At 51.4% G+C, this 70830-nt stretch overlaps 1 protein-coding gene across 2 annotated transcripts; it reads left to right on the top strand.

Annotated features, from left to right (window-relative positions):
- Positions 1–50483: 50483 nt before the first annotated feature.
- Positions 50484–70418, top strand: SLCO4A1 (solute carrier organic anion transporter family member 4A1). Of its 2 annotated transcripts, none has more exons than XM_084777917.1 (12): positions 50484–50639; positions 59331–60206; positions 61149–61239; positions 62518–62639; positions 63062–63173; positions 66514–66668; positions 67435–67609; positions 67766–67931; positions 68024–68196; positions 68467–68531; positions 68864–69012; positions 69457–70418. In XM_084777917.1, exons 2-12 carry the CDS (start codon positions 59405–59407, stop codon positions 69595–69597), a joined length of 2151 nt encoding a protein of 716 aa, XP_084634043.1. In that variant the 5' UTR covers positions 50484–50639; positions 59331–59404; the 3' UTR covers positions 69598–70418. The 2 variants fall into 2 exon arrangements, with proteins under 2 accessions (XP_084634043.1, XP_084634042.1); XM_084777916.1 differs by having other exon boundaries at positions 67414–67609; positions 69457–70416.
- Positions 70419–70830: the final 412 nt, after the last annotated feature.

Below are 70830 nucleotides of genomic sequence, written 5' to 3'. Positions count from 1 at the left end.
GCCTTTGTCCGAGGCCCTACCAGGATCACTGGAGAGAGAAAACATGGCAGACCTGGGTTCAATTAAAATGGAGACACTTCTCTCTAGAGATTTGCCTTTCATCTGCTCTTGGCAGAGATTTCCAGGCAACCATGTCTTGGGTCGAAGCCATCTCCACGGAGGGGAAGGGGCTGCTGTGCAGATCCCTGGGGACAGCCACAAGACAGTGTTGGCTCAGCATCAGGGCAGGCTTCCAGGCTGTCTTCAAGAGCTCCCTGAGGCATGCAAATAGAAAAAAAGGGGATATTCTGTAGCCCTGGCCACGGGCTTGTGGATAAACACTGTATGGTGCCCCTACCACCCACTTAGACAGGGTCCCACCTGAACACAGTGTTCCCAGTCCAGGGGAGGGTCCTGGGGCGATATGAATAAATGCCCATTCACTATAGATAGGCTACCAATGACAGGCCAAAGACACAACCCCTCCGAGCCTGGCTCTGAGTTTATTGGGGTTGCATGAGCAAGCGGTTATTACAAAAGCATCATCTCCTTAGAGGCAATTGCATCGCTGGAAAGCCCACCCCAGTGTGGGTGAGGCCTTGTGAAAACAGCATCTCTGGACATGCCTGCCCAGCTTACAGGCAGTTCCTCCCAGGAGTCTCGTCCTCCCACAACTGCCTACTGCATATGTAGCCTCCGGAAGAGGCTTTGAGTGTCTTGTAACTCTGGTTGAGCTTCCTGGCTTCATGAGACACCTCCCTCCACCACACCCCCCTCCACTTGCAGTTTCTTTCCCAGGAAGGAGTGTCTCAAGTTAGAGGAAGAAGCTACAGGCCCAGGAATCACCCACCTGTGTGTTGTGTAAGGAGGTCAGTGTGGCTCCCTCCAGTGCAGCCACAGCGGGGGCAACTGTTCTGAGGGTGTTCAAGACGCTGCTCCAAGGCAGGCAGCCATCGGCTCCGTTTTGTTGTCTGTTTCTCCCCAGTTTGAGTGCTAAGCCAGGGAAGGAATAGTTGCATTTACAAATCTGGGAAAGCGCATCTCAACAGGACAGAAGTTGCACAGGAGGTGCTGGTCCCACTAAGGACATCCATATGGTTTCTCCTCAGATTGCTGAGGTTGGCCAGTACCTTGAGTTGGTCAGGTCTCAGGGGGGACCTGAACTCCTCTCTCTGTGAGATACTCATCAGTATCCTTTGCATCCTTCATCTTGGTGCTTGTTGCTTTGAGCGTCTGAACTTCTCCAGAAGAAGCCTGTGTGACTTCTTGTAGAGTCAGTAGCCAGGATAACATAAGAGGAGTTGAATTATGAGCTGTCTGAGACTCACATCCACAGAGCCAGGCTATCTGCCCAGAGTACCTCCTGGAACCCTGCAGCCTCTTGTGGAAGTTTTCAGATAGCAAAAATTCTTCTGGTACATTGTGGTGTCCACCCCACCCTTACCAGCCCAAACTAGTGCCCTTGAGACTAGGAGAAGCCTGCTCACGCCGCCATTGGATGAGGTGGGAATGAGGAGGTGATGTTGAATGCAGAGATGACTAAAGGGCGAGACCATGCCTGTGGCTGCAGTGGAATGTGGCCGATATCTAGTGAACCAGAGGAAGGCTGTGTGAGTTAGGGGGTATTCTTTGTTTTAAGATGTAGTCTTGAACTAGACAGTGTCTCTTAGGCTTTGAAACCCAGTCTCTAAGGATAGAATGGGATGTGATAGTCTCAAGTTCCTCTGGCTCTATGGAATTATGAGGAAGGTGGCCTCTGCCTATGGGTCAGCTCCAAGATCTCTTCTTCCCTCTAAATTCATGTCTGGTTTCAGTCTTTGAGTCCTTGTGTGAGTCAGGGCTTTCCAGAGAAACCAAGTCAACAGGGTTGTATGTTTATTCCCATCCTTTTTCATCCATCAGTCTACTATCTATCTATCTATCTATCTATCTATCTATCTTATCTATCTATAATCTATCTATCTGTCTATCTATCTATCCTATCTATCTTATCTATCTATAATCTATCTGTCTATCTATCTATCATCTATCCTTTATATACTATCTATCCATCCATGATGCATTCTCTATACTCTCTCTATTTACTTACTCATATATACTGTGTTAAGTGTTATTAGCATATGAAACACTCAGAAACACCCAAGTGGGATCCGGATGACAACTGAGCACCTTGGCCAAATGAGCTGACATGTAAAACTGACTATCACACTTTCTCGCAGTGATGGGGGAGAGGGTGTCTTCCAAATCTTACTGCAGAGACTGAGGCTTTTAACAGTCCAAGAATTAGGTCAGATTTTCTGCTCAGTTTTTCCAGGAGGCCTGGGATTCAGTGCTGAGGAGCTGCTGGCACGTCTGTGAGGCCTGAGTGTTAGGAAGCCTGCAGGCATGGCTGCTCCTGGACAGGCACCAGCGTCCTGCCCCTGCTCAGTCCTTCACTTTCTAGGAAGCCCTTGTGACTGGACCTGGGCCTGTAACAAGAACAGGCAGCTATACCATATTTCTGGGTTCATAGTCCAGTGGGAAATCAGTTAACCCCTACATAACCTACACAGGACGGCCAGGTCACAGCGGGGTTGGGAGGGCTATTACTTCTCTGGTTTTGTTCAAGAAGACCTTCCTGAAAGAAGGAGGATGAAAATTTAGATTCAAGGGGTTAAAACAGAAGAACTCCTCCTCACTAACCCCAGGTCTGCTGTCCACCTAGGGTTTGGGGTATCCTCCAGGCCACGGGCTCTGTATAAATGTGCCCTGTTAAACACTAGCAGCGTATCTCTGCAGCATGCTGAGGCCCATGGACTCAGCGCTGGATGACTTCGAATGTCCAGCCAGGCAGACATGTAAGCGGTGGTTACACTTGAACCCAACAGACAGCTACGAGGTTCAAACACTCTCATTCAGAACCCAGGCTCTGTAAGTTTTTTATTGACTACCTGCTGTGTTCCAATGGATGACATGTCCTGTGGAGATGTGATCTAGAGGGGGTTGCCTTCAGGAAAGTACATATAACTAGGAGAGAGAGAGGTGCTATCTCTAAGTGGGAGTGACAAATACCAGAGCTGGAATGCCAGCAGAGGGCAAGGGAAGTGGAGATGGGCAACCTGGAAGAGGTAGCCGCTCATCCGGGTCAGGCAGAGTGGATGGTCAACCTGGAAGAGGCAGCTGCTCATCCGGGTCAGGCAGAGTGGATGGTCAACCTGGAAGAGGCAGCCGCTCATCCGGGTCAGGCAGAGTGGATGGACAACTTGGAAGAGGTAGCCACTCATCCGGGTCAGGCAGAGTGGATGGAGGAAACTTTCAAACTGGAGAGAAAAGGTAGCTGGGGCCGTGAAAGGAACAAGTACTGTACAAACTGAGGCGCGCTCATGCCTCAAAGCAGGAGTGATTCCCCATAGCACACACCTATCAGGTGCACCCCTTGTACAAATGAAATATGCCAGCTATGCTCCCACAAACACATACATTTAAACACATGTCCTATAAACATTTCCCACAAATATATACTGTTTTATGTTGTAAAACTCTTCCCTAAGGCCAATGGGGAATGAGCTGATCAATGTAACTCCATTTTGTCCTAGTTTTAGCTAATTTCACCCAGCTGTTCCCTGGCCCCCATGGACGGCATCCATGGATGGTGTGATGGTCTCAGGGAGTCACACCTGCAGTTTTGGGGGAGGGGCCCATTGTTTTACAACACAAACACAAAACAAATTGTTTTAATCAACTAAACTGAAAAAAAAAACCCACCCCATGAAACTTCTGCCCCACAACGCGCCTCTGGTATGATGTGAGTATGGTTTTGGGATTTATAAGCCATGTCCCTGCATCTCTCAGAGGCCGGGAGGTCTTTCAGGCATGAGGCATCCTCCCTACTGCCAGATAGTAAAGAACTCGTAATCTGGCCTTTACGGAGTTGCTTTCTCCTGTGTCTCACGTGGTTACAACATTTGATCATATGCATAGCCTGTAAGCACACACACCCCATGAGTCACCCCTCCATATGATTACACACCCTGCAAGCAATAGTCAAAATCACCTCTGCAGCACAATCTCATCTACAAACATCCCCCCCAAAGACACGTCATGAACACTGCATACACACCCCTGCACACCCACCCGAGGCACACACCACACAGGTAGGTGATTATCACTGACCACACGGGGCTGGCTGCCATTCACAACAGGACAGGAAGGTTTGGTGCAGTGCAGATGTGACCTCAGCCTGTGGCATCCAAGATGTCCTCCACTCAGCTGCATCTCTGGCTGAATCTGCTGTAGCTGGGTGTTCATGGACACTTTAGCAGGACTTAGAATCTCTCAGTAGGCTGACCGCTGGGTAGGCGTTTCCAGACAGGTCTAAGTGAGGAGGGAAGACCCTGAATATGGGTGACGTCATCTCATGGAATGGGCTCCTGGAATGAGCAGGAAGAAGAAAGCCAGCTGAGCAGCCAGCATTCATCCCTCTGTGCTTCCTTGTGTGACCAGCTGCCTCATGCTCCTGTTGCCTTTGCTGCCATGGTGCCGAGATAGGCAGCAAGTCATGAGCCAAATCAAACCTTTTCTTCTTAAGCTGTTTTTGCTGGTGTTTAATCGCAGCGACAGAGAGTAACTAAAATAGATATGAACTATTGCCACTTGCGGTGCGTCCAGAGCCGGTGCGGCTTGTTTCCAGCACCATGGACAGCACATGGGGGGGGGGTCGGGCCTTCCCACTCAGGGTCTGCACTGAGCTCCTGTAGGCAGGCAGCTTGGGCTTACAGATCATTTTAAGGATGGTTTTATGTTTCTTCTTGTCAAGACAGAAAGCATTGCGGGGCCTGAGGTAACAGCTTCCTGGACACTGACTGATATGAGACAGAAACGCACTTTCTCATTTGGGGCATGAATAACCAATTTCTTACAAAAATCCCAGGGGTTTTGAATCAAGTCCCCCCACCCACCACCCCGCATAAGGATGACCTCATCAAGTTCGTCTTCTGGGATATTTTGTGAGAAACTCATTCTATCCTGGCACCTGCCTCTGAGGCAGGCTCCCTCCCTGTGTGTGTGTGTGTGTGTGTGTGTGTGTGTGTGTGTGTGTGTGCGCGCGCGCGCGCGCGCACACACACACACACACACACACACACACACACAAACTAAAGCAGAGGAAAGGAAGTGATGGACAAGGCTGAAAGCAAGCTGGCAAAGGAGCCAGATTCAGAGTCCATCTCAGAGCTGCTCTTGGCAGCTGCCGTCAATGACCAGCCTGTGGGAGGGGCTCAGGGTTTCTCAGCTCTCAGATGCTGGGTTCAAGGATGATCTCTAGCATCTACGAGGAACGTGGGAATATGGTTTCGTTCTTCAAAGAACCAGCTCCCTCTAAATCTGCACCACGGGATTAGAGCTATCCCATTCCTGGTGTTTCCTCACAGAGAAAGAAGCTACAAGGGACATGGAAGCCATCCTAGGGCAGAGAAATCTTCCAATCAGGGTGCATTTGCCCGCACAGGCTGGGACAGCCAGGGTCCACTCCTCTCCCCACCACGCCGGGGCCCTGACTAGTATCCTGAGCAGGGCTATGGCAAGCAGTTCCTCTGCAGTCCCATGAGGATGCGGAGACACCCAGCTGCGGTTAGGAGGCTGGGGGCCAGCATCACCTCTCCTGGACTCTCAGCAGGAGGGGCCTCTCTGGAGCTCATAGATTCTCCATGACATCCAAGTGAGTAAACAGAAGGGAAGCACATCTGTTCCAAAGTGGAGCCGTCCCAGAGCTGGGCGAGGGGATCCTCAAATCTGAGGCCCACCCTGGGGTACGACGACCTTGGCCTTGAAGGCTCAGCATTAATGGGGGTGCCTGAGTCTGCCTGATACTTCCACCCAGCCCAGCTGCTGGTGTCTTTGTACCACCCTGAGAAACACCTGATGGAAGGGAGCTGCTAAGGAAGTGTCTCAGCCCCTACAGGGGGAGTCAGGCCACCAGAGGAATGGGACAATGGGGGTGAGTGAGGACAGGTAACCACCGGTACTTAAGGCAGGTGACAAGCTGGGGACACTGGGTGGCAGAGTCTCCTCTGCTTCTTTCATTTTGCAGTTCAACCTGGAGGTAGGGGAGAATCCCACTGAGACTTGAGGGTCAAAGCCAGGAGACCTCCTATGCTTCCCTTGGGGATCTGGGGCAGGACAAAGTTGCCTCAGTCCCCCTTCCATGGGAGCTCTGGCACTGAGGGACTTCAGGGCTCCCACACAAAGGGCAAGGGGCTCTCAATGAACAACCCAGAAACCGGTAAACAAAGACACTTCAGAACCAAGCTTGGGAACTGTGGGGCTGAATGTGTCACATGACAGCTGCACAGCAAGTCCTGGCCACATTGCCTATGCACATGTGTACATATGTGGATGTGTGCCTATGCACAGCAGGCCCGGGGCAATGGAAGTTTGATTGGGTGTAAAATATCACATGTGAAACAGCACCAAATTTGTATGTGTGCATGCATGTGAACATACTCCTGCATGTGCAATACTCCTGCCATGCACCCACACACAGGTATACAATTCATGCATGTCAACACACATACATGCATATATGCAAGCATGCATGTGCACACATGTGCTCCTGAATAATACTCCAAAACAAACAAACAAACCTTGAATTTTCCTTTTCTGAGACATTGCAGGATTTTTCTGAGAAAAGCTCAGTGCCGTGATCCTGGTAAGTCTTGATGCTCATATTTTTGTCTCAGTTTCTTGCCTGGTTGATATAGGGGTGGAGATTGGTTGGGTGACTGCTTGGAGTCTAATACCCAGGGCACATGGCATTAAGCCTCAGCCCCAGAGCCCAAGGCAGCAGGTGAGACACAGATCAGAAAAACGCAGGGCCAGGTACGGAGCTGACTGTAGGAGGATGTGGGGCTGCCCCACCCTTGCAGGAGACTCTGGCTGTGGTTTCCTTAATGGCTGTCTCCCAGCAAAGCCAGAGATGACTAAGACATAGCGGAGGGTTGGGACACAGGCCAGGAGCATGCTCACCCTGCCTCATCCTGCCAGGTGGCCCTAATATGACCTAGTGAATAATTAAGCAGATACACTCAGACAGAAGAGGGGTGCCAGACCAGGCCAAGGGCGAGCAAGACATGGGTCGAAGGAAGTCAGGCCTCCAGCACCGAGGGTTTTGCTGAGGCCTTATACCAGGAAGAACCCTGTCTAGCCTCCCAGATGCTTTCTTTCCATGTGCCTGGTGCTTTCTGAGACCTTTGTCTCATGGTGACATGACATGTGTGTCTAGACAGGGCCCCTGCCCTGGGACAAGACATAGTAACCCTCCTGTTTGGGCACACTGTGAGGGAGAAGTGACCAGCTCTTGTATTCAATCAGTGCAGTCTATGTTTCTACCTGATATGAGTGTTTCAGGATATTTGATCTCATTGTGAACTCCAGGATTGGGAACTATAAAAAACAAAAACAAAAACAAAAAAACTGTCTTTTGTTTGGTGTGGTTCATCCCTAACATACATCTTTAAAGCAAGAATGAAGGAGAGAAACCTGTTCTTTAGGACCCCAAGTGTGGGATCAGAACGGTCTCGTGAGAGAACAGGTGAGGTTAATTCACTAGAAGAACAACCACCTCATGCAGGAGCTGAATTGTTGTCAGCTGAAAAGATCCTGTGAACAGACTCTGGGAGGAGATATATAAATGAGCCCAGAACTGGAGGCGGGGCTTTTTGGAGACTTGGGATAGTTTTGGCTGTTCATCGCTGAACTTCAAGACGCTCCTAGAGAGACCTGCTCGAGGGAAGGCTTCGGGGCTCCGGCTCCTGCTGATGTTCTGGGTTCTGGTTACCCCAGGTTCCAGCATAAGAAATCCTGTGGCTCACGCCTGGAGAATCGTTCCTGGTAACTGATATTCTTAAGGTTTTGTTATTGTGTCCATTAATCCTCATTTCCTATTGTTTTGGTTAGTTGGGTTATAAGTGACGTATGCTTGGTCACTAAGTTGTTAATAAAATATATTAGTTAAGAAAATTGAGCCTACACAAGAACTTTCTGTTTGTTGTAAACAGGTGATTAAGGTGTGGTTCAGCCAGCCCTAGCACACACCTTTAATCCAAGAGCTTTCTGTATGCAGGATTTAATAAAGTTAATCCTAGGTCAAGAGGTGGAGCAAGAAAGCAGCTGACAGGGATTAAAGAGTAGAGACTTTGAGTTGAAGGATATTTAAGACAGTGTGGACAAAGTTTTTTTTTTTTTGGCTTTTCCTCCTCGTTTATCAGCTGAGCTAGTGAGCTTCTTGGACTTCTTCCTCTGAGACGTGAGCTGAGTAGGAAGGTCAGCTGGGTGCTTTCTCTGCCTCTCTGAGCCAGCAGGTTTTCACCCTAGATTCTGGCTCCTGAGTCTTTACTAGTAATATTGAACAACTGGGAACTTTAAAAACTTAACGCATGAGTTCTCCAGCAGGAAATGTTCTGAGCAGCAAACAAAACAGGGCTCCCACAGCTCCCACAGCTCCCCCAAGAGGGCTGGGAACAATGTGAGGGCAGATCAGATGGCCCCAGGCAGGGGACAGCTAAGATACCTATGTCTCCAATATTCTCAAGTATTGATCAGGGTGGATGTATGGAAGGATGGGAACCCACATTCTCCAGAATCCTAGAGAAACCTGTCCTATCTCCGTGATCTGATTTCTCAGTCTTAACCTTGAGCCCACCACAAAAATGTTCATCAATGCGTGAGGAACTTAGGCTCTGAGTGTCTGACGTCCCATTGCTGCAGCACTACAGAGATGGCACATCCTGCAGGAAGAGGCCACAGCCAGGCACTCATAAGAGCCCAGGCTCCCCCTGTGGACTTCAGGGAGCCAGGTAGGCAATGGGCTTCTCAGGACTGGGTGGAAAGACTGAGCACTGGGGGGGCAGGGGGGAGCGTGGGATTTCTTTCTTACCGCATCATTTCAGGGTGACATAGAGACTCCCCATCTAAAGTCCTGAAACATTTGTGTGGACATAAGGAGGAGGTAACTCTGAGCTACTGAAGCAAAAGGCCACGGAAAGATCTATTAATTCCAGGTGCCCCACCCCCACCCCCAGCATCTTAACCTCCTTCAGCTTGGAACCCCAGAGAAGCGATGCTGGAAACTCAGGCTCTCATGAATTAACACGAACGGCTAGGACTTCTAAGACTATCCAGTTCCAAGCTTCTCAGTGAGACTCAAGCTCAGCAGACAGTACAAAGAGCACTCTGTCTTTGTTGTTGTCAGGTTTTTTCTTTTTTTTTTTCTTTTCTCTTCTTTTTCTTTTTCTTCTTCATCTTTTTTGTTGTTGTTGTTGTTGTTTTTGTTGTTGTTTGAGACACAGCCTCTCTACATAGCCCTAACTATCCTGGAACTCACTATGTAGACCAGGCTGACCTTGAACTCACAGAGATCTGCCTGTTATTGCCTCCTGAGTGATGGGATTAAAGGCATGACCACCATACTCCCCTGAAAAAGCACATTTTCAATGGGGCCCAGTGCCCATGCCTAACTGCTATGTGTCACCTGGGTCAGAATGATGCCCCCAAACAACCTTCTTTTGGGGAGTGTATCTGTTTAAGTGCATAGCTTCCCATACAGAGGGCTCAAACTATGATGAAAGTGTGGTCCAAGAAACCCCACTTCACTAGCTGGGTGTGTGGTGCATATCTGTCTCCCCTAGAATTGGAGTCTGAGGCAGGAAGAAGAGTTTGAGGCTAGCTCTGCTGCGCAGGGAGGCAGAGATAGCCCCAGCTATACAGCAAGATGCCTCCACCCAACAGAAAAGGGCTAAAAGTTTGTTATAGTCCAGGGAAGACAGGGAGAATTCTTCTTACTCCTCAGTGGGGGGTCCACAGGAGAAGCCCCGGTCAGTCAGAGGGCTTCGGCAGGAGGAAGGGGCACAGGAAGCACATCAGGACCGGTTACTTTGCATGACCCCAGTCAGCCTGGTGTGGGATCCTGGCCTGGGAGAGTAGGGCAGCTGGGCAGTCATAGCCCCGAGTAAGTGGCCAGAGCAGAGGCAAAGACATAGTAGATGAGCCCTCTGCTGCCTGTTAAAACTGGCCAGGCCTGGAAAAGGCCATCTCTCAGGGTTAGCAAGGCCCCAGATATCAAAGCATCAGAAACACACAGTTAATACAGACGGTGCAGATGAAAATTAAAGCACTATAAAGTTTGTGGTATGCAGACAAAGGGGCACTTAAAATATATTTTATTTAGTCGTTAACTAATTAAGTATTAATTACTTAAATGAGAGAACTAGAAAATCACAGAGTCAGGCATAGTGGTATATCCCCGTAATCCCAGCTCTGGGGAGGAGGGAGGCCAAAGTCATCATCAGCTACTTATCAAGTCCAAGGTCAACCTAGACTGCCTGAGACCCGTCTCAAAAACTGACTAAATAACCAAGTGGTCATAAGTCAACGAGGCGGGAGCCAGCAGGGAGACTGAAAGAGGAACTCAACGTGAGCACAAGGTAGGAAATAGTAGCAATCAGAGGAGAAGCCATTGAGTCAGAAACCAGAAAAACAACTACAGAGAAAAACAGTGTGCTCAGGATTGGCTCCTGGAAAAGATAACCGAAGTAATCTAGTCAGTCTGTGAGACTGAGGAGGGAGAGGACATGAGCAACAAGTCCAGCAGCTGGGGAGGTGGGCTGGAAGCCCTGAAGCAGGCCACACGTGGAATTAAAGCAACACAAGGGGTCCCTTTGGAGCTGAGCCTCCAGGCTTGGCCAGCGGGGTGAAAATTTCAAAAGGCAAATAAAGCGGATAGGGTAGGTGTGGCGTAGGCAAGGCTCTAGGTTCTAACCTCATCACATTAAAAAAGAGAGTCAGCCAAAGTGGTTTGTGTTTGTGAGCTCTGAGCACAAAGTGTTCCTTTCACGATGGGTGTAGGTGATACGCCAATTTTTTTGGAAGACTCATCAAAATTTAGTTGAGTGAGGATGTACTTCTGGTCCCCAGAATTATGTTGGGAGTTCAAGTCCCACCTGCTTGGCTCCTAGAGCAGATATGAGAGGGCTGTGAACAGATAAATGCCCTCTCTCTCCCTCCCCTCCCCTTTCCAACCCCCCGTCTAGTGCGTGTGTGCGTGCGTGTGTGTGTGTGTGTGTGTGTGTGTGTGTGTGTGTGTGTGTGCACTATTGCACAAAGCACAACCGTTGTAGCTGCTATTGGCTGCTCCGGGGCTGGCATCTCTCACATACTGTCTTTCTTCTGGAAGATGGTCAGGTTTTCTTAGTTCTGGATCTGCTTGAGCACTATGACCATACAGCACAGATGCTTGGTCCTGCTTCTTGCCTTTGGAGAACACTGATAGTTTTGCTGGCTAGTGAGTCATCCTGAATTCTAGTGTCTCTGAGATATAATTTCCAACATCAGATTAGTTCTCACAGCTTGTGCTGTGCCACGTATCCCTCAAGGTCCCTGTATGGGTCCAAATGTAGAAGTAGGGAATCTACCTCCCAGGTCTCTCCTCTCTTGCCTGTAGGGGCTTCTTAGCTCAGCTCTGCTGGACAGGAACATAGGGATCTTAACAGAGTTCTCTGTGAGGGCTTCCTGGGCCTCTGTGGGGGCTTGGTCTGGAGTGTGCTTGTTACATCTCAAGAGTGATACGCATCTTACTAACTCCCCAGCCAGGGTGGCTCATACCACCTTGACAGAACTGGCACCTGAGGATGCCTGGTGGACTCCTCCATGAAGCCAGACCAAGTATGCCCCCGACTACGTGCCAGGCAGTGGAAAGTGCCAGAACCTGGGGTTGTGGGGAAAGCTGTGATAAACACTTTGGGGTGGAGGCACAGACTGGCACTGTCCCTTGAGCAGAAAGGAGGGTAACTAGCTGACACCAAGCAGCCACATCCTGTGCAATGGGGAGCTTGTGCCCATATTGGTGACACAGTGACTTCCTTTCTCATGTCAGTGACAGGGAGACGTCCTCAGGCAGGCTTGGATTGTGTCTTAGAGCTGAGGCTAGGGCAGACCTCTCCATCTAGGGCAGACCTCTCCATCATCACACAGTGTAGTCCCACAGCTGGGGCAGGAAGACTGGAGCCTGTGCAGCAAGCACACAGAACTCCTGGCCAGCTGAGCTGCCTTAGATAGAAAAGTCCTTGTCAGATGCGAGTCTCCTCAGTGCCTCATCCCGGAGGTAGCTGATTGATGGCGGAGCCGATGAGCTCAGAGCTGGTGTGGGCAGTCTGGTCGGATGGTGGTGACTCAATGGGAAGAAAAGGGTGGCAGTGGAGGCCCCTCACCCACACCCGCTGTCAAGCATGGACAGGAAGAGACCTGAGGCATATGCACAGCGACAGCTTAATGGCTTCTGGTTAAAGCATCTTCAGAAGATGCTGGACCGGGAGAGGCTGAGAGAAACATGGTAGCCCTGGCTAGGACTTCTGGACTGAAAGAGATATAATAGGAGCCACAGACTCAGATGCCTCTCTCCCAGCACCCTCCTAGCCCTCAGGGAACTGTGAGTACTCAGTGAAGGAGGACTCATCAAGCAAGGGCCCCAGTGCTCTTCCTGGCCTGGTGCTGCCTCCTCACCTAGAGCCAGCTTCCTTGTGAGACCCTCCCAGGATCTGCAGGCACGACCACCAGGCAGGGAGAGCCAGAAAGCTGAGGCGCACTGGCTATAAAAGCCACATGTGCCGGAAGGTCTTTTGTCAAGGTCACATAGGACTTGGCTTCTTTCTACAAGGAACTCAGAATGAGACCAACATGTCAGTCTCTAGGCTCTCAGGCAGCGGGGAACTTCTTCAGGAGATGGTAGAGGAGGGCTCTGGCCGTGGCCAGATTCCACCAGGAGCTGCCACCCTCTGCGTTCTGAGCTTGAAGTGCAAGTATGCAGTCACTGCCAGGCAACTCTACTAGCAACTCAGGGCAGCTCTTTGCCAACCCATGAAGTGAGCATGCGCCCATCCTTCCAGGCACCACTCCGACTCTTGGTGAGGGTGAGAAGGTGTGGAGTCAGGCAGCTGCTCTGCCCAGGTCTGCACATCGTCCACAGGCCCTGTGTGCATGTGTGTCCCCTCCAGCTACAAGGATTCTTAGGGACCAGTGCTGTTCACTCTGGGGCTAGGTGTCTGACACTGGGATGCAGAGCTAGGAGTTAGCTTGAGGAACGACCAGACATGGGTGACAGAAGGAGGGATGCCCCGAAGACGAGTTTCCCTGAAAGTCCTGTTGTCTTGAACGGGTGAAGGTTTTAATACCAGGCTCATTCAAGTGCAGGACACGGGGACAAGGCAGTCTCTAGGTAGCTCTCGTGACCAGCCCAGGATGCAAAGTCCATGTGCTTCATTCAGACCCAGTAAGTTCTGAATGTCTGGAGAGGGGAATTGGGGTATCACGGGACTCTGGAGCTCTGGACAGCAGTGTGATGTTTCAGTGAACCCAGCAGCTTCATGGCCCTTAAGCAAACACCACGGAGAGAGCCTGCGGGTGTCCTCAGCAGCCTCCTCCTCCTTAGTCCTTAGTCCTGCTGAATTCAGAGCCGCTGTGGAGGCCACCCTGACTGTGATCAACAGCTGCAGCAGGTCACTGAAACCTGTCCTCCACATCATGACGTGGTTGGTGGGCAGGCTGACTGGCTGGGTGGTCTTGGAAATGAAAACATGCTTACTTTAAGAAGTTGCAAAGAAAGCCCCCTCATCTGGAAAGTTACTTTTCACATCTGAGCAAACAGCTTTTCTATAATACAGGATATGGCTGTTTGGCCCTCATGAGCAACAAAACAGCCACTTCCAGAGGTACCTTTTTGTAGATGTGATACTGATATCACAGGGTCCTCTTATTGTAGCTTAGGCTAGCCTAGAACTCAGGGAAACCCTTATGTTTCAGGCTCCTTACACTGGGATTGCAGGTGTGCACCACCACGTTTGACTTCTCAGTTGATTTTTTTAAGCAAATGGAAGGCAGGATCTGAAATCCCAAAGTGAAAAGGCGTTGCTGGATGGCAAGTGAGGCACAGAGAGACCGAAACAGGCAAAGGCTCAGGGAGAAGGAGGGGGACGAAGGGAGAGAAAAACCACTCAATTAGCCATTAAGAAAACTCTGTGGCGAGCGCTGCACAGGAACATCGGAAGACGGTGATGAGCACCTTGTGATTCAGGTGAGTGGGTGGTGTGTGGGTCCTGCTGGTCCAGGTACCCTCCCCATGCCCCAGCTCAGCTGGGAAGTGTTGGGCTGGGGGCCAGCGAAACACTCTGGTTTTTTATCTGGTATTATTTCATTAGCGGCTTTACTCAGCCGCTGGCAGCAACCCAACCCTGCCACGAGCCGACGCCCCAGCTAGAGGCACGCAAGGCTCTTCTATTTACAGACTGCATTTGCAGCGTCTCTCTTACTAAGCACCCTAAAACACCCCACCCTCCTGGGCTCAGCCCCAGGAACATGGGTGCCAGCAGAGGCTGGAGTGGGTAATACACCGGCTATAGATTCAGGTGGCTGCCCGGAGGGTGTTCCAGTGAAGGCTATGGGCTAAGGCCTGTTTCCTGACAGGAGAGATTCTCTAAGCCCATCAAGCCAAGGACCTCAGGGGCCTGCTCCCTGTCAGTCACTGTCCACACTAATTTTAGGTGTTACAGTTTCCTTCTTGAATAGCATCTGAGGGAACCAGCAAGTTGTCACCTCCTAAAACAAGCCTTAGATGCAAACGAGCCTCACATACACTGTGTTCTGAGTTAAACATCAATGTGCCCCATTCAGACCCCAAACACAGGACCTGCTTGTCCATCTAGGTGGCAGGGCCCACAGCACAAACCCACTCAGCTTCATCGTTCTTACTTGGAAAATTACTGCAGCGAGCAGCCACAGCATAGAGGTTAGGGAGCCCAGCTGGAGCTGGAAGTGCTCAAAATTTGTCAGAAAGGGTCTCAGGGATAGCTCCTCCCACAACTGCTCACAACAGAGGTCTGGGGCCATTGAGGCAATGGAGTCTGTTGGAGCATTTGGTTGGGTGGTAGTCCAGGCTCTATCTTAAAGGCTATGGACCCTACTCCTTGGCTCTTGTGTCTGAAGAAAACAGTGATCTAAAATTATCTGTTATGATTTAACTGTCGTCTCCTAGTCTTACTGCTCCATCCGCTAACCTAGGCCTGGTCCTGGAAGCTTCTACCTTCCATACAATTTAATCTAGGCCTAGAACATTTTCAGCCTCTGAGACTTACTGCTGAATAAGCTCGCCCTTTCTAGGTCTTTCTGAACTCTGGCTGGCTGGTTCAAGTCAGCTGTTCTGACTTTAAACGCCTCTCCAAGCTGACTGATTCAATCTGGCTTCTCTCAGTTTCTCACTGAATTGCTCTGCTTGGCCTCAAAGTAACTGCAGCAATCTGTTCTAATCTTCTGGCTCCTTCTCATTCTCTGGCTTGTTCTGTCTTCACTTGTGTCTAGCTGGTTCTCTCTTCAACTTCACTCTGTAAAACTCTCCTGGTAAAAGCTGCCTCTGAATTCCATGAGCTGAACTGCCACCAACTCAATTCCACTGCACTGCCTCTCAGCTCACTGACTCAACTGAACTGCATGAACAGCACGGGCTAGGACTCAGAGATCTGCATGCCTCTGCCCCCTGAGTGCTGGGATTAAAGGCATGTACCACCTCACCTAGACCTAAGCTTTTCTTTACCTGAAACTTGCTCAATACCAGGCTGGCCCTGAACTCAGAGATCTGCTTGCCTCCGTCTAGTGGGGTTAAAGGTGTCTGTATTCCAGCTGCCTCACACATACCTAAAAGGTCTTTGGATATGATCTCTTACCAAAACAGCTATGTTCTGAAGTAAAATTCCTCTACATAGTGAAGTGTCCAGGTTGGGAGACACGGTCCTGGGGGAGAAAGAGAGTCAACTCCAGGGAGGCCAACATAGGCGTAGGCTCTGCCTGGGGTCCTGATGACACTTGCTAAGGCTGAAAGAGGCTGGTCTTCAAGAACAGACCCAGTGTAGATTGGGCACCCATAGGACACCTGGTCTTAGCAGCATCTTTGTGTTTGATTTAGGCATACTTAAAACTGATAACACCTCAGACTTCTAGCTACAACTCCCCAGGTCCCTCTGCCCAGGCCAGTTTGGGATTTTGTTTTGTTTTGTTTTGTTGTTTTTTGGGTTTTTGTTTTGTTTTGTGTTTTGTTTTTTTCCCTTTCCTTTTCTTTTCTCATCACTTCCAAGCAAAGAAGACCTATCTGCTTTCAAGTTCTAGGTGTAGGGTGTGGGTCAGATGGCTCATGCCAGGCAGTGGGAAAGATACCACAGCTTGTCTCATAATGAGACAAATCCAAATTGAGGAACATTCTGTAAAGTACTGACTATCACTGGTGTGTGTGTGTGTGTGTGTGTGTGTGTGTGTGTGTGTGTGTGTGTAGAGAGAGAGAGTATGGGGTGTCTGAATGTCACGTGGGACCTGTGTACAGGAAAAAGCAGCAGAAAAAAGCTGGTGGCCCTCGATTCCCACTGTGGCAAGATGTACCTGAAGGTGTCACATGACTGTGGACTTGGGAGCTCTGCACCATTATTCACTATTCACTATTCTAAAGTGAAAAGTGCCCCTGAGACGGGAGGGGCGTGGAACACGTTACTCCTCCAGAGGCCAGTCCTGTTCCATTCAGTTTCCACACTGAGCCATAGAGCGTGAAGACCTGGGGCCCTCAGAGGAAGAGCCTGCCAAATACTAATGATCTCCACTAGGGGGAGCTATGCGCAAAGTCTGCTCTAGGAAATTGGCACTAACAACTGCCTTTCCTGGATTCGGTGGGTAGGTGGGTGGGTGGGTGTCAGAGCAGGCCTTACTCAAAGCATGGCTGTTACCTGAATGAGGCACCGGGAGTGTGGCGGCCTCTGCAAGACAGGCAGATGACTCCCCCGCCTCCCCAGGCTCACAGAGTGGCAGAATTCCCAGGCAGCCTACGGCTCTGTGGGGAGTCATCAGAGACCCTGGGACACACTGCTGCAGCCGCTTGTCCTGGTCCCCACCCCCAGGTTGAGCTCCTGGTTGGCTGTGGCCATGGAGCCTCCTTACAGTAATCGCTGTGATGATGCTAAATGTGTAAGAATGCTTTCCCGGAAAACTGCTGATACGCATGTCTGGGAAAGGGAGGGCTGCTAAGAGACAGCCTGATCCATAGGACGCCCGATGGCTCAGACCTTAATCAATCTCTACTCTTGCAGCTAAAATAGTTGTGATTTATGAAATTCTGCAAGTCGGGTCTCTGCTGCCCATGTGTTCTGAGCAGCGAAGAGGCTCACTAGACACCTGCCTGCGCGGTGTATCTGCCTCTGCCTCGCCTTCTCTGAGGTCGCCTGCTTTCTCTGGCCCTTCAGTCTCTGATTTCATATGGAAACCAGCAAGCAGGCGTTCTGTGTCTCCCCTAGGATCTGTCACATTCTTACCTCTCTTGGGACATGACTCGGGTTCACAAAGTTCGGCACAGACTCTGGGCGTGACCCTAGCCTGGGTCATTCTCTATCCATGATGAGGTGCCAACAGAGGGAAAAGCCATTCGCTCTGACTCCATTTGTGGAGGACAAACATGTTTGTATTATGGTATTGGCCAGAAATTGACAGGGATTACCACCTTTTATCCACCTTCAATATGTGTCTCATAGGGCAATGTGTGTGTGTATACTGTGTGTTGTGTATGTGCTGTGTGTGTACGCACTGTGTTGTACCTGTTTGTGTGTGCTGTGGGTGTGTATACTGTGTGTTGTGTATGTGCTTGTGTGTGTGTACTATGTGTGTGTTGTGTGTGTTGCATGTGTGTGTTGCGGGTGTGCAAACTGTGTGTGGTGTGTACGTGCTGTGTGTGAACTGTGTGTTGTGTATGTACTGTGTGTGTTGTGTATGTGCTGTGTGTTGTGAGTGTGTATACTGTATGTGGTGTGTGTGTGCACAGTGTGTGTGTTGTATGTTATGTGTGTTATGTATGGGCTATGTGTATGTGTGCTATGTTTTGTGTGTGTGCTATGGGTGTGTGCGCTGTATGTTGTGTGTGCTATGTATGTGAGTGCTTTGTGTGTATGTGCTTTGGGCGTGTGTGCCTTGTGTGCTGTGTGTGTGTGCTATGTGTGTCTGCATGCAAAGTGTGTTCAGTTTGTGTGTGTTGTGTATGTACTGTGTGTATATGTGTTGTGTGTGCTGTGTTTTATGTGCATGTGTTATGGGTGTGTGTGCTCTGTGTGTTGGTGTATGTGTGCTGTGTGTGTATTGTAACTTTTGTGTGTATGTGTGATGGGTGTGTACACTGTGTGTGCTGGTGTGCGTGTGTGTGTGTGTGTGTGTGTGTGTGTGTGTGTGTGTGTATGTATGTATGTAGGCCAGAGAGCTAGTTCGGGTATCTTCTTTTATTGTTCTCTGCCTTGTCCTTGAAACAGGGTCTGTCACTGAACCCAGAGTTTGTCGATTTGGCTAGACTGATGGGGCAGCGAGTCCAAGGGGTCTTTCTGCTTTGCCTTCCACATGAGCCGCTGCTCCTGGTTTTTAACATGGGTGCTGAGAATGCAGACCCAGAACCTCACAGTTGCACAGTGGGTACTCAGGCGAGCCATCTCCCCAGCTCAGTGATGCCAGCACAATCAGAGAAATGCACAGAAGGCTGGAAACGGGCCTTCTGTAGGCTGAATTACCTTAGCATTTATACTTTATTATGAACATATTAAACAAGCGTACCTCCCTTACAACCCAACTAGCTTAAATAAAAGGAAAAGGAGATTAAGGAAAACAAGAATGAAACCGGGGTATCAGTTCCTAGGAACAATTCTTTTGGCGTAGTCAGCAGAATTTAAGCAGACCAGCAATCCCACCAAAGTTGCTGTTGGAACCTGGAGCAACTGGAACCTGAGGCCTCAGCTGGAGTCCAAAGCCTTGAAGCTTTCCCTGGAGCAGTTCTCTCTAGGAGCTTCTTGAAGTGCAGGGATGAACAGCCAAAAACCAAGTCTCAACAAAAAGTTCTGCCTCTTGTTTTTGGAGAATATATATATATTTCCTCTCTGTGGAGAGTAACACTGTGACTATCTAGTCTTCAACCCCATCAGAGACCCCAGAATGAAATATTACTTAATATGAAGGAAGTGCAGGCAAGCAACTTCCAAAAGTATAGACAGGACAGAGAGAGCTGACTGCCTGGACAGCCACAGGTTCCTCTCCATCATCGGGGCATCCAGTTTTCAGCCCACTGGCCCAAAACCATCTGACAGAGTGCTCTGTGAAGCAGGAATTCTGAAGGACTGGCCCACCTAGTCTCTGCAAGGCTGGGCAGCCAATTTCTCAGTATCAGGCTTGATCATAGTGGATGGTCAGTTTGTCATCAGCAGTAGAGATAAGAACAGTTCCTCAGGCCAGTGGCTATTCTGCCACACTCGTTTTTTGATGCCCTCATAATTAGACTGGAGGTGCTCCCAGGAGCAGATGTATTTCTCTATCACAAAAGGCCTTTTTTATTAAATGCCATTATCTGTGGATCTCTGAAGTGTTTGAAGACCATCTATCTATCTTATCTATCTATCTATCTATCTATCTATCTATCTACCTATCTATCTATCTATCTATTTATCTATCTATCCATCCATCCATCCATCATCTAGCTATTCCTTTAAAAACATATACAAGAAACTAAATAAGGCTTGTTCTGTAATTAATTAATTTAGTGTCTAATAAGTTTTTTTTTCAAGACAGGGTTTCTCTGTGTAGCCTTGGCTCTCCTGGACTCCCTTTATAGACTAGGCTGGCCTTGAACTCAGGTCGGTCCACCTGCCTCTGCCTCCCAAGTGCTGGGATTAAAGGCGTGCGCCATCATACCCAGACCCTAATAAGATTTATAGATGACTAACTACCAAATTTTATCTCTGACCATCCTAAACAGGTTATAACAGTTAGCTTTCATAGGACAAGAACTGGACACCACCTTTTCAAATGAGTTGCACATGTATAATACATTAAGTAAACATCGAACAAAATGATCTTCAGTTTCAACCAACATACAATATACAGTTTAAAGTTTCTGTCAACATACAATATACAATACATAAAGCAAAAGTTGAATAGTCTTAATTTTCCATCAATCTATAATACCGATGTAAAATATTTGAATGCCAATGCAAAACATTTGAGGCTACTAGATTCAATAATCTACTTTTTTATTCCGTAAGTCAACATTCTCCCTTATATCCTTCCCTTCTTACCCCCCTTTCCCCTAATGTAAGATAAGATAGAAAGATAAGATGAAAACTCAGCACTGCCTTTGGAAACATGGTCCCTCCGACCGCTCTCCTGAGGCTGACTTTGCTTACCTGTCCTCTCCTCCGTGGGTGGGTCTCCGGGTGGCTGGCTCGCCCTGTTGGTCGGTGGCATAACCCGGTGTCCTCTCTGTCCTCCACTCAGCGCTGGCAGTAGGCTGACCCCTGTGGCGGTGAGTGTCCTGGGCTCCCAGCACGAGCACAGCCTCCCTGACCTGCCCTACGACTATGGTGCATTGGAGCTGCACATCAACAGGCAGATCACGTAACTGCACCGTGGCAAGCACGGCCTACATGAACAATCTGAACGCTATGGAGAAGAAGTACCACAAGGCGCTGGCCAAGGGCCCCCCTGCTCACCTGTCTTCTCCTAAACCCTAGATTGGGAAGAAGCAGGCAGAGAATGCTACCACCCAGTCTTGAGTCCCCAAAAGGACGAAGATATATTTTGGATGTTTTCATGGTCTTGAAACTTTGTCAAGCAGTAGTGACAGTGCCAGGGTTTGGTGGCTAGGGGTCGATTTTCCTGTTTTAGAAGATGGAACACAGATGTGGACACCAGTGTGGAAGTCCAGCCACTCAATGGCCTTTTCAGCCCCTCCTACTTTGTCACTGTCTCTGGCTTCTGCCAGCGGCCCCAGCCTGAGAGGAACAGCTAATGTAAGGCCATATACCTCCACGAAGACTCTCAGAGCCCTGACTTTTATCTTTAGATATATCTGAGGCCAGATCCAAGGCTGAGCTGCCTTCAGTAGCATGCATTAGGTCACTAATACCTAATTTCCATTTTCCAGTGAGTCCGTTACTTCTGGACTGGCCAGGCAAGTCCAGCTTGCATTCTTGGTGGGGCCCCGAGCCAATGAGCCCTCTTGCCATTTCCAGATGGCAAGATATTACCTTGCACATCTCTTTTAGATTGACAATGCCTAGACCAATGCTTTCCTTTCCCACAGCGGCTACAGTACCGTGGAAGTCTTGGCACCTCGTAATCATCATGGCCAGATGCTCCTTGTTCTGCCCTACAAGTATCATTTCCTCCAAAGTGAGTGCACCTGTTATTTTGATGTCTGGAACTTTTAATCTTACAGTTTCTTTGTACATGACCAATTCTGCTGCACGTAAAGCACTGGATGTTATGATATCTGGGGCCTCTGGCCATAGCTTGTCCTACAATATTGTTTTGATGTTCTGGAAAGCTAATATTAACTGTTTCCCTTACCCATTCATCTAATGGAGGTCCTCTTTCCTTTAAGGGTCTAATTGCCCTCTTACATTTTGTCTTAGCATTCTCATATGCCATAAGGAGTTTCAGTGCCTGTTTGGTGTCAGAATCTGTTATTGCGTTGATCCCAATCTCTGCAAAAATTCTGTGAAGGCTTCCCCAGGCCTTTGGCATATCTTAGTAAAGGGAATGGTTATCTTACCGGGTTCCTCTACCATGTCCCAAGCTCTTAAGGCTGCAACACGACATTGTTTGATCACTGTATCATCATATTGGACTTGTCTTAAGTCAGCATATCGCCCTTCACCAAGAAATTGCTCTTTACCAACATTTATGTCCCTTCTCCTATTTTCTTGTTCTGTTCTCTCTGCCTCATGTCACTGCCATGATAACCATTGTAATTGTTGCGCTGCTTCTAATACCGCTGAAACCAAACTTTTCCAATCTTGAGGAACAAGTCTGTGCTGCGTGGCCCAGTTATTTAGCATTTGTTTAACGAAAGCAGAATGTATTCCATACCTGATGACAGATTCCTTAAAATGTTTTAAATCTAGCATATCTATTGGACTTCATGCCATTTCACCATAACCCTCAGCACCATTTTGAGCAGGCACATGTCTTATCATAACTGGAAAAGCTGATGGTGACTCTGGAGGGTTCCTCTATCGGAACACTTTTGTCCAAAGACCCTTTTGTCTGTCTGCTCTCCGGTTCCTCTAGTTTCTTTACAGCTTCTCAGCTCCTCATTTCTCTCCGCCCCCTTCTGCACACTGGTGCTCTGACCACCTGGCCTGTGGGGCAGGGTGGGGCAATTGTGGGAAACACTGGCTCTCAGTTACCAGGGGTTTTCCCTCCTTTATCAGTGGTGCCTTTTGTTTTCCAATTGTTTCAACCTCTACCCTTAAATTCTCTAGTTGTGCTGCCAACTCTGTAATCCTCTCCAGAATGATAGAATTTACTGACCGTTCCGGTTTTCACATCTTACCAGTCTTCTCTTCCAATCTTTTAAAAAATGTAATATAGTAAAAAGACCAAGAAAGAACAACAACAACAACAAAAATCCCTCTGGGTATAAAGCAGGAAAGAACTTTGCAACAGCAGCTGGGATGTGTGTGTGTGTGTGTGTGTGTGTGTGTGTGTGTGTGTGTGTGTGTGTGTGTGTATGTATATATTCCCTTAGTCTGTTCAGGGATGCTTTTCAGCTGGTAACAACCAAGCCTCCCACAAGGTGGTTGGACTTCTAAGTGGAAAAATATCCTCCCCTCTTACATCTAAGTGGTAAACATCCTGCTCTCTTCCCCATCCCACACTTGGGATCAAAACAAAACCAGGTTTCTCTCCCCTACTGTCTTCCACAGACTCTCAGCTCAGGATGAATGCTGGCTTTAGAATGAGTCCAAGGCACACAGTCAGAGAATGCATTTTTCCCTCTCAGACCTAAATTATAAACCCAATTCTGGCCACAGAACTGATGCAGGCAAGAAAACCAACTTGACTATTTTTCTAGGGAGTAAAGAGAAGGCCCCAGGGTTTCATTCTGACATAGCACACCACAGTTCCAATAAAATCCTCAGAAACTGTCTGTTAGCATGTAAGGCCAGCCATTGAATTTAACATTTAGAATTGGGAATGACCCATGTGAGTTAAATAAATTATGGTAAGAAGGCGTGTAGCGACAGTGTCAAAGGCACGTATTAACTGATGTGAAGCTATATCCAAACACGCTAAATGGATGGGACCAATGGGGATAGCTCCATGGAGAAAGACGCTTGCGGAGGAAGCCTGGTGAGCTTAGTTCAATCCCTGGACCCCTCATTCATGCCTGTGGGGGATTATCCCCAATTACCTTACCTGCTGTGAGGAGACCCGTCATAACCACACACACACACACACACACACACACACACACACACACACACACACACACGGGCTATTCCCCGGGCAGGGAATCCTGGCCTATATAAGCAGAGAAAGGACACTGAGAAGCACACGTGCGTTCATTGCTTTTTTCCCTGTCACCAGCCACTTCAAGCTCCTGCTGCCTTGACTTCCTTGCTATGACGGACTGATTGTTCCTTGAACTTGAACTGTGTCTGAAATAAATCCCTTTCTCTCTTAAATTGCTTTTGTTAGGGTGTTTTTGTTTTTGTTTTTTTAAATCACAGTAACAGGAAAGTAGCTGAGACACAGAGAACAGGACCCTAGGTCTCTGCACCTGGGTTCCTTACAGCATTGCTCACAGCAGCTAAAAGGCAGACACAGCCCAGGGCCCGTCAGTGGGCGGCTGAGGCAGCGCAGCATAGCACCCACGCAGCAGACTCTCTCTCAGCTCCGAGAACGAAGGGTATTCTGACAGCCGCCACAGCACAAGCGAGCACCAAGGGCATGAAGAGGAGGGAAGTAAGCCCGTCGCAAAAGGACAAAGGTTACGTGATCCATCAAATGTTATAGGAGCCACCAAAGGCAGAGACTGAAAGCGCAGTGATGGCTACCAGGCGCTGGGGAGAGTGATGGAGCTGGCGTCCTGTGGGGGATGGATGGGCCTGTAGAGAGGGAAGGCGATCGCTCTGGAGCGGAATGGCCTGGCCGGGAAGGTTTCACAGCACGAATTAACTGAGCATCCTCAGCTGCGAGCTTGCCTAATGTTAGGCATATCTTCTCAGACTAAAGACCTACATTAATGGTTTAGCTGCAACAAAACCCAAGCACAGACATACAGCAGATACACCGCAGGCTCAGGTTCAGCTGCGTTCTGGAGGGGAAGCCAATACCAAGCCAGAGCACCTGGGTCTGAGCCCAGCTATGGCTCTGGGTCAGATTTCTCAGCTCTTGGAGCTGCTGTCATCCATCCGTGTAGAGATGGGGACACACTCCAGCTTGTTGTAAAGGTCAAACACCAGATTGCACACGCAATGTGCTGAGTTTGGTAGGCCACAGCTCCCACTGTACAGCTATCCTTCCAGCTCTCTGTGGCCCATCTGACCAGTGGATTCTCAGACTCCAGGCCCTATAACCTCAGTCTAGCAAGCAGGCAAAAGTCCGTAGGTTTTGCTCTGAATCTGTGAACTCCGGTCTTAGGGAAATCCAGGGAGCTGGTGTCATGGGAGATGGTTCTAGCAGGCGTTTCTCATTCATATGTCAAAACGGGATAGAACGCAGCATCTCCACATGTGTCAGAGAGCAGGCCTAGGTAGCGAGGGCCTCAGGCCAGCAGCTGCTGGCCTCCCCACAACTCGCTGAGCACCCAAGTGGTGACAAAGCAGAATTCCCAAGTGCGAGACGCTCAGGGCCATGTGTTGTCAGTGTTGGGGAAGGCCTGTCCCAAGGTTTCCAGCAGAGTGAGAAACATGAGTGGGGGTGACACGTGTGTGCAGCTCTGGAACCCCACCTAACAGGCCTGCCCAAACAGACCCAGAACTGCCCTTTAAATCTAGGCCACATCTAACCCAGACACACCAACACAGATGTCTGGCTGGTGAGCGGAACGCTGCCCCAGATCCTAGCTGGAGTACATTTCCTGAGGGACATATCCACTAGCAGCCTGAGGGGAATAGGGCTTCCAAGGAGTCCACAGCACGCTAGGGGCTCTCATCTGAGACTTCTGCAGGTCACCGGAGTCACCGGAGTGACCGACCCCACTCTGGGGCCTCCCCAGCCTGTGCACCAGGGTCTGTCATGTGTGAGCTGGGCTAGAGCCTCTCTCTTTTTCTGAGATTCCTCCCTGATTCATCTATTTTATGGTCCCCTGCTTAGGGTGCCCAGTGAGGATCCCGAGTACTACAGATAATCTAAGGCCTCCTGGTTCCTCCTGAGAGATGAAAGCTTCAGAGAGAGTCCTAAGAAGGCTTCTGGTAGGTTCCATGGTGTAGATACCTTCATGGGCTCCCTCCAGCAGGGCGAGGAGCCGGAGCTCAGCAGAGACACTTCTGCCCTCTCCTGGCTGAGATGGGTACTACAGGGAGGGACTAGTGAGAAAAGCTGCCATCAAGGAGCCGCAGAGGGTTCCCCAGTCCCACAAGGCCCTGCTCTGAGGCGTTAAGGAGAGGGCTGGGGGAACTTATTGTGTCTGGGAAGGGGACTAGAACAGCCTGCAGGGCCAGGATTCTCTCTGTCCCACTTGGAGTCCCTCATTCCTATAAATGGGAGCGTGGGCAACATCACTTCCTGAGGCTCTGAGGAGCAGATGCCTTCATAAGTGTTGTTCCAGGCACTTGGCCAGCAGCACAGCCCCGGCATGCCTGGGGCAGGGTCTGACCCTGCCCCGTTACAGACGTCCAAAACTGACGCTGGAGTCTTATCATTGAGACCTGGTGATATATAAAGCATGCAGGTTTTAGGGTCCACTGTGGTCTTTGTGGATGGTGGCGTTCACTGTAGGCCACGCAAAGTCCCGAGCCTCAGCTTGATGAGGACGCAGCCTGTAAGAGTCCCCACCATGACACTAGAACACAGGGCCCACACTACACGTGGCCAACAGCCCCCTCCTCTGTTAGCAAGCTTGGTTTCAATTTGAGGGTTCCAGGACATAATTGCTTTATCATTCCGTGCCTGAGTAGCTGCTAAGAGAGACGTGGGACCCACAGGTGTCACCAATCAATGTACTCCCAAAAGCCAGGATTCACCACGTACCAGGCTTGTTTCTGGGGCTGCCTTGTCACCCCTAGCCTCCCAGAAGCACCTGAGTTCTGAGCATCTTGTGTCATGTGAAGGGAAGGGCTGTGGACCGGCTCCTGTAGGCCATCAGATTTCCATACGCTTAAAGCATCCCTGGGCCAGAGTCCAGCCTGACCCGGATGCCACAGGATTCGGGAGCAAACATACCCAGCTGTGTCTGGTGGTAATGTGAGGCCCATGTGGCCTCCCAGTGCACAGAGTTCAGAGATGTAATTAAAATTGTCCTTTTTCTCTTGCAGTTCTGGGCCTAGATCCCTAGGCCTCGTACCCGTGAGCCAAGTGCTCTAGCACTGGGGCTGAAAGACCTTTTACTAAATCCCTAAATATCGGTTTCTACCACCAGCAGTAGAGTGGGCTCTTTCTTGAGAATGATTGAAAAACATCTTGGGAGGAAAAGTCCTGTTTCACTGGACCCCAGCTGAGCCAGGATTCAGGGAAGATGTTCCTCAGGGTGGGCCTCGGGGTGGACCTCGGGGTGAGTCTCCTTTTTGGTTGCTTTGCAGCCAACTCTCACAGTCAGCTGGGGATCTACCCCACATCTCCCTGCCCTGATCAGCCCTGAGGATTATTCGTGGCCCAGCCTGAAAGGCACCCTGTGTAGATGCTGCCTAAGTCTGAGTTTGCTTTTCCTGGGCCCTCCCTCCTGGGCAACAGGATTGTGTACTATGGGGACCACGGGGGCCCAGACAATGCCCCTTGTTTATAGATGGTGTGGGGGTTTATAGGGGTGTGAGGGAATGAAGCCAGGCCACTAGTGTGCTTCACTTTGTTCTCTCTCCTGCTGTCGAAGATGCACTGGATGTTCATGGCTCCTGCAGATGCTGTCACCACAGTCTGGGATGAACCAGTATGGGGCACAGAGAGATGCAGGACGGGAGAAGGAAGAATGTAATGTCATGCCTGAGGCCACCTAGAGCCCATCCTGGCAGAATGGAGCCCCTTAGATGCCAATTATAAGGCAGGCAGCCCTTTGACAGGCAGCTCCGGCTGGGCCCAAGGGAGGACTGATGGGAGCACCAGTCACTGAGACACCCATCTTCTGAGTTCCTGATAAGCATCAAGACACTCAGATAGGCTAACTCGTCACCACCCAAAATTCCAGGAGGCAACTCATGGGTTCTGAAGTGAATAACAAGAGGCAAGAAGGCCATCCCCACACAAGCTGTGTCTTCCTGTAGCCAAGGAGTGAAAGAAGTGTCTCATGGGGCAAAGTGGCATAGGGTGAGAATTCACGGCCAAGCACAGAGGGCCTCTGCATCAATGGACAGTGATGTCACAGCAGTAAGGTGATCAGACAGGCCCTGCTCCTGAGTCCCCAGTGCTGCATACAATTGCCAGTCTTCCTGTCATGCATATGGAGGAGGCCATGCCAAGGAGGCCTCAAACAGTTGGACCATTACCTTATGAAATGGTTTGGACAGGGGCCAGGAGACAGCTCAGCTGGGTAAGGGTGCTGGCTGCCAACCTGAGGACCTGAGTTCTATCCCTGGGACTTACATGATAGGAAGAGAACAGACCCCCCCCCCCAGCCCCAAAGTTGTTCTCTGACCTCCACAACCATGCTATGCATAGGTATGTGGGTGCAGGTATACATGTATATGTCGGCAAGAATAGGCCAGAGGTGGTTGAGTGTCTTTCTCAGTGATTCCCTGCCTTATACAGTAGGGACTGGTCTTTAGTCCATCTGGCCAGCTTACCCTGGGGTCCCTATTTCTGCCTCCTGACTGCATGGGGTTCCAGGTGGGCCACGGCACCTGCTCACCGTTTACCTGTGCTGGAGATCAGAACTCAGAACCTCACAGGTGCGTGGCGAGTGCGTTTCCTCCTGAGCCACTTCCCAGCCCCTGGTTCTATACTTTAAAATAGTCAGTCGGGCAGTGTTGGTGGCGCCACATTTGCAATCTCAGTACTTGGCAAGAAGACCAGGGCTTCAAAGTCAGCCTCAGCTATGTGGCAAGTTCAAGGCCAGTCTGGACTACAGGATACTCTATTTCTAAGCTAATACAAACCAACCAAACAAACAAACAAAAAGCCCCAGCAAAAACAACAAAACAAACACACAAATAAATACAGTGTTGGGCCTGGGCTGGAGGCAGTGTGTCTTGCGTGGAGGACGGCCTGGGCTCCGTCCCCAACAGCAGGTGGTAAAGTGGTTAACGTTTTTGCTTCTTTTATCTGTGACACTGAAACAGCAAAGGCATCCCTCATTGGCTGATCTGGGGGAGATCTGAAGACCCAGGGTTGTGGTGGCCACAGCAGTGGAAAGACATCTGAATGAATATGGGGTCAGGGCAGGGCCCAGCTTCCTTAACCCACAAGCAAGGAGCCAGCCACGCTCCAAGCTTTGAGCAGATTCAGACACATACCACCAGTCAAGTGGCCTTGGGAGGGAGGGAGGCAGCCTATGCCTTGCCTGAGCTGTTCCTGGCGGGTGTGTTAGCAGAACTGTGTGTTTTAAGTATGCAAAGAGCTGCTCAGCAATGCAATGGGAATGGATGAGGTCACAGAAACCCCAAGTGACCGGGGTGGGCTGGGGGTGGGGCCTGCAGACACTGGTAACGGCCTACGTGTGTTCCATGTGTGGGCGTTTAAATGTTTCCAGAACATGATAAAGCAGGAAGTGGTGAACAGCACACATAAGGGGGCCGGCAGCTCCTGCTGGACTCAGGTGTCTGGTCAGCTCCAGGCTCCCAAATCTGTGGATTTGTGAGGACTTTGTAAAGGACCCCAGGCATCATTCCTGCTGCTGGGTTTTTAGGAGCACATCCCTGCTGCCCAGAGCATTAGAATGACCTCTGGCCACAGAGCTCTGCCGTCCCCTGTGGTGGCTTTTGTGGCCTGCAAAGCCTGGCTCATCCACACCGCTGCACCAGCAAGGACAGAGCTATGAAGAGAGACGTGAGACCAGAGGGTCTGAGCCAGCCAGGACCAGTAAGCCTGAGTGCTTCTCCTGGGACCTGGAATTTTCCACAGACCTATCTGTCTCCCACGTGACTTAGCCACATCCTTATTGCTTGGGATGACCAGACCTCCAGTGCAGGAACAGGAGGAAGGGGTGGCACTTTGCTTTATCAGTGAACTTTTCCACTGTGGCCCAGGGCCCCTTGGGCCCCCTGCTCACTACTCCCCCCCCCCAGACTTCCTGTGGGAACCCACATCGAGCTTCACCGCACGTTTCTGAGATGGCGCCTCTCAGGGACCATTTTTACACCTTCACCGTAAGCCTAGAAAATGAGAGGGACGGGGATGGGCTGCACACGCAAAGCTGAGACCTGTCTCCTTCCCAACCCCGATCAGAACACAGGTCCAGCTGCAGCCTCACAGGATTCCCGTACCCAGCCCCAGCCAACATGCTGAGCCCTGGGGAAGTGACCTGTGCACTCGGATGACAGGAAGTGTCATTGTCACTCAAGACAAGAATGCCAGTCTCCTGAGTGCTTCCTCTGTGACTCCATTTTCCTCAGCAGGGCCAGGGCTCCAAGCAACCCGCCATCAGAGGTCACTATGTAAAGTCTGAACTACAGCCAAGCCAAGAGCAGTTAGACCCGGGGAAGCCTCTGGGGCACTGCTACCCTAACAAAAGAGAGGGGGTTGGAGGGGGAACCCCAGATGTCTCAGGTGGAGACACTATCTGCTCAAGGCTCCCACCCACTACACCCTGGCCCAGAGGTTCCTACTCCTTGACCCCCAGAGCCCATACTTTGATCTCAGGAACTCACATATACTGGCTCCTCAGGACCCGACATCCGGACCCCTTGAAGCCTCCCCCATATGTAGTCACAAGGACCCCTCACACTGACCCATGGATCTCAGACCTTGGGACCCAGGAAATCCTCCAGGCGTCCACTGGTGGAAGAGCTGGAAAGCTCAGAGCAGGGCCTTCTTTCTCTACAGAGGCTCAGCTCTCCCTGGGCTCTCGGTTGCTGAGCAGGAGCACACGGTCCCCAGACATTACACGTAGTTGGTCTGAAACTTCCTGGTATAAAACAGAGCCCCTGGGCACCACCCTGGGCATAGCCCTCCATACCCATCACAGCCAAATACCCACAGGAGCCTTTACCACTCTCTATGGTGACAAAGAGCAGGCTGTGGATCGTGAGGCTGTCTCTCCACCGCACCACAGGCGCCCTAGCCTACGGATCTTACAAGCTTTGGTGTGACTGGATCTGCTCAGCTGTGAAAACAGAATGGAGGAACAAGTGTGATTGTCTGTGTTCAGCTAGCACACATGTGACTGTGTTCAGGTAGCACACATGTGACTGTGTTCAGGTAGCACACATATGACTGTGTTCAGTTAGCACACATGTGACTGTGTTCAGCTAGCACACATGTGACTGTGTTCAGTTAGCACACATATGACTGTGTTCAGTTAGCACACATATGACTGTGTTCAGGTAGCACACATGTGACTGTGTTCAGCTAGCACACATATGACTGTGTTCAGCTAGCACATATGTGACTGTGTTCAGCTAGCACACATGTGACTGTGTTCAGTTAGCACACATATGACTGTGTTCAGGTAGCACACATGTGACTGTGTTCAGCTAGCACACATATGACTGTGTTCAGGTAGCACACATGTGACTGTGTTCAGGTAGCACACATATGACTGTCTGTGTTCAGGTAGTACACATATGACTGTCTGTGTTCAGCTAGCACACATATGACTGTGTTCAGGTAGCATACATGTAACTGTGTTCAGGCAGAACATATGTGACTGTCTGTGTTCAGGCAGAACATATGTGACTATCTGTGTTCAGGTAGAACATATGTGACTGTCTATGTTCAGGTAGCACACATGTGACTGTGTTCAGGTAGCACACAAAAAAGACTGAGGCCGCTGAGGTCGATCCCTGTGTTTCATACAAGGATTGATTCCTGGGCAGCAAGCATGTAGGCGAGTGTTCTAGCACTAAAGCCACCACCACAGCCCTCTTTTTACTTTTGATTCAGAGTCAGGGACTCACTAGTTTTCCTGTGTTTTCCCAGCCTGGTGTTTAACTTACAATCCTGCTGCAGCCTACCAAGTGGTTGGGATTTTCAGCTTGTGCCACCAGGCCTGGTGTGAAGTCAATCTTGATATCTTTTATTTAAATCTAACGGAGTCATATACCACCAATTCGATATAGAAGCAATGTAAGGAACGACAGATACTCCACTCCCTTCAGCTTCTCCATCTTCAGATGTCTGTATTTTGCATCCCCTGCCTGTATCAAGTCAGACACCGATTTTTTTTTTTTAAATCAGAAATACTGGATGGAGAGCTGGCAAGATCGCTCAGTGGGTTAAGGCAATTGCTGGCAAGCCTGACCACCTGACTTCAATCCCAAGGCCCACATGGTGGGAGGATAGAACCAACTAACACAGGTTTTCCTCTGACCTCTGGATGTACACTGTGGTATGCACAAGCCTCACACAAGATAGATAGATAGATAGATAGATAGATAGATAGATAGATAGATATGTGATGGAATTTAAAAAAGAAAGAAAGAAATCTTGGACTGGATTTAGAATTCACAAAATTTAGCCAACAAAGTACCCTCAAATGGGCTATGGAATCAGGTCAGTCGGCAGAGTGCTTGCCTTGAAAATTCAATTCTCACTAAAGGCAGGGTTGGGGGAAGTTGGGCATAGTGGCACAGATGTGTAATCCTAGCACTAAGAAAGCAGAGACCACAGGAGACCCCTGTGGCTGGCTGGCCAGTCAGCCTCACCCACTTAGTGTGCTCCAGGCAAATAAGAGACCTTGTCTCAAAAATCCAAGGAAGATAGCACCTGAGAAATGACACTCAAGGTTGCCCTCTGGCCTCCCCAGACATCTGCACATGCGCACCTTCACACACAGAATGTACACACAAAGTACACCTAACACAGACGCAGATGCTTTTATTTTTATATATTTTTTAAAAATTTGTTTATTTTATGTAAATGAGTGCTCTATCTGCATGTACATCTGCACACCAGAAGAGGGCATCAGATCCCAGTATAGATGGTTGGGAGGCACCATGTGGTTGCCGGGAACTGAACTCAGGACCTCTGGAAGAGCAGCCAGTGCTCTTAACTTCTGAGCCATCTCTCCAGCCCCGTCAGATGTTTTTTAAAGTGCAATGTTTGGCCTAAAAAAATTCCCCCCCCCCCACTGTTGTTTGGCAGCAGGATCTCACTCTAGTCCTTGTGACATGTGACTGTGGCTCTCCGTCGTGTCTGAGTGCATACCATCATAGGCTGTATCTATATCCTACTGGCATGGTCTTTGATTACCCAGTCTTGTCTGCTGGTGTCTAGTCCCCATGAAGAACTCTGTGGATGAAGCCAGAGAAAACACCAGAAGGAAGGAAGGAGGCCCAAAGCCCCTCATTGAGAACTGCTAAGACATGGTGCTAGTGCCACCCAGGAGGCCTCTGAGGACTAGAGGCCACTAAGGCCCCATAGGAAGAGGCTGATGACAAGGCTCAACAGTCTGGAGTCCCCATACCCAGGCCTGCCTGTCACCATCCTGCTAGGAAGCTTCTCGTATATGTTGGTGGGCCCACCTACTGCTTGTAAGTCCTCATAGGGCTCCAGGGCAGTGCATGGTGGTGAGAGATCAGGCCCCAGGTGTGACAGGTGGGTCTGACCCTATCTTCCTACGGGCTGAAATCCTGGCTCTCAGGTACCACTGAAATGGGTGGCATTCTTTGCTCTCTGACAACGTGAAGGCCTTCCAGGCCACCCATTCATTTGCATAAGAATGTGTGCAAAACCTGTGTGGGAGGACACAGGTATGTCAGGCCCCACCCACAAGAGGGAACTGGAGGGAGGGTCAGTTCTTCCTTCAATCAGAGAAGAGCAGAGGGGAGAAGGCCTGAATGGAAGAGTCAAGTCAGTAAGGGCTCCAGGCCCTCAGAGAGCCTGCCACAGTGACTAGAATATAATCCTAATCTGCAGAAGACTGAGGCAGAAGGATTGACAAGAGTTCATGTCTTCCCTAAGACCCTGTCTGAAAAAGAAGATCCAACAGTGGCATCACCAGCAGGCTGGGAAAAAGTGGTACCTTGCAAGCTGGGTGTGGCGTGGGGTGGCAGATATAGGGTCTTCACTTAGGCCGGGCGAAAGTACACTGGCAAGCTGGACATGGGTACGCTTTGGCCTGCTCCTCCCAGATCTGCTCCAGCAGGTAGGTTGGCCAATTACATCTTGGGCTTTAATGGGTTAGCTGGTACTTAACCCTCCCCTCACAGTTACCCGGCTCCCAGGTACTTTGAAAAGAATTTACCCAAGGCGAAAGGGGGAGGAATCTGCTGCCACCTAGGCAGAGGGGACCAGGCTGTTTTCTAGAAGGAGTTGCTGTGTCCCAAAGACACACTGGTTGGAGTCTGTTCCTGATACTGTCACTAAGGGCCACGTACCCTGTTCATAACTCATATCACTAGGACAGCCTGGCTGCCAGAGGCCCCCAGAAATTGTTGCAGTAAAAGTCACTGGAGCCAGGCAGTCTCCTTGTAGGCTGAGACCAACCCAGGAAGCTGATCTCAAACATCCCCAGGGCAGAAAGTTCCCTGGTTTCCTGGATGTAATTTTCCAGCATTGAAAGTTTCCTCTTGAGTGGGCAGAAGGACATTTATATAGCCACTGACCGCATACACAGAACTATTTCTGTCCAATCGGAGGCCACGCCCCATGCCAGTCAGCCAGCCATGGTGGTACACACATATGATCCAGCAGCAGGGCAGGTAGAGGCAAGCAAGATCAGGAGTTCAAGGTCATCCCAAGCTACCTAGGGAGTTCAAGGCCAGCATGTGACTCTGTCCCAAAATAAATAAATAATCTGTCAGAGCAACAGAAGCATCAGCACTGGGTGGGCACGGACAGAGGCCAAACTCTGAGGCAAGGCAGGTGGAATGTGGGTCTGTGTTTTGTTTTGTTTTGTTTTGTTTTTGTAGGTACAGGTCTGGGCACATGTGTGCAGTCCCTACAAGGTACAGAAAGTTGTAGAGGAAAGAGGCCCAAGGGGCCAAGGACTCGGGGCCCTGGCCACTTGTGGGAGAGATGGCTGCAGGAGAGCCATACCTGGGTACAGAGGCACCAGTGGGAATGAGGAGAAATGGACGCGAACATCTGAGGATGTGTGTCTGATGATGGCTCCTTTCAGCCTCAGGCCCCAGGAATCCAGTCCCCGGGGGGGATACACTGCAGCTCATGACATGCCTTAGATGAATCCCATACCATACCAAAGCCATGGCATCCACACCACACCAAAGCAAAGCCAAAAAGCTGAGTCTCTCGGTGGACTTAAACGCCTTCCTGGGGGTACAGGTGGCAAGATTTCATGGCAGGAGACCTGTGTGGCTGCCAACCCATGGCAAGAAGTGCTGTGTCTGGGTCTGTCGGGACCCTGGAGATGAGTGTGGAATCCGCCTGCCCAGACAGCAACAGCACGGCACTCAGAGGGCGCCCACAGGAGTAAAGTTGTGACTTGTGCTGCTCCAAACCCATGGAAACCTGGTGAATGCTGATCACCCTCCTCCCAGGTGGGAAGGGTCTAGAAACCTAGGCCCCTCTTCTCAGCAACTGCAAGGCCGTCCCGGTGTTGGCACAGGTTTAGGGAAAGCTCTCTTTATGACTATTTAAATATGTCACTGACAGAAAAGGGAAGTGACCAACCAACAGACAACACTGTCGTTGCCCCACAAAGCACACCGTGCCAACCTGGTGCCTGAGAGAATAGAACAAACACAGCTGTCTAGACAGGCAGGAAGACCATCCTCTGGCTTCTGCAGGAGCGGGGACGCTGATGGAGTTGGAAAAGAACTGGAACAGACTGTGGCCCCCAGGCGGGGTGGCGGCGGGCAGGCAGGTTGGCTTGCAATTTCTTCTGGAATGGTCAGGCGGAGGCTGCCTTTGCCTCCCCAGGAAAGAGGGGAAAGTTCATGTAAATCAGCACTTGCTGAGCTCTTTCTGGGCTATGAAGAATGAGCAGCTGAGCCTGGGAGGCGAGGTGGGCCAACGTCTGAGGATGCGTCAGTGACAATGAGGCGGGTCACTCTCCTCGGGGGGGCCTCAAATGTTTTCCTTCATAACCAGTTGTAGGAAATTCATATCATTAGTCACGATGAAATTCCAAACATTCCTCGCCCTTTTGTTTATCAGTTAAAGTTGCCTCCGAACAAACCAAAACAACCCTTGCTGAGGACCGGCATCCCAGGCAGGCCATATTTCAAAAGGCCCAGGCAGCATCTGCTGGATCTAGTTTCTTTCCAGGGCTGGTCAGTGGGGAAGCCATGGTGGGGGTGGGGGGTGGGCAGGAGATGCCCAACCCTGACAAGGCATTGTGCTTTACAGCACATAGCAGGGCATCTGGGACAGAGAAATTGGACTGTGACGAAGCGGTCACAGAGACAGGAGAATCCTTGATGCAGTGTCACCTGCCAACCTGACCCAGAGTTCTTCGTGACGAGACAGAGCAGAGATACTCAGTTCAGAGTGAGGGGTCTGAGGGAGAACAGTCCCTGGAGGTGATGCTGTAAACCCCGAGGCAGGCCTCCCTGCTGCTGAGCCTCAGGGTCCCCAAGCCCTCAGCTCTGAGTAGGGGATCCTGAGCACTTACATGTGGATTGAGAGGGAGGGAATGGCAGGTGAGTGCTCCCCCAAGCCAGTGGTCTAACTGAACATGCCTCTTGTTCCTTCATAGGTAGGAAACATGAGCCCCAAGGAGGAGTGTGACTGTCACAGAGTCCTATGGAAGCAGGGCAGCGACTGAGACCCCCCAGCCATCCTCCCAGTCAGCCCTGCCATGCAGTGCTGCCAGACCCCACCCGTTCCTCCTCCTCTCAGATCCCAGATGGCCCTCCACAACTCTAGAGCTGGCATGGGGCAGGAAACTACTCAGTTACCCCCCCCTCTTCCTGCGAATCACTTGGAGACAAGGCCTGAGTCTGGCTGCCTTGAGGTTGGTGGAGTCAAGTACTTCCTCTTGGTGTTGGAGTGTGTTGGCTCCCAGCCACTACTGGTGAGCCCAGCAGCACCCACCCAACATAGATGTTTCTGGTGGCCCCAGGACCACACATTATATGCTGATGCTTCTCCATCTCCCTTCTCCCTCAGTGATGCCCTGCCTTGACCTAACATAGGTAAAGACCACCTGAATGTCCTAGATGCTGCCACATCCCTCACCTCCAACCCAGACCAGTGCCCCAAGTCCAACTGCTGACCCACTCACACTTCTGGTGTCCAACAGGCATCTGAGGGGTGCCTCTGGCTTCACCCACCACTTGTGGTCCAAAAGTGAGTCCTGGGCACAACCTTCAAAACATTGCTTGGATTTGCTGCCTTCTCTTCACTTCTCCTGCCCTGTCATCATCAACATCATTATCATCATCATCATCATCATCATCATCATCATCATCATCATCACCATCGTCACCATTACATCACCATCTTCACTATCACCATCACATAATCTTCACTATCACAGCACCATCTTCACCATCATTGTCTTCACCGTATTTTGCCAACAAAGCAAGGGAGGAGGGTCTCAGTTCAGTAGAAACAGACTTCAACACCCTAAGCTCATCTTCCTGAAAGTGGTCAAGAAGGAGAGACACCCTTGCCCCCCTTACCAGAAAGAAATTAAAGACTTTTCAGGTCACTTAAAAACATAGTTAAGGTTATAAAGGAAATATTTATGAGCCCTTTGGGGTTTTTCCATTTCCCTGAGTTGACGTGACCAGCTGTGAGTCACTGGTCACCAGAAGCTGAGTTAATCAGGCTCCCACTTTCCTCAACCAAGCATGAAAGCTGCTGTGCAGAACCCACTCATCAAACCCGCCCAGCGCCAATGTCTCAGCCAGCCAAAGCTAAACTCCAGTGGCGGGTGAGCACTGTTTACAGCATCTAAGCCCAGTGGGCCTCACTTCCGGAGGCTCCTGCACTGCACCACTGTTTTGCTGCAGCTTCCTATCCCAGAGCATACCTTGGTTATCCAACCGCACTCCTGGGCTCTTCCATCTGTCCTGTGGTCCTGCTGTATTTTATCGCTGCCTTGAGTTGGTCTGTGTCTTGTTCTTCCACTGCCTGAGCTCTGTGGGAGACCCACATTCCAAGAGCCTAGGACCCAGCCCACAGCAAAATATGATGCTTCTTGGGATGATACGCACTATGGTGAACTACTTGGCCCTAAGCCTGGTGGTGACAAAGCCCTTTCTATGTCTTATCTCATTTGATTCTCCTGAAGCCCCATACTGTGTCCATTTTCTTCATGTCAAATGTGAAATGAATCCCAAGGCTTAGAGAAGTTGAGACACTGGCCTAGGGAAACACAGTTGGTATCACTCAGACTCAATAATCCATGGCAGGTCTGCTACACCATCCCAGCTACAAAGGTCACAACATACTCATCTCTGCAAAATCATCCTTAAAGCAACAGGATCCTCACACATGCCAGCAGGGTCGCATGTAACCCTTGGTTCTCCTATGATGGGCCCCTCAAGGGCCAGTGAGATGGCTTGTGGGTAAATGCACTTGTCATGCAAACCTCATTGCCTGAGTTGGATCCCTGGATCCCACAGCAGAAAGAGAAAAGAGAATTTATCTTCTCTTTCTACATATACACCATGGCACACATGCTGTGGCACACACAGTCAGCCACACACACACGAATGGCATACACTCACACACATTAATAATGATGAGTATAAAATTAAAAATAGAATCCTCGGGTTTTGTCCACATTCTAGTTTGGTCAGAATTTCCTTCCTCTTTAAGACTAAGTAATGGTCTGTTGCATGGACAGCTTGGCTTATTCATCTATTAATCCATTGAGAAACACTTGGCTGTTTCTTCACTTCAGCTATTGTAAATACTGGTGTTATAACCAGAATTGTGCAAATCTTCTTTTGGGTTGCTGTTTTTAATGCTTTTTGCAATATGTCCCAAATTACAAACTGGTAGAGGGTACAGAAATTCTATTTTTAATTTTGAGGAACTACTGTGACACTTTCACAGCCACTGCCATATTTCACACTTCCACCAGCAGCCAGCAGCACCACAGGTGCATTTCTAAGAAAGCCCCAGAAATATAAGCCTAAATGTACTGGCAATATGATCAAAAATCGAGAAGTGATACTGCACAAAATTAAAAGGCTCCTACATAGAAGAGGAATCTTTCAACAGAGTGAGGCAACAACCCGGAGAGAGTAGGAGAAAATGTCTGAGCTGTACATCTGACAAGCTGATATCTGGTATACACAAGGAAGTCAAGCAAGGCCCTGGCAGAGAAACAAACAGCCTAGTGAAAATGGGGGAAGGACCTCTGTGGACAGTTCCCAGAAGAAAACACAGCCAGGCCAGCAGGGAGTTGATAAAAGACTCACCAAGGAAATGCAAACCAATACTGGCATCTTGCCTACCCTGTTAGGAAGGCAACCATGAAAAGACACAGAAAACAAGTGTTGGCAAGGACGTGGACAAAAGAGAACTCTTGTATGCTCTTGGCTGAATGCAAATTCCTACAGCCATTATGGAAAATTTTATGGAGGCGCCTCAAAAGAAAAAAAAATTTTAAAAGCCAACTAACACTCATAACGATGTGGTCCCACCATTACTTTCACTGAGAACATAACTGAGGAAAACACAACACATCAGAGACTTCTGCACTCTCGTGCTTACTCTCAGTAACCATTATTCTCAGCAGCCAAGAAGTGGAATCCAGTCAGGTGTCCAACAACAGCTGTTTGGGTAAAAAACATTGTTAACCTGAAAAGAGGAAATCATTGCACAGTGTCTTAAGTGAACCCAGAGGATGTTATGCAAGTGGAAATAGCCAGATGCAGGCTTGATTTCACTTATCTGAGGAATCTATTAATGGCAAAGTCCTAGTGTGGAGGTTTACAGAGTCAGAAGAGGGTAAAGTTTCAGTTAAAGGATGAGGGAAGTTCCTGAGCCTGTTACATCAGTGGCCTGGTCCTTGGCCACAGTGTAGCATGGGCTTGCACATTGCTGCCTGGTCCTTGGCCACAGTGTAGCATGCGCTTGCACATTGTTGCCTGGTCTTTGGCCACAGTGTAGCATGGGCTTGCACATTGCTGCCTGGTCCTTGGCCACAGTGTAGCATGCGCTTGCACATTGCTGCCTGGTCCTTGGCCACAGTGCAGCATGTGCTTGCACATTGCTGCCTGGTCCTTGGCCACAGTGTAGCATGCGCTTGCACAATACTAAGAGAGTGGGTTCCCAATGTTCCAAACACACACACCGAGTGAATCACAGGTCTGTGGAGCTTCTTGTTTGATCCTCTCATGGTATAAACATGTATCAAAACACCATGTTCTACACTGCCAATACATTTAATGTTTGTAAAGTTTTATTGTACTATTTTATTTAAAAGAAAAAAATGCCTGAGAAGGCAAAGGCTCAAGTTCTGGAAGGAGGTCCTAATTTTTCCAGGTCCAATATGGAAAACTCCGAGGCATCCCTGAGACACAGGTCCATGCAAATACCATGGTGTCTTAGTTATTTTTCTATTGTTGTGATAAAACATCATGACCAACACCAACTTGAAGAAGAAAGGATTTACTTCACCTTATAACTCTCAAGTAAGAGTCTATCATTGAGGGAACCCAGGGCAGGAACTCAAGGAAGGAACCTGGAGGCAGGAGCTGAAGCAGAGGCCATGAAAGAATGCTGCTTCTTGCTTTGCTCCCCTTGGCTTTCTCAGCTAGCTTTCTTCTTTTGTTTTATTCTGTTATTGGTTTTTCGAGACAGGGTCTCTCTGTGTAGCCTTGGCTGTCCTGGACTCACTTTGTAGACCAGGCTGGCCTCGAACTCATAGCAATCTCCCTGCCTCTGCCTCCCGAGTGCTGGGATTAAAGGTGTGTGCCGCCACGCCTGGCTTGGCTAGCTGTCTTACACCATGCAGGACTACCTGCCCATGGTGGCACCACCCTTAGTGAGATGGACCCTCTTTTAGTTATAAATTTAAAAAATTACCCCACAGACTTGCGTACAGGCAATCTAGTTTGAGATGTCTTCTCAATTACGGTTCCTTTTCCCAGATAATTTGAGCTTGTGACAAGTTGATAGAAAAAGAGAACGAAAGAGAAAGGAAAATAAAAGAAGAAAAACAAGAAGGGCTGCATTAAGCTCTCAGGAGACCAGCTCTTTCCCTGAGTTTCCCAGTGACCCTGTGGATCCTGGGGCAGTAGAGAGAGGGATGGAACTGGCTTTGGTACAAAGAAGAGGGGCTGCTGCAGAGTCAGGGCCGTCAGAAACCAACTTCCTGCCCTGTACAGAAGAAGCAGCTCAGGAGGACCACAGACATGAACACCCAAGGCCTGTAAGGGTATCCGGTGATGGTCATGCTTTGTTCGCAACCTCAGCTTCATTCACTCTCCTGCCGTCTTCACTCTGGATGTTACTTCTTCTGGGAAGTGAGGCCCACCTATCTAGAAACTTCCAGGGACTCCTGGGGCCCTTTGCAGCCCCAGGAAAGGGCTGAGGAAGGACTTCAGGCCTGAGGTTCAGGAGAAGAAGGCAGTGTCCACTTGGGATGTAGGGCTGGGCCAGCTTGGGACAAGCCTGGGGATCACTCCAGAGAAAACAATGAGGGCTACAGGCATGGAGGATGAGATGGGGGGAAACAGACAGGGAGGAGCAAGACTGCTGCTGGCCGAGGAGGGGACACAGATTAGGGCAGGTAGGAGGCACTAGGGACCTGCAGCTAGAGAAGCCGTCTCCCAGGGGCTGAAGGTGGGGGCTGCCCCCCCTCCCCCAGGAGACTGGGCTGTGGCTGGTGTCTGACTCTTACTGAGATGCCCTGGGATGTAGTTACGGTAGCAATGGCTGGGTCCAGGGCCTACCCTCATACAGTACAGCACCCCTGCTGGGGTGATGAAGCCCATCTCCAAATACCTTTTCTTTCTTAGTGGATTTAAGACAAGCTGATATCAGACTGAGGGACAAAGTTAGATGTATTAAGAGACAAGGAACCCTGACCTTCTTTCTACACACTTGTCCCACCCTCTCCTTTCCTTCCCCACCTGTTCTTAAAAAGAAAGACATCCGTTTACCACTCACTGGCTTCTCAGCATGGCAGCTCGGCTGTGGCTAGACACTATGCTCTGTGTGATGACCTCTGCCTCCCGAGAACTTTCATTTGCTCCCTACTGTAGACCCAGCCTATGTGCGGCTGCTGGGCCTGGGCAGGGTATGAAACCCCATGTGCAATGCCAGGTTATCCTCCCAGAAGGCCATAGAGGTGAATTCTACCACCTAGGATGTGCCCTGTACATCCTCCTGGATCCCCTACCCCAGCATAGCAATGCTTGAGCAGGTGTAGTATGCACTGAGTGAGAAGTTAGCTCAAGCCATGTGTCCACACAGGGTCACACTCATCCATGAGAGTATGCTAATAAATACAGAGAAATGTAGAAATATCAACAAGCCTACACATGTAGGCTCAATTTTCTTAACAATTATATTTTATTATGAACTTATTAACCTAGTGTACCTCCCTTACAACCCGACTAGCCTAAATAAGAGGAAAAGGAGATTAAGGAAAACAAGAAGGAAACCTGGGTATCAGTTCCTAGGAACGATTCTCCTGGCATAGTCAGCAGGATTTTAGCTGACTAGCAATCCCACCAAAGTTCCTGCTGGAACCTAGAGCAACTGGAACCAGGAGCCTCAGTCGGAGCCCAAACCCTTGAAGCCTTCCCTGGAGCAGTTCTCTTTAGGAGCGTCTTGAAGTGGAGTGATGAACAGCCAAAAACCAGGTCCCAATCAAAAAACCCTAGCCTTTTGTTTTGGGTATATATATATATATATATATATATATATATATATATATATATATATATATATATATATCCTCTCAGTCTGTTGAAGGATGTTTTTCACCAAGCTCCCCCATGAAGGGGACAGGCCACCTCTCATCATGACCTAAGCATAGTGTCACAGCTCAGACCAAGGAAAAAATGGAAGCTATGAAAACAGCCCACATGTTCCTGTCACATGCCACAAGCTATATTATAATGTCCCCTTTGCAATAAATAACATTTCTGGGATTAAAAAGAGGAGGCAGAAATGGAGACAAACGAAAGAGATGGAAGAGACTGGCATGGAGAGGCAGGCACACAGAGGAGGGAGAGAGCACGGAAGCCCGTGTGCTTGCAGGCAGAAGAGGAAGGTTCCTGGGCGGTGGGAGGAGGCTCAGGGTCCAGCCAGCAGAGGAGACAGACAGACTGGGAAAAGGGCTAAGAACCTAGAGTGTCGTGGAAGGGCCTGGGGTCTCCTGGAGAAGGCACAGGAATGTGGTGAGGCGCGGCACTGAGCTGAGGCAATGGGCTGAGGTGCAAACTCCTGTTGGTCACCCAAGCAACGATGATAACCGATTAAACCCAAAAGATGTTAATATCATGAGCCATGCCTCACACCTAAGTCTGCATCAGCATGTGGGGCAGATATAGAGATCTGGGATTCTTGAGCAGGGGCAGCGAATGACAAGGGACCCCTCGCTGGGCGTGGCCCAGGGGAGCAGGACAACCTTGTGAAGAAGTTGTAGACAGACATGAGGGCAGAGGCACAGGGTGGATGTGACGGAGTGACTGACAGGGCATTTCATCTTGGGTTTTAAGTGTCCTTAGCAGGGCCTATGCAGAGGTTTGTCCTTCCTGCTACTTATGAGGCTGAGGCAGGAAGATTAAAAGTTCAAGGCCAGCCTTGGCTACATAACAGCTTCAAGGCTAGGCTGGACAGTGGAGCCAGATCCTGTCTCCAAATAAAATTTTAAAAAAATACAGGGCTGTGGCTCAGTGGTATAGTACTCGCTAAGCCCTCAGTACAAGCATTAGCACGCACGCACACACACACACACACACACACACACGGGCAGAGGGCATGGGGGGATGGGTATAGCCTTCATTTGTTCACACAAGGAGAGCTATTGCCACAGCCAGTCTGAGAACGTTTGCTACTGTGTGGGCAGTGGGCTTTGAACAGACAGATGCAGACATCACATCAACTAGGAATGGTCAGGCAGAGGCCTGGGCTGCAACTATACTGTGGCGGTGGGAAGCAGAAGAGGAAGGGTCACAAGTCCTGAGAAGCTACCGGAACCATCCTCCACAGATTCGTGCAGCCTGGACGTAGAGGACTGAGAGGCACCTGAGCTTCAGAGGGAGCCAGACAGTTGAGGAGGAAGCCTTGGGCTGCAGTGTGATTTGGGGTAGATCTCAGACCTGTGACCCTTGCAGCAGACACAGATGTCTATGCAGGCCAGGGTATGAAACAGTCCCTGTTGGTCCCATAGAATGAAAAGAGACCGCCCTGGGCTGACCATGGGAGCCCCTGCTCCAAAGGCTGTAAGAGGAAAGTTCCAGAGATGTTGTTGTAATGGTGGAGGCAAAGGAAAGGTGGGTAACCAGGGTTATAGAGTTTTAGAAAGGGACGGGAGGCCTTAGGAGAACCGGGGAGGGGCTGATGAAGTTGTGTCTTAAGGACAAAGATGGAGGCTGCTTAGAGGTAGAGGGCAAAGCAAACCCAGGTCCTGAAGTGCCCAGGCTTAGGCAAGCTCTCTACCGCAGCTGGACCATCAAGAGCATGCAGAAGACTGAAGAGAGGAGTTTCTAGGGTGTGGTTGTGGTGGCATGGTGAGGGGTGGTGCCAGGCCTGGGATAAGTGATGATGAGGGCACAAAAGAGAAGAGAGGCAGATACTGGCTATATTGAATGCCCAGAGAGATGCAGTCATGGCCCCTCAGATCTGGTTCTGCCCTGCAACCCTGGCAAAGTCAGGAGCTACTCTCCTTCCTGTGGAGAGAGCAGACCTTCTAGACAGGAAATTGAGCTGGCTCTTCCGTTCCCTTCTGGAACATCTTGCCTCTTGTTTAGACAGATCCATTTCTGCTCAGGTTAAAAAAAAGAAGAAGAAAAAGAAAAAAGAAATGTGTGAGCCTCTCAAATTGAGAAGATCTGACCCCACAGGATGCCAACCACACAGCATTGCCTCAGAGACAAATCCTAAAGATGTTCATTATTTTTGACTGCTAGCCTTTGGGCAGCATCTTCTAGCTCTGATTAAGTTGGCACAAGCTGGTCCTGGCTTCCTCCAGGGTCCCTGGACCTTGGACATCACACACACTTGTGAAAAAGGAACCTCGGAGGCCAGCAGGAGTCTCTCACACAAATACAAGCAGTTTGCCAGTCACCCATCTTGCGCTGGCTTTGCAAGGCTGGTTGGCTCTGTACAGAGGTAGAGAGCAACCTCTAAAGGATGGTATTAGTCACCTCCCTCCCTCCTGGAAGTTCTTCAGTGGTGAGTGGACTGGAAGAATGGTGGGAGTGTCAGCACTTTTCTGGCACCTCTGGGGCTTACCCTGAGAGGACACTTGCCAAGAAAAGAGCCCTCAAGGCAAGACAAAGGCCTGTCTGTTGCTATTTGCTCAGACCCCAGCAAAGTAGCACCTGAAGAAATGCCTAAATAGCTGCAGGTAATTGCTGATAATTTGAGTATTTATGGTTGATGTTTTTAACATGAAAACACCCCGATGCAACATAACCTGGCCTGTCCCAAGGTCGGTGCAGGTAGGTGGGCTGCTGAAGAAGGCCACTTCACCAGCCAGGGAAGGCCTGACAAGACCTGTCAACAGCACACACATTTGGAAGCTAAGGTAATCACTCACTAAATTCAAGGCCCCAGCCATATGAGTTCTTGCCTACTTCTACCCTAGATAGTCAGGGCAAGAGCTGGGCAGGCTCAGACAGTTCTGAATGCCTCCAGCTGGCAAGGGCATTTGCCGCTTTGAAAGCTATGCAGAGGACCACACAAGTGGATCAGCAGCGAGATTCAACAGAGCCAGGCTTCTGGGGTTCAGGGGCTGGAGCCGTTCTACAGGGCAAGGGGTGCCCACCACTGTGACATGACCTTCTCCCTTACCCTGAAGCTTAGGGTACCCCCATATGTTTACTGTGAGTCCTTTCTGTCCAGATAGGAAAGGGCGGGGGGTGCTCCCTCAGTCTCCTCCAAGCCTAATCTCTAGCATCAGCTCTCAGTACTGAGCTTCTTTGCCATTTGGGGTTGGTGGTGAGAATAGGGTCTCATAACCCAGGCTAGCCCCTGAACTCATGGCAATCCCCCTGCCTCATTCTTCCCAGTGCTAGGATTACAGTCATGAGCCACTACACCCAGGTCAAATCCCTCTTGCATGTGTTTGTGTGTGTGTGTGTGTATGTCTGTGTGTGTATCAAACTTGGGTCTTGCACAAGGCCTTACAGCAGAGCAAAGTGCATGCTTAGGCAGGTACTAGAGCCTGGCTACATGGTGGCTACACGTTCTCCTGGCCAAAGCTTCCATTCCCATCCTAGTAGCCTGGGATATGTTTCAATACTGTCTGAGTAGGTCATCCGCGCATCTCCCTCAGAGCAAGTCTCAAGCTTGGGGAGGGAGGGCAGCTCCAGTCCACCAGCTTGATGCAGCGCAGCCTCTGAAACAAAGATGGAATTGAAGCTTGTCTCTTGGTCATCTCACTCACAGGAGACAGAGAACAAGGACAGTAGTGGTCCCTTGCCAGGAGTGGTCTGCTCACGACTGCCAGCCACTGTCACCCAGGCCAACAGCAGCATTTGCACAGAACCGGTGAGACTCCTGGCCCAGCGAGATAGTGTCTTAGTTCACACTGAAGGCTCAGCAGAGTAAGTGAGGACGGATGGCAGTTCATGCGGACGACCAGCTGTGTGCCTGGCATGAGAGAAGAGCCCTGTGAGGAGAAGCAAAAACGGAGGCACAGGGAGGCTAATGGAGTCTCTGAGGCCTGGGCTGGCGAGGCAGAGCTCTCACCCCATACCATGCTCCAGTGGTTTTCCAGGATGGAATTAGAACTTTGAGGACATAAAACGCTTTTACTGTCTATGGGGTTTTGTTGCAGAAGCCTTTCCCTTCATGCCTCCCCCCCCCCACAGCAGTCCCCCCCCCAACAGCAGTCGTCGTCCCCCCCCCCCCACTCCAATCTTGATTGCTAAAGTGATGTCACCACCCCAGAAGGTTGGAGGACTCTGGGCTGGCTTTTCCTAGGACTGCTCCGCCCGTGGCTCGCCCACCTCAGGACTGCACCTTCCTCGTATCTCCTTACTAAACACAGTTTCTTATAAAATACAGCAAGGTGTGCTCCCGCAGAACTGGCTCTGAGCATCCCCAAAGCTAGGTTTCACCTCGGACCACGATCCCCTTCAACCTTCAGTAAGATCTATTTTCTCATTCAAAAACGTAAGCGGGCTCTTAAAGCCCTGCAGTTGGATATGGTAGCACACGTGTCTGGGCAGCTGGAGGATTATGAATTCAAGTTTACCCTCAGCTTTAAAGCAGGTTTGGGTGCGCAAAACAAACAAACAAACAAAAAAATAAACCAGAAAACAAACAAGCCAAGTCCTAACTCTACTTATTCATTTTGCGGTTTTTTGGGGGGACATGGTTTTATAATGTAGCCCAGGACTGCCTTTGAAACTCATGGCAAACCTCCTGCCTCAGCAAGTGCTGGGACTGGAAGATATGCACTACCCCCAAACAGTTTAGAAGCCCTAACTTTAAATATTTAAAAATTAATATTCCTAGAGACTCCAGGACTTGGCTGCAGCCCACGGCTCTGTAGCCAGTGTGTCCTCATCATCATGGTCTCGGTGTGGCTCACTGTCACTAGGTGGTCCCCGTGGCTCACTGTCACTAGGTGGCCCCCGTGGCTCACTGTCACTAGGTGGTCCCCGTGGCTCACTGTCACTAGGTGGTCCCCGTAGCTCACTGTTACTAGGTGGTCCCCGTGGCTCACTGTCACTAGGTGGTCCCCGTGGCTCACTGTCACTAGGTGGTCCCCGTGGCTCACTGTCACTAGGTGGTCCTCATCTTTTCTGTAAACCAGAAGAGGAAGAACTGGAACACCTTTAAATGATTCAGCTAATATAAATGCAAACCCCACCAGAGCAGACACCATGATGAACACCAGTGGGGAAAGTCACTCACACCCATCAAAGTACCAGGGACAGACAGTTTGTAGGATAGTTCTAAGGCTGGGACACTGAGAGCAAGGCCTTTGAGGTTGGCCGCCACCCTGCCCTGCCCTGGAAAAGCATTTTCCCAGTGACTTGCCCCTCCCTTACCCTTTTGTTTCTCTTTCTAATCTAGAGATCAATTGTCCTGGCACTGCCAGCTTCCACGCAACAGTAACACCAGTAGGAAAAGGGCACACATAACATGAGCTTACATTTCAGCATTTTAGGGTCCCTCCCAACACTATGACAGGGGACAGTGGCTGCTCATAGAAGCACCCCTGCAGCACACACCATTGCCCCCCTTGAGGACTAGGGTGCCCAGCAGGACTTGGGTTGCTTGGATTATTTTCCTTTTGGTTATTTCCTCTCCAAAAGACCCCTGGGATAGAGCTTATTGAGAGCAGAACATCCCAGAGCTCATAATGTTCCAGCCAGCTCTTGTTCCAGAATGCCATGGTACCCTGGGGTTGACCTCTTTGGGGCTCCTCCCTGGGCCTCCCAACTCCTCCCTGGCAAGATGTAGGGAAAAGCAGCCATTTGAAAGGAGGCCACGACTGGACCCGAAGTGCCAGATCTCTGTCCCTTTTGAGCAAGGTTAAAAAGACACAGACAGCTCCCAAAACTGCCAGCAGTCTCACAGGCAGAAGGCCAGCTGCCGTCTCAGACAGTCAAGGCCCAAGATCACCAAAGCTGCCTAGGTCCAACCCAGCTGACTGCGAGATGAAACGAGTGACTGCTAACTGCCTTCTACTTCATTATAAAGACACTTGGCAAAAATGCCCGTTCTTATTGTGCATTCAAGACCCCATGCAAGGACAAGAAAGGGGAAATTTCAACTCATTTATGGAGTTTCCCTGTATCTCTCCCCCACCTTAACTCATGGGTCATCTTCTCCTCATTACACGTTGCCCCCGAGGCTCTCCAGGCTTCTGGTTGATGCATGTGACTCAAGAAACCTGAATCCTCTCTGTAGTAAACTTTCTCCCAATTCCTTATTTAGTCCAATGTCTGAATTCTATCTGGGCTGGTGTCAGGAACCTGACCTGCTGGACAGAGATCTCAATTGGATCAATCTCTGAGACTTCCTAGTCTTTAGTCACAGGAAATACCAAGTGCCCCGAGGAGCCAGGCGCAGTCTGAGGAGACAGATGCATAGGTACCCTTGAGGGCCACTGAGGGCCTGGGTATGTGGGGGCAGGCTTCTGAGGGCAGGACAGAACCTGTGCATTGCATTAATACCAGAATATTTACCCTAGAATTGTCTTTAGTGGTTGTCTGAAGAAGGCTAAGAATTCCTGTTCAGGCCCCTCAGCAAGCAGCGCTATTTGGCTTAGAACTTAGCATCACGGTGTCACCTTTTATCTATTTCTGATCTATTTTTGTGGTGACCTCCCTATAGTAATCAACACAGACTTACCCTTTTCACGAAGCACACTAGATGTTTAAAGGAAAAATATGGTACTAATATCAGTTTCAGGGATGAACCCTAAGTTAGGTTTTGGAGTCACAGTGTCCAAGGCTGCTCCTGACCTTTGGAGAGCCTCCATGGATCCCCTTTAGAAGCAGGCGGGTTCTGCTTACACATCCTGACGGGAGTGGGGGGGGGGGGACTCACAAAGGTGTGTTCAGCCAGTTTTTTCTGAATTCAGATCTGAGCCAGGTCCACGTACCTGAGGGAGGTGGAGAGAGAGAGAGAGAGAGAGAGAGAGAGAGAGAGAGAGAGAGAGAGAGAGAGAAAGAGAGAGAGAGAGAGAGAGGGTTTCTATTTGCTTTAGCAAGAAGGTAGACACGCTATGATGCCTCACAGGCTATCCTTCTAAGGGGTCTTCTCTGACCAGAAACAAGGTCAGAGGCCAATACCTGCAGCAAGGGAACTGAAACTCAACTTTCTGGAGTAAGAGACTCAACATGCTGACAAGTAGTCACTGAAGACATCACCAGCGGCTCCCAGAACAAAGTGTGAATAGGTACCAATCACACCCACCCCAGGAAGATACATTCATAAATAACCGAGTATGGCATGAAGACCTAAGCCCAGCAGCCAGCCCCCTTTCTCTACAAGCAAAGGAGAGGTCTGCCCTAGCCCCCGAGGCTGCATGGGAGCTGGGGCTGTCACCACTGTACCCTTATGCCTGGTCATGTCCTCACAGGGCTGACTGTAGGATCCACACCCTCAGAGGTGACCTTTGTGAGCTTTATTTACATAGAAGACAGAGTCTTGCTATGTAGTCCACACTAGCCACAAGTGGTTCCTTCTGTGTTCACTTCCCAGTCTTGATTATAAACTCCTAATGCCTTTGGGAGCAGGGGGAGGGTTGTTGTTGTTTGTTTTTGTTGATGTTGGCTTTTTGTTTTGTTTTGTTTCGTTAATTCTGACAGGATCTTATTAGGTAGCCCAGGCTGGCCTCCCACCAGAAATCCTCCTGCATCAGCCTCCTCGGGGATAGATAGGCTATCTGTGTGAGCCACCACACCTGACTCACATATGTCTTTTCAATTAAATGTAATACACCAAAAGGGGAGAAATCTGTGGAGAGTTCCTGCCATCCGATGTTGATGTGACAGCAATGTCAAGTGGCTGTCAGCTGTTACTTGGCCGGACTTCAGCTGGATTCACTACTGTTTTCCACTTCCTTCAGTGACATGTTGTAATCACTTTTTTAAAAAAATCATTGTTTGCTTGATTTTCTGAGACCAAGTTTCTTTTGTAGCCCAAGCTGGCCTTGAACTCGCTATGGAAATGGGAGCGTTCTTGTGCCTCAGTCGCCTGAGTATGGGCTTACAAGCATGAGCCACGGCGCTTAATTTTACAGATGTGGAAACTGGCCCAGAAGAGTTCAGAAGTATGTTCAAGGTTGCACAGCAAAGAACGCCTCAGTGTGAAGGTGACTGGTATATTCTCTCTCCATCCCATTCAGTGCTAACTTCAAAACCAAGATCGAGTTATGGGAAGAGGCTACGAGGCAGGAACTCTGTGGGCTATCCAGGCCAGAGCGCATCTTAGTTCAGTGTCTCATTGCATTGAACCCACAGAAGGAGTGCACGCTGGTTGGCCTAGGTGGGGGGGGGGGCGCGAGGGAGGGAGGAGTTCCCTTTTCCAGGATGCTGCGGTACCCCACGCCTAAGGAGATCGCCACTTGCTCCCTCCACCGCGTGGGTTCCACGTTTGAGCGTGAACCCGGAAGTAAGTGGAACCTACGACGCAATGAGGCCTGAGCCGTACCTTTCTAGCCTGGCGCCACATTTCCCAGCCGGCAACCTCCAGTGGCGCTGGCTAGCAGCAAGGACTCACCGCGTGCAAAGTACCGGGTAGGTCCCGCCCCCTGCTCTGTACCCGCCCTGCCCGAGGTCCCGCCCCTCCGTTCGTCCCCGCCACTGTCACCTCGGGCCAGGGCCCGGCCCTACCCGAACCGCGCTGCCATTGGTGGTGGTGGCGAGGCCACAACTCCCTGCCCTCCGGGGGCGGCTTTGGCGATGAATGAAGCGCGAGTGGGCTTTGCGCGAAGGCCAGAGCGCAGGGCGCAGCGCGGCGGCCGGGTTCACGGGAAGGTGAGTGCTCTGGGACCTGGACTCGGACCCGGTTGGGGGAACAGGGTCTGCGCTGCGGCGGAACGCCTCCTTGGTATGCCAGACCCGGACCTGCTAGCGGCTGGTGTTAGTGGAGGCTAGACTGAAGCTGCGCCTGGGCGGTGCGGGGTGCGATGTCTGACGGGAAGCCGACCCCAGCGCCGGCGAGACAGCCCACGGTTCCTCTAGGGGGGCAGGGCGGGACCAAGGAAGCCGGATGCAGAATTTACCCCTTCTCACTGCCAGCTACCCACGAGGGAAGCTGCGGGTCTGCAGGAAAGGGGGGCGGGGGGTGTTGAGCGGGCAGGCAGAGCCTCTACGCCAGAGAGAGGGGGAAGATGGGAGAGAGCTGAGGCGCAGGACTGAGTGCGGGGAGCTGTTTGGGCCGCCGGCCCGGGTTTAGAGTACGCGAGAATGCGCAGGTGCAAGCTCCTGAGGGTCTGGTCAGGAACAGATTCACCCTCAGCGGGGGCTGTTGCTAAGTCAGAGGGTGAAGCACGAAAGTTGCTTACGAGTGGCGGGCTTTGTCTCTCCGAGGACCGCGGATTCTCGGGTCCCTGAGGCCCGGCACCTTCTCGGAGCTCACGAGCGCCGCCGAACGCAGGTGTACGCCAACGAGGGTTCCGCCTGCCTTTGGCGCCTGGTTAGTAGGCTAGGCTGCAAACCCGAGAACCCGAGACAGGGTACCTCCTTCACGGGAGGTGTTAGCATCTGCAGATGTACGCAAGTATGAGATGGAGATACACAGTGGCATCGTGCAGCTTGCTTGGCCCCTAGGCGCCATGGCCTGAGTTTAGCGTGATTAGGCCAACTGGCCTCTCCAATACAGGGCCTGGGGTTTTTCTGACCCGAGGAGCTGGGTCCGCGGTGGTTTATTCGTGGCAGAACCAGCTCTCTATCCCTACTTCAAGGCAGTCGTTTATCGAGTTTAGTAAACCAACTGCTGTTAGGCAGCCTGGGGCAGGTGGCTATCAGGGGAGAGAACACCTGGTGTTTAGCTGAATTATTTATAAATTGTAGCTGTGGGGACAGCAGGAAATGTTTGCTGAGCCTGGCATTTGCTGGCTAGAGAGGGCTTTGGACCAGAGCAGTCCCAGGCAGTGTTTTGAAGTCTGCTGTCACCGAGGAGCAGGCTGAGGCACCGGGAGGATGTGCACCTGAGGCCTCAGGAGAGTGACACAGAGGAAGCTAGAGGCTTGTATTCTTTGTCAGCCATTCTCAAGAAGAGAGGAAAGCCAGGACAGAGAACCAGCAGTTACCAGGACAGGACTATACCAGTGGCGGAAGGTACCTCTTGGCTGCCCATGTACTGCAAAGAGGTGAAAGACCTAGGGTTTCTTGCTTGGCTACGTTTTGCCTTGCCTGCCCGCTAGAAAGGCCAGCAGGTACTGCCTGGAAAATTCTTCCTGGATGATCTAATGGAGGCTCATTTGGGTGTGGTCCCTGAAGCAGGTGCTGGACAAATTCCAACCAGAACCTTCCCCAATACTGCAGAGGGGCAGGCAAGGAGGCGGCTTGTGACTGGGCAAAGAGAGGGGCAGGGCAGGCGGGATGAAGATGTGTGAATGAGCCCAGCAGGAGAGCTACCGATGCCCAGTAACTGCTCAGCCCGAGGCATGAGGAGCTCTCCACAGCGGTGGTGTGGATTCTATGCCTGCCTTACTTCCAGAGGCGGGAAGTCTTCTGACTGAACCTATTTCCTAGTTAGCTTGTATCAATTCTGTGTACTGTATCAATTGTGTCAAAGCTGTGCTGTGTGTATCCTTTCATACCATTGTGATCTCTGAAACTGGAACAGGTGGAGTTCCCAAGCTTTCCCCAGTCCGCCCATTGCAGGGTGAAGCCTCAGATGTGGAAGAGTCAGTGCTGACTCAGGTGCTCTTGGAACACCCCTGCTTCCTCTTGAGATACATTCAATGCCCTGTGAAGTACAGAGACTGGCACTTCCTGATCCCCGCAACCATGGCTCAGTCCTAGTTCTCAACCACTGTAATTGGATAGGCCCTCGGGGATTGTGTCCCACCTGTCAAGTGACTGGAATTCTGCCTGACCAGTAGAGCCTGGGAACTTTGCTGGTGGGGACTGGAGGAAATGGGCCAGCATTCGGGACGTGGGTGTATCCTGTGGGGCTCTGCAGAGGCATCAACTGGGCCAGAGTGGTCTGGGATAGTCTTGCCCCCAAACCAGATGCTCTCAGATGGAAGGTCTCTGGTTCCCCACCCCCACCCCAGCACCCCTTCTTTCCCTGTAGACATGTATCATGACCTCATTCTTGGTAGCATTACAAAGAATTAGAGTCATCTGGGTGTAGGGGCTCACGCCTTTAATCCCAGCACTCAGGAGGCAGAGGCAGCTAGAATTCTGTGAGTTCAAGGCCAACCTGGTCTACGTAGTGAGTTCCAGGACAGCCAGAGCAACATAGGAAGATCCTGTCTTGAAAAATATAAAATCAAACAAAGAGAATTAGAATTCTGGACCACAACTGTAGATGAGGGTAGTGCTTTCTCAAACCCTTGCCTTTTAAAAAGCCACTCACTTGTGGCTCAGAAATTGGGGACCATGGGTAGGGCAAGGCTTGTTGTCATTGTCTGGTCTTCCTGGGCACAAGATACCAAAGCTCTGGGAGCTAAGGGGCCTCCAATATCCCCTTTCTTCTTCTCCCCCCAAGTGCTGTTCAAACCCCTTTCAGATGTCCAGGCATGCCTCACATTGCCCCCTCAGACCCAAGCTACAGAGAACGCCGAGGATTATCTGAGCACCGTCCTCTCCACCTCACCCATACGTACTTGGGACCCCTGAATTTTGTATTTGAGGTCCCTCAGGCCAGGACACTCTACAGGTTTATTTGTACCCTAAGTGGTCACCTGGAGGCAATGGCCTGGCTATGCTAGGCTGGCCTCTTATATAGCTAGAGCTGCCTCCTTCTGAGCCTAAGAGGACCCTGAAAACCATGAAGGTTGTCACCTGGAATCCTTCACTGCTCCCCCTCCCTCCCCCCGCCCTCCGCCCAGGATGTAGAAGATCTGTGAGAGCCGTGAGGTCTGCCACATGGTCCCTTTTGCAGGAACCATCACACCAACAGTGGAGCGTGAGCAGGGACAAAGCAAGCTACCAGATGAGCTGAGCACAGCACATGGGAAACAGAGACCTCCTTGAAGTCCAGGAGTGCCGTGCCTCAGAGGTTGAGCTTACTGATCCCACTACTACAGAGCTGTTTCCCATGAGCCTTAGTGGCAGCTGGGCCCGTCTGTGTAAGAAGGCTGAGTCCTTCACCTCGGGCCACGTTGCAGGAGGGAAACTGAAGATCAGAGAAGCCCGTGACTTGCCAAAACGGGGAGCACTCGCCCGGCTTGGAGGCAACCTCTGCCTGGCTTGACTAGCGAGGCTTCCATTCCCCTCTGGAGCACGGTGCATGGCAGACCCCTCCACATGCTCCTGGATCCCCAGATACAGACAGGGTGGGAGCAGAGCTACCCAGGCTGCGACAGCAGGCCTTCTGTGTGAGGCATGTCCTTCTGGTGCCAGCCCTGCTGTCCCTTACTCAAGGTCCCTGTCGACTAGTCCATGGCAGCTTCCGTGCAAAGCCGCTGGTTTCCTGTGCTTTCACCCACGAGTGGCTACACGTGTGCAAACTGGGTTGCTTTGGGTGCTTTGGTGGCCGGCCATATGCCCGCGCCCTCATCCTGAAGAGTGAAGACACATTCTCCTTGTCTGTAAGAGGGGATAGCTGGAGAAGTTAGGAGGCAGAGTCCCAGGGATAGTGGCTGACTAGGGTGTGTGGTGTCAGCGGGGATGTCAGGAGAGAGAGAGGAGAGGCGAGGAGAGAGAGAGAGAGAGAGAGAGAGAGAGAGAGAGAGAGAGAGAGGGAGAGAGAGAGAGAGAGACTTGGTTTGCTGCTGGCCCCAGAGCAGTTGGGTGGGGTGAAGAGAGACTTGCCTTGTCTTCTTGCTCTCGCAGGAGCTGAGGGTGTTGGGGTTGGGGGAAGAAGAGAGGAGTAGGGAAGAGAGAGTCTGAAGAGGTTCTAGGATTTGGGCCTCAAAGTGTCTCCAAACAAGGACGGGGCATCCTGCTAGACAGCCAGCTTTCGGACTTTAAGATGTCTTAGGAACAGGCTGCAGAGACCCCAGGGAGCAGGGACCTGGTGCATCACACCCCCCCCCCCAAACACACACATACACACTCTGAAATTCTTTCTTCCAAATTGAAGTGTGAGCTGAGGCCTTTAGGGAGCGCTCCAGCTGGGAGGTTAGTAAATTGGATGGACAGAGGAAATAAGCAAGCAGGGAGGAAGCCTGCAGCCATGCAAATCAGCCCCTTTTTCCACAAATTATACTGTGGCAGGCTGCCTCTGGCCACTGACCTCTCTGGGAGACTCTGAGGAGGTGGCCACAGCTGGCTGGAATCTTTCAGAACTAAAAGACATGGTCAGCTAGATGCTGCAATTGCATCCCTGAAGACGGTGGGGGGTGGGGGGACTTGTAAGGGAATCTTAGTCACCTGTGGCCTAAAATAGCCCACATGCATTGCTCACACCTGTGCACATGTGCACATGCCTGCCCTTCCCACAGTGCTCAGCGGCCAGCAGAGGCCCCAGGGCTCCATCATCCCAGGCTAATCATCTTGACCTAATCCCACAGGGCTGTGCTGCTGGGCCATCTGGGTGGAGCCCGCCCCCTGGGCTGAGATGTAGAACGGGGAAGGCTGGCGGAAGGCTGGCGCCCTAGAGGGTGGGCTCCTCCCCACCTGAGCAGTGCTTCAGGCTGAGAAAGCTCCTCCGAGCCTGGTGCCAGCTTTTCCCCACCTCAAATATTGTTCTTGCCCACCACGTAGCTGCTAGAAGTGGAAGTAGATGCAGGGGCTGGCACCCAGGCAGGCTCCACTCCAGTAGCCCCTCCCACTAACAGCTGCTCAGTGGTGGCGGTGGGGGTAGTCGCATGGCTGGAGTCCCAGTGGGAAAAAGATCTCTGTCCTCAGATAGCTGTCAGAAGTACAGGGCCAGCCGGGCGGCGGTGGCGCCCGCCTTTAATCCCAGCACTTGGGAGGCAGAGGCAGGCGGATCACTGTGAGTTCGAGGCCAGCCTGGTCTACAAAGTGAGTCCAGGACAGCCAAGGCTACACAGAGGAAACCCTGTCTCGAAAAAAACCAATAAATAAATAAATAAATAAATAAACAAACAAACAAACAGAAGTACAGGGCCCAGCTGAGTGATGTGATGGGCCTGCCTTCCATATAGATTCACTGGGCATTTGCGTCCAGGGGACCCAGGCAGCCCACATTTGGTCATGAACACAAGGGCATTGGATGCCCTGTAAAGGCTCTTCTCTTGTCAGCAATGGATGTTTTGCCCCCTAGAGCCTGGATTCTGCTGAGCCGCAGCCACACACAGCTTGTGAGGAAACTTTTAAGGGCTGCTCGGGTGTAGCGGCTGTGGGATCCTTGTCATGAGGACTGTATCCTGGGAGTGGGTCCCTGAACCCCGGTGCGTAGCAGAGCTCCCATCTATAGCAGAGCAGCGTCAGTGCCAAAGGGATGGGATGGCCTGGAGTGAGGCAGGGTTCTCCAGAGGACAGCCAGTGAGAAATATGAGGGGATTTATTATTAGGAACTGACTCATGAGATTTGGACACGTCCCAAGATCCTGAAGACGGTAAGCTGGTAGGGCAGGGATCCCTTGGGCTCTACCCTTACACACAGCCAAGCCCTCCAGACAGTGGTGCCTGTAGACTCCATGGTGCCTTATCACTGACATGCCTGCAGTAACGTGTGACAGATGCATGGATACATGTGGTCTAGCCAGGCTGACACTGGGGTCTGTGCCAGCCATCCCAGAATCCACCTTCCAGATCTGAAGAAGAAGCCTGAAAGCCAGTGTCTGGGTCATCCCTCCCTCAGCAGCACTGTCCCTCCTGGCATCAGAACGGTAGCTGTGGGTGTAGGCAGAGGCCCAGAGGTAGATAGGCATGCCATGAGATATTTTTATTTTAATTTTATTTTATTTTGTTTTTTTTAGAGACAGGGTTTCTCTGTGTAGCCTTGGCTGTTCTGGACTCCCTTTTATAGGCCAGGCTGGCCTCAAACTCACAGCACTCCACCAGCCTCTGCTTCCCAAGTGCTGGGATTAAAGGCATGCGCCACCACTGCCTGGCCGAGATCTTTTTATTGGTGGTGATGGAGGGGTGTATGTTTGTGTTACTCGTGTGTGCATGTACACATGGTGTACATATATGTGAAGGCCAGAGGACAAGCTCGGCCGGTGCAGGCACCACCTATCTTGGTTTTTGAGAGAGGGTCTCTCGTTGACTTGGCAAGTAGACTAAGCTGGCCGGCCAGTGAGCCTGAGAAATGCATATGCCTGTCCCACCTCCTCAGTGTGGTAAGCATGAACTGTGACATCCAGCTTAAAAGGAAACCAACGACAACAATGGAACGTGTGTTCCAGGTCATGGAACGCAAATGCTCATGCTTGCAAGACAAACAGTTGGTGACTGACTGAGCCCTGGCCCCATTTTCAAACATTTGTTTTTAAGTATGTGGCTGTGTGGGCATATGCCTTCTGTGTTTCATGCCCACCGAGGCCAGAAAAGGACCTTTGATCTCCTGGAGCTGGAGTTGTAGGTGGTTGCAACACACCTATGGTGCTGGGAACATAGCCTAGGTCCTCTAGAAGAGCAGGGAACCCCTTAACTGCTGAGCCATCTCTACAACCTCACCACCCCGTCTTCTCTGAGTAAGACTCTCCAGCTTAGGTTGGCCTTGAACTTGTGACCCTTCTACCTGAGTCTCCCCATACACTGGTATTACCGGTATGTGCCATGTGTCTAGTCGGCTCTGCTAACCCTACAATGGAAAGGCAGCTAACGTCAGAAAGTCACTTGGCTAATATTTACAGTAGGATTTCAGATTGCTCATTTAAGTGTAGAATGTACATAAGCCTAATTTTAGATTGTGCTTCAAATATTTGTCAGTGTTCTCAGCTCAGGTGAAACCATGGTGACGTTGGCACTGTGGGACACCTGTACCTGGAGTACATGAGTGGTGGCTTTCATTGTCAAGGAAGAAATCCGTTTCGTTCTGTCTGGTGCTGGTCACAAAGCTGCTATCTAAGTTCCATCATACCCTATGTATACCTCATCTGCCTGCCACCTGGGTAGTCCCCAGAAGCTGTCCAGGCATGGGGTGGAGAGAACACAGCAGGTATAAGGCAAGCCTGTATTTAAAGCAAAAAAAAAAAAAAAAAAAAGGGCAGTACTCTGGTGACCTTGAGTCTTTTCCTTCTGACTCTTCCTGTGCCCAGAGAGTCTGCTGTCTGTTTCAACCCCAGGTTCTGAGGCTGGTGTGCAGTATGGTAAGCCTCAGGCCTCAGTCTTGTCTTGCCCTGGTTCTCTTTGTCTGGCCTCTGTCCTGGCCCACGGCAGTTTGGGAAAGTCGATGCTTGCTTTGGGACAGAGGGGGTTACTCAGGCAGTGAGGAGCTTGCTGCCCAAATATAAGGACCTGAGCTGATCCCCACTATATATGTAAAAAGACAACCATACATAGGCATGTGATGACACATACATATAATCTCAAAGCAAGGGAAACAGGCATGCGCGACTTGCTATGCAACTAACTTAGCCAAGTCAGTAAGCCCCAGGCCTCGTTAGAGACTCTGCCATAGAAAATAAGGTGGTGAGATAGCTTGGCCCACGGAGGCACTTGACATCATTCCTGAGCTCAATCTCCGTGACCTACATGGTGGGAGGAAGAAAACTGACGCCAGCAACTTGTCCTGTGACTGCCATGTGCAATCTGTCGCACGTGTGTACCCCACCCCCAATAAATAGATAAGATGTTGTGATTTTTAAAATGGAAAATTAAAATTGATGAAGACACCCAGCGTTGGCCTCTGGCCTCCACATGAATGTGCACACATGTGCACATAACATATATGCACGCTACTGTGATGGCTGCATGTGTGGCTGGCTACACCGGCTGCCCAAGGAAGGTTTGACTGTTATTACCACACCTGCCTCTGGTGCTCTCCTCTGGCACTCTTTCTCAGGCAAAGGCACCAGCTTGTAGAGGTGTTGGCTCACCGAGCAGCGCCCCAGGCAGCTGTACTCTTCACAGACTCAGGATACAACCACGGATGCCTGACCATGAGCACCAACATATAAAAATCAGCCTGGGGCCTGGCTGGGTGCTGGGTCACAGTGTCCGTTGGAAGATGGCTCTATTGGACTATATGGACTCTGGGACCAGCCATGTGATTCATATCTAAATTACCACTAGCTGACCATTAAGCGCTTCCCTTCATACAGCAGAAGGCAGCTCAGACAGGCAAGGCAAACCATAGAGGATGGCATGCAGGTTAGGGCAACACAGGGTGCCTATGGGTCCCCCTCCGTGTCTCAGCTCTGTTCACTGTCTGGTGGCCTCCATGTGGTAACTGTCTTGTGTCCTCACATGTGGTGGCCACACCTTCAGGGTCTGCTAGGGTCCAGTCCCTGGGACCAGGCTTGGCGTGACCCACCAGCAGCAGGGTTATAGAATACCAACAAGATGCATGAGTGAGGGGTTGGCCAATGGCCTGACCCAGTGATGGACTGAGTGAGAACTGAATGTTCATGAAGAGATTTCAGCAGATTAGGGAACAGGTAAAGGCTTATTAACAACAAGAAATTCTATTCACAGAATAGACCCAGAGACACGACACCCTACTGCATCTCACCTGCTGTGTTGCCAACGCCCTTCTCACGAGACTGGAGATGCCTCAGCACTCGATGGGGGACAAGCACCTCCTCTCCCTCCCGAAGCTCCTCTTCACCAGCTCGTCCTCCGCCACAGACAGCGGGTGTGACACTCCCCCCAGCAGCAGAGCATCACCAGCCTCCCTGCGTGCTGCCCACACCCCCCTGGGCTCCTCCAGCCAACCCCTGTTTGAGCCCCAGGTTGAGGATCGGAGGAGTCAGACAGCTCATGAGGTGCAGTACGTGTCTTCAGGACCACAGGACACACTATGCGGCTGGCAAGGCTTCACTCCCAAGTGTCTGCAGGTCTTCAACACCCCCAAAGGCTTCCTCTTCTTCCTATGTGCAGCCTCCTTCCTTCAGGGCATGATAGTGAACGGCTTTATCAATACTGTCATCACCTCCATTGAGCGCCGCTTTGACCTGCACAGCTACCAGAGTGGGCTCATCGCCAGCTCCTACGACATCGCTGCCTGCCTTTGCCTCACCTTTGTCAGCTACTTCGGGGGCAATGGGCACAAGCCACGCTGGCTGGGCTGGGGCGTGCTTGTCCTAGGGATCGGTTCCCTGGTATTTGCGCTGCCCCATTTCACTGCTGGCCACTATGAGGTAGAGACGGACGAGGGGGTGAGGACCGGGGCATGCCTGACCAACGGCAGTCACGTGGAGTGTAAGGACAGTACCTCAGCCCTGTCCAGCTACCGGCTGATCTTCATGCTGGGCCAGCTCCTGCATGGCGTGGGTGCCACACCCCTCTACACACTGGGTGTCACCTACCTGGATGAGAATGTCAAGTCAAGTTATTCACCCATCTATATCGGTGAGTGAGATCTGCCGCGGAGTCAGGACGGGTAGGCAGAAGGGACCAGCTGGTGACATGGAATAAAGCTGATGCCTTCTGGGCGCCTGGCTAGGTGATCTTATGTCCCTCCCATGGTCATATGACCCATGTGCCCCTAATTGAAGTGGCACAGCCCAGGGGTTCTACCAAAAGACGAAAGTGGATGCTAGCTTTTCTAAGAAATCCCATAGCGGCTTCAGGCTAGAAATCTCAGTACAGCCCTACAATAAGTGAGGCCTGCTCATGCGGCTCGGTGTGTGTGTGGGGGGGGGTGGCCCCCAAGTCCTCAGGCAGGAGGACTAGGGAAGGCTTAGCCGGCATCAAGCCTCTGTATAGTTTGGAAGGAATCCCATACAAAGGTAAGTGGGGAGGGGGAGTCCAGCCTGGCTCCTTGTGTGCCCTGTGTGTACGCTGCCTGGCCTCCCTCATCAGGTGGGGAGTAAGTGGAGCCAATTCAGGCAGGCTGACTTTGAGGTCAAGCCATGGCCTGTGGCCTTCTAGGCAGCTGCCTGCTGCTGAGTTTGCTGTCTGCCCAGGTGGCCTTAGGTTTCATACCGCCTCAGCTAATCTTGGTGGGGGGCGGGGCAGCAGGGAGTCTAGCAGTCTTTTCAGGCCCCACTCTCTCCCTCCAGTGGCCTTCACCTCCGGCTTTGCCACTTGTGCCTGCTTTCCCGTGTTCCTCTCTGCTTTCCCATGTTCCTCTCTGCTTTCATGTGAGTGAAAAATGATACCCGGAGTGCATTGAGGGAGACATTTTAAAAGTTGGTGTGAGTGGACGTCAGGCCCAGTTGCAGGCTACACAGACGTACTTTTGCCTCACGGGGACAGTGGGGCTACAGGCACAGGAGCATTGAGGTGGCATCTCCCAGGAGGGCCCACCGCATGGCACCTGACGTCTGCACACTCTGTTTGCCCTTCTAGCCATCTTTTACACGGCAGCCATCCTTGGGCCTGCCGCTGGCTACCTGATCGGAGGAACCATGCTAAATATTTACACGGAAGTGAGCCGACGGTGAGTAGCCGGGTGCAGTCACCTACCCACCTCAGTACCGCCTCCCGGACCTGGGATGCTGTGGGTCCCAAGGATAGTTCTGATGCACAACATCGCTGGAGCAGGGAAAACCTGGGCTAACCTGGGCTATAAGGACTGGGAGTACGCAGAGAGACTCGGGGTCTGTGCGTGGCTTCGAGGGCATAGCCAGGGAAAGGTGGGAGGTAGGGGGAGGGGCATGTAGATTCAAATTCCCAAGATTCTGAAGCCCTGGCCATGCATCTTCAAAGCTCCTCTCTTGAAGTGACAGGAGGCACGTCCGTTTCTCTAGTGTGTGTGGGGACAGTGAGGAGTAAGACAGATGGAGGGAGACAGAGCTGGGAGGCTAGGGTGGCCCCTTTGCTGACTACTGCCCAGCAAGGCTATGCAGATGCCCTTGCCCTGTGTCCTACCATGGACCAATGGCTGAGTTTTCCTGGTGGCTCTGCTGGGTCTCGGGCACCGCCCCACCATGGGACTCTCTCTGCAGATGGCGCCGGCGAGGTTTCTAGCCCTCTGCCCTCTCACTTGCCGCCTCTAGCCCTGGGTTGATACTATGGGGTCAAGGGTGCGTGTTCTATGCAGAGCCTGAGGTAGGTCAAGGCTCATGTCCCCGGGTCTGGATGTGTTGTGCTGCTTGGGCTCTGGGTTCGAGTTAATCTGCTCAAGGGGGTGGGAGCATGCTGCAGGCCCAGGGGCAGCTTCCAGAGCTGAAGGCGCACACATGCTGTCGTCCTGGCGTTGCTGCCTTGAGTCCTTCCTCCATCCCTTGCTTCCTCTGAACCCTCTTCTTCCTGTCACCCCATTGCTCCCTCCCTATGACTCCCTGCTCGATTTGAGAACTCTCTGCCTGCTCCTGTGCAGATGGCAGTCGGATGCCTAATGGTCCCTGTGCGAGTAGCTCAGTGAACTCCAGCTGAGCCCTCTGTCCCCTGAGCTCTGTGGCCCTGAGGATGGCAGCTGGTGTGGGGAAGGGATGCCAGCTGTTACGTGAAGCTCCTGTCCCTAGGGGCCTTGCCTGAGGCAGCATCCCTGGGTCCGGCAGTTGGGGTCTGAGTGAAGAGCTGCCCTCTCAGGGAATGGCCTCATCGGAGGGCTTCTCCAGCCTGAGGGAGAAATGAACACATGGCTGTGGCCCCAAGGGCCTCTGATGCCCTCTGCGCAGACACCCTAGGGGGAAATGAGCGAGCCTCCCTATGTAAGTGCTGAGGAGAGCAGGGCAGCTAATCAACAATCCAAGGACCCTGTTTCTCCCAATAGGACGGAGCTGACCACTGACAGCCCGCTGTGGGTTGGCGCCTGGTGGATTGGCTTCCTGGGAGCTGGGATTGCTGCCTTCTTCATCGCCATCCCCATCCTCGGCTATCCCCGGCAGCTACCAGGTGGGTTCCCTGCCCTGGCACGGAGGTCCCCGTCCAGGAGGCAGGGTATATCCTTTGCTGTCCTACCCCCCCCCTTCCTGTCACTTCAACTAATGGGGAGTCTTTGATCTCAGTCTTCCCACTATGTGGGAAGCAAAGCCGAGCCAGCCAGACTGCTAGCCCCTCCTGTGTGTCTGCCAGAAGCGACCCCTTCACCTCCATTCCTGATGCGCCCATGTGGCCTTGGGCTCTCAGAGCTGCAATTATGTCACACGACAACTCCACCTTCTCAGGCCGCACCCTCAGGCCTGAGTGTCAGCATACCACACGCCCAGGTCCTGAGGGGGTGGTGGGGTTGGGGTGGGAGGCAGCCTCCACGGAGCGGAGCGGAGCTTGTGAGGCCCTCTGGAAGCTGTGGCGATTTCCTGACCCTTTCCCTCCAGGCTCCCAGCGCTATGTCATTATGAGAGCAGCTGAAAAAGAGCAGCTGAAAGACCACAGCCACGGAGCAGCGAGCAACCCGGCTTTCGGCAAGACCGTCAGAGACCTGCCCCTGTAAGGAGTACGCTGTGTGTGTTGTGCTGAGTGTGTGTTGCTGCATGCATGTGTGCACGCGCACGTGTGTGTGCATGTGTGCGTGTGTGCACGTGTGAGAGTGTGTGTGCATGTGTGTGTGTGTGTGTGTTGTATATCACGGGTCCCACATTGGGCCAGTGCAACCCCATACCATCTACAGCCCCGTAATCCCCACCTCCCTTTTGACCCACCAAGCACCTGAGACATGGGCATCAGAAGCTCCTGGCTAAAGCCACAGGCCCTGGTTGGGGCCAGAAGCATCCTGGGAGGCTCCACAGAGTAAATGTCTTCCCAGTGTACCTGCGGGCCCTGAGCCCCTCCCCAGAGAGCCCCTCAGCCAGTGTTGACCACTCTTGTATTTTCATTGGCTGTCACTATGCATTTGCTATCAGAAGCTTCAAGGAGATACGATTCTGGGCCACATACAGGATAGAGAACCCACAGGAGCAGAGGCCTCTTCTGGCTCTTGCCTCCCCCACTGATCACTCTCCTCCTCTAGGGTGGTCCTTTGTTATGCTAACCAACTTCACTCCACCCCCTCATTGTCTGTCTGTCCTGGCTTTAAGACCCCAGCAGCTCAGAGACTGTCCCTTGATTCAGAAGGACAGCAGAGCCAGGGTAGACTATAGAAATCTCAATTTTGTAAGGAAGAGCTCCTAGAGTCCCTGGTACCCACGGACTGTCTCTTCCTTACGAAACTGAGGTTTCCAGAGACCCAGGCAAGGCAGCCCTTAGGATGCATTCAACCCCATCACATGTCCTGATCTTATGAATGGTGGCACCTAACTGACTACTTGGGAGTGGAGGACTGACGTTGCTGGAGTGGAGTTCCACAGCCTGTCCTAACACAGAGAGGGGGGGGCGGCTCCCACAGAGCCCAGAAAAAAAGCGAGGCTGGTGAAGGTAGAGACGCAAGATCTCACTACTGCTCACCTAGGAGAGTTGGGAGCTGCCTACCTAATAGGGTGAGCCCCAGGCAGGACTAAACTGGCTGAGGATCTACTGGCCATGGTCTTGTAGTTGGTCTTTCCTCAACCCAAGAGCAGAGCTGTCTGGTGTTAAGCCATCTGGGCAGCACAGTATGGCGGGCATGAGCTTTGCCCAGCTGGGGAACCTGGGCCTCTTACTGTGCATTATACGGTAGAGGTTCGTGCCCAGGGTTAGTATCTGAAGCCAGGCTCTGGGACTAAGCAAACACAGGAATGTGTGCCCCCTTTACATTCATGAAAAGTCATGACCACTTCTCAGTGCAAACTCGAGAGTCTCAGCCAACCAGCCTGCAGTGGGATTAGACACCGTGTGTAACATGTTCCACATGGCAGCGCCACAACCACAGCCTGAAGCCAAGCAGGTCTAGGAATACCTTAGGAATGGACCAGCCCATGCATGGCTATCGCACACCAGATATACCCTGCAGGGGAGGGGCCGTGAGAGGTCAGCACTCTGACCCTAGAGGTCCCTGTTGGGGTCAGCGTCCCTTCACACCTGCTTTCCTTTGTCAGAACATGAAGCTGAGCAATTGACTGGAAAGACTTTTCAGCCCTCAAGTATAGAAGTAAACAGTAAAAGAATTGAGTGTGCCTTACCTGAGGGGTCCTGTGGTGTCTCATCGGGGCCGGTCTGACCACTCAGTACTCCAGTCAGTGTCTAGGAAGCAGTGGGTTCTCACCAGTGTGTGCTCCCTCACGGACCTGCTGATCATGGGGTTGTAAGCTAATCCTGGCTTCTCTTCAGAGTGTGGTGTATTTTGGCCCATATCCTCCCCCCCCCCCTTCAGAGTGTGAAGCTGTGTGGAGCTGCTTTGGCTTATCCTCAGGAATACCATCTCCTAGGTCTAGATTTGTCAAAGAGAGAGGGACTTTCATGGGGGCAGTAATATCTGGTGGCCAGTCACGCAGGAGGCAGGGAACAGGCACCAGCTCACCAAGCCTCACTAAGCATGTAAGCAGTGCTGTTCACACCACCCCCTAAGAACCAATGGACACAGCATGTAAGTAGTGGTGTTTACACTACCCCCTAAGAACCAATGGATACAGCATGTAAGCAACGGTGTTCATACCACCCCCTAAGAACCAATGGACACAGCATGTAAGCAGTGGTATTCACACCACCCCCTGAGAACCAATGGACACAGCATGTAAGCAGTGGTGTTCACACCACCCCCTAAGAACCAATGGACACAGCATGTAAGCAGTGCTGTTCACACCACTCCCTAAGAACCAATTATCTTCGCATACTTCTAGAAGCAGCTTTAGTATGCAGAGGCCAGTGTAGCTTATACCATGAGCTGACTTCAAGGAACGCCCTAGCTCTGACTGACCTATGACTAAGATGGGTGACCGTTGGGCACAATGACCAGCTCTGTTCCCTAGAGGTTTCTAGCTCAGGCTCTGATCCTGAGGGCTCTGTGAGGTCCCAAGTTCAACCCTGTAGTCAGCACACAGCTCCCAGAGCCTGACTTCCGGCCAGCAGGTAGGCGGTGCCTTCAGTCAGACTCCCACTGGCTTGTGACCCTGGGATGCCAAATCAGTCAGCTTCTCACCCTGTGGCTGAGGGCGTGGCTGATGGCTTTTACATTCCAGACGGGATGGCAGGTAGAGGGACAGAGCCAGGTGAAGCAGTGCCCGAGGATGGCAGTGCTGGGGCCTTCAGGCCAAAGTCACCTTGGGATTAGCAGGCTGTATCTGACTACCAATCCTATTATCACCCCCACAGCCACTGTCCCCTAAGTACAGGCCAAGAGAAGGGGAGCTTGACAAACCGCCTCAGCACTCCTTGAAGGCGGGCCCCTGTTTCCAAACCCAGAAGATGCCTGCCCTTTCCCCCATGGCTTGTGGCTAGACGCCTGTACCTCTCTAGGTGACCCCATCCCTTTGGTAGCCCCCTTTCCTAGGTCTGTCCAGCCCTGAACTTGGTGGTCACCATCTCACTAGCCCTTGCTCAGACCCTGTCTGCTAGTTCATCACAGTGGCTGCCAGAAGTGATTGCTATCTTCATCCGTTCAGGGTCTGTCCATGTCCCCACAATGAAACTGGAAATCAGCCACAGCAGAGACCCAGTCTCTGTAACTGGCTTTAGTAGCATTGCAGACAGGCATCCCAAAGGCTTACAGGAGGGCCCTTAATTCACTACCCACCAAGCCCAGCCTTTCGCCCCCTCCTGATGTCTCTGGGATAGATGTGGGTACCACTTCACTGCCGTCTCAAAACCATGGACCTTTGTATGTGGATAGCCTCAGGCATGGTTGGCTCCTTGCATGCAAAGTCTGGCCCATGGTGACCCTCCGTCTTTTTCTGGTCTCTATTCCCCTTTCGCCCAGTTCCATCTGGCTCCTCCTACGGAATCCCACATTCATCCTGCTCTGCCTGGCAGGGGCTACGGAAGCCACACTCATCGCTGGCATGTCCACATTCGGTCCCAAGTTCTTCGAGGCCCAGTTCAGCTTGAGTGCCTCAGAGGCTGCCACTCTGTTTGGTAAGGAGACCCTGAGCACTGGAGTCAACCTCCAAGTGGACAGTTCTCCGGGCGGGGGGGGGAGGGTTGACTCCTGTGTGCGGTTGGGCCTGGCTGTCTCTATGAGCCATGCCATGCAGCTGATGCCCCCAGAGTCTTAGGGGATCTAAGTTTAAGTCCCTGTACCTGCCTGACAGAACTCTAAGGGAGGCCAGCCTTGCGGAGGGGGCGGGGGGGAGACTATCTAGAACCCTTACTCTAGCAGCCTGTGGCCTCCCAATGCTGAGGGCAGGGCCATAGCCTTGCTGAGCACACTGCTGGCTGGAGATCCCTATGCACTAGTTAGTGCTGGGCCCGGCCTAGAGTATTGACCAGTGTGAACAGAGCCCTCAGGTGCAGCCCACCCTGCGGGTCTCACTGTCTGGGTAGAAAGAGTGAGTTCATGTTGGTGACTCCTCTCTCCCTAGACATGACCTTACCTGGCCCAGACGCCCACACCTGGTGGCTCCCTCCCATTCTTAGAACTTTCTTGTGCTGACACCCGCACCCCATGTATACCCACAATACACCCGAGTCACTGAGCTCTGGGCTTCCAGGGACTCTGTGTGGCCTGAGGAAACTTCCCCCTCCTCCCTCCTCCTCCCACAGCTATCCTGACCGAGCACCCACGGGCAGGAATTATTCCCCCTGTTCCTCAGTGTCCACACTAGTCATGCAGAAATGACAGGACCAGGGTTTCAGGTCCCTCACTGAGTCCCTTCCTCAGGATATCTGGTGGTGCCAGCAGGCGGTGGCGGCACACTCCTGGGTGGCTTCCTGGTGAACAGGCTCAAGCTCCGTGGCTCTGGGATCATCCGGTTCTGCCTGTTCTGCACTCTGACCAGCCTCCTGGCCTTCTTCGTCTTCCTCATACACTGCCCCAACGTGCCCATGGCAGGCGTGACAACTGGCTATGTCGGGAGGTGAGTCTGGTGGAGGCCCCACACCTCTGGGCTCTGCACCCCTGAGGAGGGCTGGCACCCGGCGGGGAGGTGTGGGTCACAGCAACACGTGGGCAGGGAAGCATGCCAGAACCCCTGAGCCCTGCTAACACACCATTCCATGCCCCACTTCTACAGCCTCCTGCCTGAGGGCCACCTGGACCTGAAGGCGGCTTGCAACGCCATGTACTGTTGCAGCCCAGAGCACTACATTCCACTGTGTGGCTCAGACGGCACCATGTACTACTCTCCCTGCTATGCAGGCTGCCCTGCCGGTGCTGGGACTGGCCTTGGCGGCCAGAAGGTGAGTGTGGTCGCTGCCCGCTGCCCTGCTCTGGCCAGGGACCCGGGAAGCCTCCGCCTTTGTGTGATCAGCGCTGTTGTTGGGCTCCCCAGGTATACCGAGGCTGTAGCTGTGTCCTTGAGAAGGTATCCTCTGGCTTGGGCAATGCTACCACAGGGAAGTGCACTTCCACCTGTCAGAGAAAGCCCCTTCTTCTGGTTCTGGTGTTCATTGTAATTATCTTTACATTCCTCAGCAGCATTCCTGCTCTAACTGCTACTCTACGGTAAGAAGCTCTCACCTCAGTTTCTCTTGCAGTACCAGCAGGTGGCGCTCTACGGATGCTGCTGGGCCCCGGGGGTAGCCACAGGTCCAGGAACTGGGCTTTGCTCTGTAGTGGCATCGGGAGTTGAACATCTCTGGTCCCCAGCGAGGTGCTTGGCACCTAGGGAGGTGGTGATGTGGCCTGGAACTTGGCCAGAACTCTTGCTGGTGTAGGGGTGTGAGGTCCACAGCCAACCTTCCATGGGCTCTGACGTCACAATTCTCATTGCAGGTGTGTCTGTGATCGGCAAAGGTCCTTTGCCCTGGGGATCCAGTGGATCGTCGTGAGAACACTAGGTACTGTGTGGGGGTGATGAAGCCGTGTACGGTTGTGCAGTGTGTTCATGCATCAGGAACCTAGAGGGGGTCCTGGCCCTGGGAAGGGCCTTTTCCCTAACTGCCCACTAGAGGGACCCATTGTCATTTTTTTTACCCAGTAGGAATCTGCCTCAACACAAAAGGCCCTCTTGAGAAACCATGACACTCCTTGCCCAGTGCCAATCAATTCTTAAGTCCCCCTTTTTGCCCCTGAGAACACAAATGGACAGTGTGTCCTTGCCAAGGTCTTTCCCTATGATACACTCTTTCTTCCCCCATCACGGTACTAAACGGACTCTCTCCTTTGGCAGGAAGTATTCCAGGGCCCATTGCCTTTGGCTGGGTTATTGACAAGGCCTGCCTGCTGTGGCAGAGCCAGTGTGGCCACCAGGGCTCCTGCTTTGTCTACCAGAATGCAGCCATGAGTCGGTACATGCTCATTGCAGGCCTCATTTTCAAGGTGAGATGGTCTTCTGGAGTCGGCTTCCACTTCCGCCCCTGCCCCGCTGTCTTTCTCCACCCGCTGTTTTCCCCAACACTGTCCTACCTCGACCCCCTCCTTTGTTTTATATAAAGGCACAGCCATGGGGTTAGGACCACCTGAATCCAGGAGGCCTCATCTTGAGGTCTTTCCTCACCCCCAGAGAGGCTATGTTATTTGTTCACGGTTTCTAAGAACAGAGGTGGCCCATGTCTTTTAGGGGGACCCTGTCCAGCCCGTGCCTGGTCCTTCCACCTTGCCTTGCCCCCCTACTTTTAACCAAATGGTAGTTTACCTTCTCTAACTGAAGAACTGGGGTCCCCTGAGGAACTAATCAAGCCAGGAAGGACGCGTCTTAGTTCCTGAAAGAGGAGGGCAGGGTCCCCAGGCTGGTGAGGGCCAACCTCTCTCTTGTCTTCCCAGGTGATGGGCTTCCTCTTCTTTGTCGCCGCCTACTTTCTGTACAAGTCCCCTTCAGTGTCCTCAGATGGCCTGGAGGCCTCCCTGCCCAGCCAGTCCTCAGCCTCTGACAGTCCCACAGAACAGCTCCAGAGCAATGTCTGACGTTACCGCACCCCTCCCCTCGCCCCATTTCCTGAGGACTCTTCCTGGAAACCCTGACCTCCTCATAGGGGGGCAACCCTGAGCAGAGGACCTCACACTGCGTTCTGGAGTCTCTTGCTGCTCCACGCTGTGACTAAGCAGCTTCGGAGTCACTAAGGAGGAAGAGGAAGGAGTGTGTCACGTATGAACCAGACACATTCCCCAAGCCCTGGAGCCTTTAGGTGGTCACTGCATTTCATAGACCATCACCTGGTCCTGAGTTCCTGTGTCTACTGAAAAGTCCCATGCAAGGCAGCAGTGCCCTGGGTGCCGTGATCCTGTGGAGCCAGATATTTGGTGTTTTGCTTGAATCTGCTTTTACTGCCTGTCCTGGAAGCCTGGTGGCCTCTGTGCTGGGCGGGAGCGACTTGAATCATTATGTCTGGACATACATCTTGCACTGAATGGCGTTTATGGAATCAATTTTGTACCTGATCATGTGACTTGTGTCCAAGCAAACTGCAGTGAGGGTGTCATCCCATTTGAGGTGCCACACAGGTTGCGTGGACAATGCATTTCTATGTTTTTGGTTAAGAGTGTATACATAATATATTTTAATATTTAAAGCAATAATCCTTGCATGAGGTTTTATTTCTATGAGTCTTATGATTTGGCAGGTCTGTCTGACCACCTTTGGTGTGGGTTTCTATAGCAATAGGCTGTCCCAGGCATTTGCTGGGCCCACAACACTCCCAGGGAGCCTCCCCACTGCCTCTGTGACCAGAAGCAGGGCAACAACGGGGCAAGTAGACAGGCTGTAGCCCAGACCTCTGGACTTCCCCCCACTTTCTGAATTACTCAGGCCCCATCTGTGAACGGGGTGGCCAAATGCTGCTGTCCGTAGGGTATGATGTGTGCGTGGGTGTATGAGCACATGTGCTCTGCAGATACAAGTGTATACAGCGTGAGGGTTATGTTATGGTGTGAGGACAGAGTTGAGACGCACAGGCACAGGCACAGGCACACGCACACGCACACGCACAGGCACAGGCACAGGCACACATGCAGGCAGAGATGGCCTCCTCCGCTGGCAACCGAGCTCCAGAGGAATGAAGAATGAAGGGCCTCTTCATACCTATCTCATGGCCAAGCCCCGCCCATCTGTTAAGAACATGCCACTTACTGTGTGCTGAGGGGGCAGCTGGATGGGAGGTGCATATGTAAATTCATGTGTGCCAGGGTGTGGAAGGAACG

The sequence above is a fragment of the Acomys minous genome, assembly GCF_964271855.1.
Source record: "Acomys minous genome assembly, chromosome: 3".
Lineage (NCBI taxonomy): Eukaryota > Metazoa > Chordata > Mammalia > Rodentia > Muridae > Acomys > Acomys minous.
This window is presented reverse-complemented; position numbering and strand designations above follow the sequence as displayed.

Coding starts and splice junctions, on each gene's coding strand:
- SLCO4A1 (XM_084777916.1), top strand. CDS start 59,405: ATGCCTCAGCACTCGATGGGGGACAAGCACCTCCTCTCCCTCCCGAAG. Junction 61,240..62,517: donor TACACGGAAGTGAGCCGACG/GTGAGTAGCCGG, acceptor TTCTCCCAATAG/GACGGAGCTGACCACTGACA. Junction 67,932..68,023: donor CTGGCCTTGGCGGCCAGAAG/GTGAGTGTGGTC, acceptor TGGGCTCCCCAG/GTATACCGAGGCTGTAGCTG.